This window comes from Lathyrus oleraceus, chromosome 1, assembly GCF_024323335.1.
Source record: "Lathyrus oleraceus cultivar Zhongwan6 chromosome 1, CAAS_Psat_ZW6_1.0, whole genome shotgun sequence".
In the NCBI taxonomy this organism is placed as follows: Eukaryota; Viridiplantae; Streptophyta; class Magnoliopsida; order Fabales; family Fabaceae; genus Lathyrus; species Lathyrus oleraceus.
The window spans coordinates 124,840,121-124,912,209 of NC_066579.1; positions in this window are offsets into that span (position 1 = coordinate 124,840,121).

A 72,089-nucleotide genomic window follows, 5' to 3' on the forward strand; every position below is an offset into this window, starting at 1 on the left:
TCAAGAATCGCCTTTTGAATCGGGTTGTCATCATCAAAAAGGGGGAGAATGTGAAGACATGGCTTCTCGAGTATTTTGATGAAGACTACGATGCACGTACAGGGTCAATCATCAAAGAATGGATCAAGACTTCAATAGAGAAAATTCACACAAAGTTTCAATCATACAAAGCTCAAAGTCGCTCGAGAAATTGATCACAAAGGTATTGGAATTTAATCTTAGTTAATATTTATATATAAAGTGTTCAATTGATGGTTGCATGCATAATATGATATGGACACTTAGAATCTATTTCAAAATGGTTACAGCTTTTAAAAGTTCTCAATTTTTCCTTTTTTCAATAGTGGTAACCGGTTAACACTTTTGGGGTAACCGGTTAACCCGAAACAAAATTCAATTTTTGGGCAGATTTTGTTAGCATGTAACCGGTTAACACTTTCATGGTAACCGGTTACACAGTTTAAAATCTGAATTTTTCTAAACGTTACAATTAATGTAACCGGTTAACACAATTTGGGTAACCGGTTACTACTGGGAATTTTTGTAGAAAAATTGCAACTTTTCATATTTTCAATTCATGCTTCTTCTCTATGAACCATGACATCCATTGGTTGTTTGCACCTGTTTAAAGAGGTTCATAGAAGGATATTTAAACTAAAAATTTTCAGATTGCAAATCACCTCCTTAAAATATTAATTTTCACAATCTTCCTTTGTTTACTATTTTCAAAGATAAGTGTCCAAAACTCATATGCATCATTTGAACACCTCTATAAGCATTGTAAGATTTATTATTCCAAAAGGAGAAGATCAATTATTTGATTGATGTGCAGATATTTCCAGATTATTCAAACTTCCATTTAAATTATACACTTGTTGTTCTTCACATCTTAATTTTTCTAGCATTAGTGGAATTAAGATAGTGAGTGTTTTATCCTTACTTGTTTGATAGTAAGAGGTGCATAGGAGAGGATTGTTCTCTTATCATTAAGAAGGTTTCCTTATTGTTTAGAAACAAGAGAATCACTTTTAGAGGATTGTTCTCATAAGTGGACTTTGTTGGAAATCCAAGAGTTTGTTCTTGGTGGTCTTTCTTGGTCATTGTGAGAGTCCAAACAAATAGTGGAAATCTCTTTCTTGTTGGAAAGGGGACTGGATGTACCTTCGGATTATGAAGGGAACCAGGATAAATCTCCATGTCATTATTTTTCTGCACTTTACCACTTTCCTAAACACCATTATAAACCAGAAAAATAATCCTTACAACAAGAAAATTTCAAGGTTTCTAATTCACCCCCCTCTTAGACTGATTTCAGACTTACATCTATCTATCTATCTATCTATCTATCTATCTATCTATCTATCTATCTATCTATCTATCTATCTATCTATCTATCTATTTATCTATCTATCTATCTATCTATCTATCTATCTTTCTATCTATCTATCTATCCATCTATCTATCTATCCATCTATCTATCTATCCATCTATCCATCTGTCATACCCCAAAATTTGCCTGTTAATTTTTATGATAAATTGATTCATGCATGGCATTCATTTCACATTTGCATTCATTCATTAGCATACATTCTCATATAAATTATAAATTTTAATTTATTTATTATGTGATACAGATATAAAAAATAATAATAATTTTGGTTATCTGTATGATATAAATAAATTATATATATAAATAAAATAGTTTTAATTTAATGATAAATAAAAATAGATTTGAATTTTAATTGTATAATTAAAATTTTAAATTAATTTTATTTGTTAAAGCTCATTAAATTATAATAACTATTTTTTATAATTTAGTGACTCATGTTCCATTTATTCATTATTTATAAATAGTATTTATTTAGTAATTCCCGTTTTTACTTAATAAAATTTATTTATAAGAGTAACATTTTTTAAAAGCCCATAAATTATAAAATAATTTTGGTTGATATAAGTAAGAATAATTTTGATTTTTTTTATGATGAAAGTAAAAATAGAAATAGGTTTAAATTTTAATTCAATTATGTAACTAAAATTTAAATTAATTTTTATTTGTTAAAAGTCATTTGAATTATTCATTATTTGTATTTAATAAATATTTAGCAAGGTTAAACCCTAACTCTCCTAAAGTATAGGAAGGGATCCAAATATTTAGCAAGGTTAAACCCTAACTCTCCTAAAGTATAGGAAGGGATCCAAATATTTAGCAAGGTTAAACCCTAAAATATAGGAAGGGATCCAAATATTTAGCAAAGTTAAACCCTAATCCACACCATTATAAATACTTCATATGGCTTGTCGCAACCAGAAAAAAAGAGATGCGAAAAAACAACCGATGAGAAAAGAAAGGACAGAAGAGTCGCCACCGCGCGTTATTTATCCCAAAGGAGGGAAAGGAAACACTCGAAGTAAACCTGGAAAAAGGAAAGGAAAAGACGAGGTCTCGCAACCAAATCTTGGGTTCGGGAGCCGATTATGCGAAGGGAAGGTATTAGCACCCCTACACATCCGTAGTACTCTACGAGATCCACTTTTGTTGTTCTTGTCTAAAGGGTGTGGGTTTATCTAATGTACTATTTACTAAAAGAGGGGTTAAAAGAAAATGACTCACATGGATGTCGCATCCACTGCATACGTATCTCATCTGATTATGAGAATCAGAGTCATCGTAGCTCGGCTACCTATGGGTTAAAGAGGAGTGTGCTCGCTAAGACATCGCGTCTTATGCCTACGTATCTCATCTGGGATGAGAATCAGAGCAAGCCGTAGTTCGGCTAACTACGGAGTTATGGATTGGGTTTTGGACGAACGAAGTTACTACGCAATCTACCGGATGCTCGACCTTTGGAGACTTACTCACCTGTAGTAGAAGGAGTAAACGTGTGTTTAGGAGAATAAAAATTAATGAAGGGTTAGGGTTTGGGATGCTCATGCAAAAAGGCAGTCCTTGACGAAGGAACCTGCATAAAGTAAACATACAAAACATTGCCTCCTATCGAGGTCTTCCAACTAAGAAAGCGGTAAAAATACGGAAAAATGTAAAAGTACCACAGAGATAAAGATCCGAAGTGACAGTAATTAACGGAACAAGGAAACCCTGAGATCCTTCCCAGCTAACACCATCAAAGAAAGTGAGTCAGTACAGGTAATCGGAATGAAACCTCCAAATGGTATCCCACAAATAAAGTGGAACACCAGGCAAACCATCTCTGCAAGAGTCATATGAGCCCTCACAAAACAAAACTCAACAAACAGGTTAGAGAAACAAAATAGGGTAACCAAGAGTTGCCCCCAAATAAAAATGTAACCACATGAATCATGCCATTAAAATTCACAAAAAGCAACCAAGGGTAGGAGGCCTAAACCTCTTGTCAAACACATGCATCAAAAGGGTATCAAATTCACCCATAATACCTCATACATTTAGAGCATTCAAATTAAAGGCATAAAGATGATGGATATAGGGCAAACCTGATTGGAGAGCTTGATTGAAATTGAGTTGCACCCGTGAGGTTTACAAAACAATCTTTAGGGTTTATGTGAGACAGAGGTGATTCTGTGCAGTTGAGTTCCCTTCAGGGTTTGGAGGTTGCTCTGAACTCTGTTAGCTCTTCTCTCACTATCTTTTTCCTCCAGCCAGGGTAATAGGAATAGAATGTGTTTTTGTTTCACTGAAACTCTGAATTTATAACTTGATCTTTGTGGACCTGTGGGCTCAAATGAGAGAGGTCCAAGTCCAAGATTTATTTATTTATTATTTTTTTATTTTATTATTATTATTATTATTTATTTATTTCGTTTTTCGTTTTTTTTTTTGAAAAAATATTCCGATTGCCATGATGAAATGCAAATGCTAAATGACCTAAAAATGAATGCATGCATGAGGTGTAAAGCGTATGCTTTCAGGAAAAATGAAGGGTAAATTTTGGGGTATTACAGCTGCCCCTATTCAATCAATTGGAGACCTGGAAAGAAGATAACAATGGCTTTCGTGCTTTCGAGGTATCAAGGGATTGAATACAATAAAAGCCCGAAAATTTGCACTGAAGTGAAGTGAAGTAACAATGCCTGTCAGAATCGGCAAAGAGGTGGTCTTGAAAGAAGAATCCATCTGGTACGGTGAGAGTCAGTCTGAATACCGAAAAAGAATGTTAACCTGGATACCAAAATAAATGGTAACACAGAAATAACCATGGCCTGAATGCCGCTCATCAGTCTGAATACTGGAAATGACTTCGATCTGAACATCGGGAGATATGAGATTATTAATATCGGTCTGAACACCGAGAGGCTGGCCTGAATGCCACAAGTTGCGTCGACCTGAACGTCGGAAACTTCTTCGATCTGAACATCGGAAAACTGGCCTGAAAGCCACTTTGATCTGAATATCGGAAAATTGGCCTGAATGCCACAAGTTGCATCGACCTGAATGTCGGAAACTTCTTCGATCTGAACATCGGAAAATTGGCCTGAACGCCACAAGTTGCATCGACCTGAACGTCGGAAACTTCTTCGATCTGAACATCGGAAAATTGGCCTGAACGCCACTTCGGTCTGAATACCGGAAACTTCATGCCTATCAGCATCGGCAGAAATAGGGAAAGATAATAGAGGCGGCGCATGGGTCAATGACACTTGCTGGGGATAAAGGTAAGTCATGAACAATCTTCAGTCTGAGTACTGGAAACAACTTCTGGCTTATCACTTGGGATACCGAGAATGTTTTATGCTTACATGTGTATGTTTGAGTTTTTCAATGGCGTAATGCTCCATGAAAATGGAAATGCTACGCGATTTGGGAGGATGCAATATGATTCTACATGCAGGGATGCGAAATGCTGGGTAGAATGCCAAGCTGAGGCAAGGGGATCTGCTGGGGAAATGATCACCATCTTCTGGACCCTGGCAAGGCTGCTGGAGATGCACAGCGCAAAGAATTCTGTGGGAAAATGACCCGCCACACGGTGTTCTAGTAATGACGAAATACCGAGATTCTGACTGGGGAGAGAACGGCACTGAAAACCTACTGTTGGGGAAAGCGATAGTGGTTCTGGCAACCACGATCTGCGAGAGATGACTCAGCAGGGGAAGCAAACACCGATACGGTACCGAGGTTCTGCTTCAAGGAAATAAACCATGGATCTGGCATTGGGATTATCGATATGGCCTCGAACTCTGAGGAGCAGCCGCTTCTGCTGGAAAGATACAGTCTGGCACTGTCAACTCCGCTAGGGGTATATAGTCTGACACTGTCAACTCTACTAGGGAGTGTATAATCTGAAACAACCGCTTGGGGGGAGGTACAGTGGTGAGAACCTGCTGGGGATTGAAGAATCCAACGCTCTGATCAGCTCTGTAGGGATAAGATACCGAATTCGTCTGTTGGCGACTTCACTGGGGAAAACATTCACGATCATCTGCAGGGGATTTTAAGGGAATGCCCCGAGGGTACCTGTTCTGAATAGACGATCCAAAGCACTTAAAATTTACAGCAATTTTAAATGTTTATTAAGCATGTACCTGTAAAGCTCTTATGTGTCATGATGCAATGTTTATCAAAAAATTCGGACGTCATTTTTGCAAACAAAACAGAAAAATGAAAATGAAAACAGAGATATACTGAATAACATGATTTTATTGATTGAACGGCCTCTGAATAGGCATTTACATCAGGAAGCAATCCCTGAAAAGAGGTAATCGCACAAAAGATAAAAACAGAAATTAATCTAATGGCAATGTGAAATGGATTTCTATTGGGTTCCAATTCTGCTATGACTTGCTCATCTTCAAGATCCTCTAGATGATCAGCTTTCTGAAAGAGTGATTGGACTGTTTCCTATCCTTCAAAAGTTTCCAGTCATTGACACGAGATGAGATTCAGAACTACTCAGAACGCAGTCATTCGCTTAATCCCTAACTTTTGCCTGGATCGCCCTTTTCGGGTTTTCAATCCACCGGGATACCCATTTTTGCCTAAGTTGCCTTTTCAGGTTTTCAACTTACCGGGTGTACAATCTTTTCACTTTTAATCCCTAATTTTTGCCCGAACCTTTTTCATTTTCTTGGTTCGCCGGGATGCCCATTTTTGCCTGGACTACTCTTTTTATTATCTAGCGGGTCTATTTCATGCGAAGTATTTTTTAACTGCGTCTGAGTTCACCGGGGAAGTGAAGTTTTCACCATCCATTGTTGCAAGCATTAAGGCCCCACCATCAAAAACCTTGGTGACAATATACGGTCCATCATAGTTAGGAGTCCACTTGCCCCTGTGATCTGTCTGAGGAGGAAGGATCCTTTTCAACACCAAATCTCCGACCTGGAAGCATCGAGGATGCACTTTCTGATCAAAGGCTCTCTTCATCCGACTCTGATACAACTGCCCATGACAAATGGCTGCCATTCACTTCTCTTCGATAAGACTCAACTCATTGAACCTTGTCCGAATCCATTCAGCTTCGTCTAACTTGACATCCAACAAGACTCTTAGAGAAGGAATCTCCACTTCAACAGGTAGGACTGCTTCCATACCATACACAAGGGAGTAAGGGGTTGCCCCGGTCGATGTACGTACTGAAGTACGGTACCCATACAAGGCGAAGGGTAGCATCTCATGCCAATCTCTGTACGTAACGACCATCTTCTGCACAATCTTCTTTATGTTCTTATTTGCCGCTTCAACAACACCGTTCATCTTAGGGCGGTAAGGGGAAGAATTGTGATGCTGAATGTTGAAGTTCTGGCACAACTCCTTCATCATTTTGTTGTTGAGATTAGAACCATTATCAGTAATGATTCTTTCGGGAATCCCATAGCGATAAATGATTTCTTTCTTGATGAATCGGGCAACCACATGTCTGGTGACCTTCGCAAATGACGCTGCTTCGACCCACTTGGTGAAACAGTCGATGGCAACAAGGATGAAGCGGTGCCTATTGGAGGCAGTTGGCTCAATCTTTCCAATCATATCGATGCCCCACATAGAGAAAGGCCACGACGAAGACATCACATTCAAAGGATTCGGCGGCACATGCACCTTATCAGCATAAATCTGGCATTTATGGCACTTCCGAGCATATTTGAAACAATCAGATTCCATGGTCATCCAGTAATAACCCGCTCTCAACAATTTCTTAGCCATTGCATGTCCGCCGACATGAGTACCGAAGGAGCCTTCATGAACTTCCTGCATTAACATGTCTGCTTCGTGTCTATCCACACATCTGAGCAAAACCATGTCGAAGTTCCTCTTATACAGAACATCGTCTTTGTTCAAGAAGAAACTGCCTGCCAATCTTCTCAAAGTCTTTCTATCATTGTTGGATGCCCCTGCAGGGTACTCTTGATTCTTCAGAAAGCACTTGATGTCGTGATACCAGGGCTTGTCATCAACTACTAGTTCAGCAGCAAACACATACGCGGCCCTATCAAGGCCCATCACGTCGATCTTGGGAGCATGGTTCCACCGAATCACGTTGATCATGGAGGATAGAGTGGCAAGAGCATCTGCCATCTGGTTCTCATCACGAGGTATGTGATACAGCTTTACTGTTGTGAAGAAAGTCAACAGTCTTCTCGTGTAATCTCTGTAAGGGACCAGATTAGGCTGGAGAGTGTTCCAATCACCATTCACTTGATTGATCACCAGAGCTGAATCTCCGAAGATGTCCAAAGTCTTGATTCTCAAATCAATGGCTTGCTCAATACCCAAGATACATGCTTCATACTCAGCTTCATTATTGGTGCACTCGAAAGTCAGACGAGCGGTGAAAGGCATGTGGGCACCTTTCGGAGTTGTAATGACAGCACCAATTCCACTTCCTCTAGCGTTGACGGCCCCATCAAACATTAAAGTCCACTTTTCATCTAGATCAGGTCCCTCCTCAACAACTGGCTCTTCCCAATCTTTCATCTTGAGGAACATGATGTCTTCATCCGGAAAATCAAACTTCATCGGCTCATAATCATCAATCGGCTGCCGAGCAAGATAGTCTGACAGAATACTCCCTTTAATGGCTTTCTGGGATGTATAATGGATGTCGTACTCTGTCAGTACCATTTGCCAACGAGCAACTCTTCCGGTGAGAGCTGGCTTCTCAAATATATACTTGATTGGATCCATTTTGGAGATCAGTAAGGTTGTGTGAGACATCATGTATTGTCTCAATCGCTTAGCAGCCCATGCAAGTGCACAACATGTCTTTTCAAGCATCGAGTATCTCGAATCGCAATCTGTGAATTTCTTACTCAGGTAGTAGATGGCATGCTCTTTCCTACCTGTCTCGTCGTGTTGACCGAGAACACAACCCATGGAATTGTCTAGTACTGTCAAATACATAATCAGCGGTCTCCCTGGGACCGGAGGCACAAGGATAGGAGGATTCTGCAATACTCTTTTATCTTCTCGAAAGCCCTTTGGCAATCATCATTCCACCTGATAGCCTGATCTTTTCTCAGCAATTTGAATATTGGCTCACACGTGGCTGTTAGGTGAGAGATGAACCTTGCAATGTAGTTCAACCTCCCTAAGAAACCACGGACTTGTTTCTCTGTTCTTGGCTCAAGCATTTCCTGTATCGCTTTCACTTTGGACGGATCCACCTCAATCCCTTTTCCGTTAACAACAAAACCTAGTAGTTTTCCAGATCTCACCCCAAAAGTACACTTGTTCGGATTAAGCCTCAGCTTGAATTTCCTCAAACGCTCAAACAGTTTCTGCAAATTCACCAAATATTCTTCTTCTGTCTGAGATTTGGCAATCATATCATCAACATAAACCTCGATTTCATGATGAATCATATCATGGAACAGAGTCACCATCGCTCGCTGATATGTTGCTCCGGCATTTTTCAGACCAAACGGCATCACCTTGTAACAGAAGGTGCCCCATGGGGTTATGAATGTTGTCTTCTCCATGTCTTCTGGTGCCATCTTAATTTGATTATAGCCAGAAAAGCCATCCATGAAGGAGAATACCGAGAACTGAGCCGTGTTATCCACCAAAACGTCAATGTGAGGTAAGGGGAAATCATCTTTAGGACTAGCCCTGTTTAGATCCCGGTAGTCAACACACATCCGTACCTTTCCATCCTTCTTAGGTACCGGAACGATATTTGCAACCCATGGCGGATAATTTATGACTGCTAGAAACCCTGCATCCAACTGTTTTTGCACTTCTTCCTTTATCTTGACAACCATCTCTGGTCTTGTTCTTCTGAGCTTCTGCTTGACCGGAGGACAACCTTCTTTGAGAGGCAAACGATGTACCACGATGTTTGTGTCAAGCCCTGGCATATCCTGATAAGACCAAGCTAAGATGTCAACATACTCTTGCAGCAATTCAATCAACCCCTTTTTCACATTGTCTTCCAAAGCAGCCCCTATCTTGATTTCTCTCTTGGCGTCCTCGGTGCCGAGATTAATCACTTCAACAGACTCTTGATGCGGTTGAATGACCCTTTCCTCTTGTTTTAATAACCTGGTAAGTTCTTCAGGGAGTTCACAGTCTTCATCACCCTCTTCTTCAGCTTGAAAGATTGGATTTTCAAAGTCGAAGCGAGCCATAGCAGAACCGTTATCAATAGGATCAGGTGATGTGCATCTGCATGAGTGATGGTATGTGCTTATGAGTGTGAATAAGGAATGAAAACTAAACAAAACATTGCCAAATATTTTTTGATTTTTGAAAAGTGCAAAAATAGAAAGATAGTGAACAAAATATTTGAATGCAAAAAAAGACGTCCTTTATTTATGATAAAAAATGCAAGTGTCACATAGATGAGCCCTACAATGAGTCATTACGCCCTGGCGGAACGTAAGACTTGGATATGCATGAATAAACAAAGAAAATTACTCCTCCAGCCAAGTGGCTTGGACAATCTCCTCAGAAGACCAATTGTTGAGAACTTCACCCGGGATCCTCGGACGCACCCAGTTATCGATGTCGCAATCACTATCCCCATCTTCATTGTTGACCGCAGAGACTAATTTGACTTCTCCTTCAACCATGTTAATGTTGGCTCCACCATGTTGGGGCATGGGATTGTTGATGACATTAAGAGCTGGTGCAAAGTTAACGGCCTTTGAATCAATGAGATCCTGAACTACGTGCTTAAAAGCTTTGCAGTTCTCAATATTGTGGCCAGGTGCCCCAGAGTGGAAGCTACACCTAGCGTTGGCGTCATAACCCACCGGAAGCCTACCAACGGGAGGAGCCAGAGTGCGCAACTGCACAAGTTGTAGTTGTTGAAGACTAGAAAGCAACTGAGCGTACGACATTGGAAGAGTGTCGAAACGCCGGTCCATCGTCCTTGGCCTCGGTTGATAGGCGGGTCTGTTACCCGGTTGTTGTGGTTGGTACTGAGCTGGTTGACGCTGTGGTTGTTGTTGTTGTTGTAGTGGTGCTGCAGCTGGAATGGTCACAGCCGCAACATACGGTTGCTGATGATAGTTCTGAAAGTTATTCCTCCGGTTATCCCTGTTCTGATAAGAAGATATGGCACTTGCATCCCCTTCTCTCCTCTTCTGTCCCTGAATGAACGGCTTCTTCACCCCTGATGAGGATCCATCTCCACTCTGGGTCTTGTATGTCCTCAGGTAATTCTCCACCCTCTCTCCGGTAGAGACTACATCAGCAAAATTGGAGGCATTGCAACCCACCAGGCGCTCCAAATAAGGTCCTGGCAGAGTGTTCATGAACATGTTAGCCATTTCCTTCTCCAACATAGGAGGTTGAACACGGGAAGCTGTTTCTCTCCAGCGTTGAGCGTATTCTCTAAAGCACTCATTGCTTTTAAGAGACAGATTTTGAAGTTGAGTTCTGTCCGGAGCCATGTCTGCATTATACTGATACTGCTTCACGAAAGCCTCAGCCAAATCCCTCCAGCAACGGATGTGGGCTCTGTCCAGCCTCATATACCATTCCAGGGATGCCCCAGCTAGGCTTTCCTGGAAAAAGTACATAAGCAACTTTTCGTCATCGGAGTATGCAACCATTTTACGGAAATAGGCCTGCACATGGGTCTTCGGGCAAGAGTTGCCATTGTATTTGTCAAATATCGGGACCTTGAATTTTGGTGGCACTCTCACACCTGGGACCAGCCCCAAGTCAGCAACATCTACTCCCAGAGGATTCTGTCCTTCCACTGCCTTCAACCTCTCTTCCAATCTTCTAAACATGGGGTCCACACCATGACCCATACCAAAGTCTTCCTGCAGCAGGGGGAACTGATCGTCCTGATCATCATGAACAGGCTGTTGACCGGAGGTGACATGTAGGATCGGGGTAGGCCCCGGTCCATTGGGTCCGTTAGCCTCTCCAGCTGGAGGATCAGTCACCGTCTCTAGTTGAGCAGGGGGATTCCTCTGTATCATCTGCCTGAGCTCTTGCTGTCCCTGAGCCACCCCTTGAACCACATCCATGAATTGATTCATGCGGATTTTCATCTCGGCGAACTCTGCCTGTAGGCTTTCCATTACTCTCTGTTGGTTTCTGCGGGTACCGTACCGGTGAATGCCTAGGTCAGCTATCCTGCTGATGGAACATCAAACAAACTGAGAACACTATGGCGGTACCTATTATGCAAGACATGCTAATGAATATGTAAATGCAATGACATGTTTATCAATTCCAAAGGTATTCTACCCCCTTGATTCCAGTCTCTCAATAGATAAACGATGTAAAAAAAAGGACTAAGTCGTTGATGAGAACCAAGAAAATTCCGACTAGAATCAAGTAGAAGATATAAACCCCACAGAAATGGATAAACATGTGTGAATGATTATGAATGCAAAATGACGTCATGCAAAATAATGTGAATGCAGTGCAGTGGCATGGGAATCAGGATCGCTGTATCTGCTATAACATCTGTCAGGTTGCACTGTCTGGAGAGAAATTAAGAGCACACCAAACAAAGGTCATGGGATGGATCATGTTATCCTTAATATCAACCACCCATTTTGGTGGATTATGGTTTACACCTTATCAACACCCAAGTTTCATTGATATTAAGGATACCTGATCAGATCAACCATGAATCAAGGGTTTGTTGCAAGTCACGAGCATGGAGTTTAGGTTAAGAACCACCCAAAAGGAGTGTACTAAGGTTTAAACCTGCCAAACATGTTCTACAAAAGGTTCCCATAGTCATAATCCCATCTTTCGGATATTATCGGAGGAACGACTACTCGTATTCCAAAAATATTCTCAAGAGAGACTCTTATGAGTGTAGTATCGCGTAACAATCGTATCAAATCTAACACTTGAACGACCTTCGCACTACGTTCTACGAATAGGCCAAGATGGGTTTGGTAAACTAAGGTCCTCGGCTTCTAAGGTCTATATTGGAAAAAGTAATGTCTAACCACAACTTACTTGTGTGACATTATTGATCTCAACATGACCTCCACCAAGTGAATGGGCTTGCAAGTCAACTTGCTAAGGAATAACTCCACACAAGTCGACAAGACTATGCCATTCTCCTATCCTAAGTGCACTCGAGTTCGGGTATAGAACTCATCTCACAAAGATCACCAAGCAGCCATAGCCAGCCAACAGATACAACAATGAGATGTACACAATGCAATAAGGTAAAGCAGGTAAATAAATAACTGTACAAAAGCATGAACACCCAATAAACAAACAAACTACAAAAGCTAGGAGGGACTCGCTTAGGGAAACCGGGTCCCCAGCAGAGTCACCAGCTGTCGCAACCAGAAAAAAAGAGATGCGAAAAAACAACCGGCGAGACAAGAAAGGACAGAAGAGTCGCCACCGCGCATTATTTATCCCAAATGAGGGAAAGGAAACGCTCGAAGTAAACCTGGAAAAAGGAAAGGAAAAGACGAGGTCTCGCAACCAAATCTTGGGTTCGGGAGCCGATTATGCGAAGGGAAGGTATTAGCACCCCTACGCATCCGTAGTACTCTACGGGATCCACTTTTGTTGTTCTTGTCTAAAGGGTGTGGGTTTATCTAATGTACTATTTACTAAAAGAGGGGTTAAAAGAAAATGACTCACATGGATGTCGCATCCACTGCATACGTATCTCATCTGATTATGAGAATCAGAGTCTTCGTAGCTCGGCTACCTATGGGTTAAAGAGGAGTGTGCTCGCTAAGACATCGCGTCTTATGCCTACGTATCTCATCTGGGATGAGAATCAGAGCAAGCCGTAGTTCGGCTAACTACGGGGTTATGGATTGGGTTTTGGACGAACGAAGTTACTACGCAATCTACCGGATGCTCGACCTTTGGAGACTTACTCACCTGTAGTAGAAGGAGTAAACGTGTGTTTAGGAGAAGAAAAATCAATGAAGGGTTAGGGTTTGGGATGCTCATGCAAAAAGGCAGTCCTTGACGAAGGAACCTGCATAAAGTAAACACGCAAAACATTGCCTCCTATCGAGGTCTTCCAGCTAAGAAAGCGGTAAAAATACGGAAAAATGTAAAAGTACCACACGGATAAAGATCCGAAGTGACAGTAATTAACGGAACAAGGAAACCCTGAGATCCTTCCAAGCTAACACCATCAAACAAAGTGAGTCAGTACAAGTAATCGGAATGAAACCTCCAGGTGGTATCCCACAAATAAAGTGGAACACCAGGCAAACCATCTCTGCAAGAGTCATATGAGCCCTCACAAAACAAAACTCAACAAACAGGTTAGAGAAACAAAATAGGGTAACCAAGAGTTGCCCCCAAATCAAAATGTAACCACATGAATCATGCCATTAAAATTCACAAAAAGCTCACAAAAAGCAACCAAGGGTAGGAGGCCTAAACCTCTTGTCAAACACATGCATCAAAAGGGTATCAAATTCACCCATAATACCTCATACATTTAGAGCATTCAAATTAAAGGCATAAAGATGATGTATATAGGGCAAACCTGATTGGAGAGCTTGATTGAAATTGAGTTGCACCCGTGAGGTTTACAAAACAATCTTTAGGGTTTATGTGAGGCAGAGGTGATTCTGTGCAGTTGAGTTCCCTTCAGGGTTTGGAGGTTGCTCTGAACTCTGTTAGCTCTTCTCTCACTATCTTTTTCCTCCAGTCAGGGTAATAGGAATAGAATGTCTTTTTGTTTCACTGAAACTCTGAATTTATAACCTGATTTTTGTGGACCTGTGGGCTAATATGAGAGAGGTCCAAGTCCAAGGTTTATTTATTTATTTATTTATTTTTATTATTATTTTTTTTATTTTTTTCGTTTTTCGTTTTTTTTTTGAAAAAATATTCCGATTGCCATGATGAAATGCAAATGCTAAATGACCTAAAAATGAATGCATGCATGAGGTGTAAAGCGTATGCTTCCAGGAAAAATGAAGGGTAAATTTTTGGGGTATTACATGGCTGCAGCGAGAAAAAGGAGGAAAAAAAAGAGGAAAAAGAGGAGAGATACAGCAGAAGAAGATACACAAGGCAAGGCAGAAACAAGAAGATTCACGGGCAGGGAAAAGAAAAGCAACCATAAAGCACTCATAGCCTGAATAAGAACAACACACATACAGTGAGGAAGCTAGAAGAATCAAATCCCTAGTAAGTGTTCATTATGGAATTTGCATCCAGCATGATTACCTTGCAATACTCCTTAATTCATGCATGAATAATATTGGTTTAATATATATATTGAGATGATGTATTCATGGTTTGGTTGATGTCGATATTGCTTTATTCAAGTATGCATCTATTCTTGATATGTCATAGCATGTTGGAGAAATTTTGTTTGCATGATTAAAGAATTATATCTGCCATTTAATTATTATTATTATATGAGTGTTGTTTCTAGCATGATTATGTTTATTTCACATGTTGTTATTACATAATAATGATGATGATGATATAATGGTGATAATATAAATCCTTGGTTGTCTTTAACATGTATGTGTAAGGCTTGTTTTATCATTATCACTTGCAGTAAAGAGAACTAATACATGAGTAAAATAATATAAGCTTCTTGATTTGTGCATGGCTATTTTTATTATTGCCTGATGATTACATATGATCTTATTTTATGTGTGTGGTTTGATATAAGATGAAGTTACAGATTTGTTGTATTCACATGAAAAAAACAGCATGAGAAAAAATAAAGTAGTTTGCCGTAAGAGAGAAAGTTGTAACATGCATGGTGGCGTGTAGAATTAATATATGTTTTAATGAAGGCGAATAAATAACGAATGGACCAACATGGCTCGTTGGTAGCTCCCCCCTCACTGCCCCCAGGACCTATTTTTTAGCTTTTCAGTTTTTTTACTATGTTTACTCCCTTTCCACTATAATTAATTCACCACTATTTTTCTATTATTAAAATAAAACCCATTAATTAATTTTCTAATTAATATATTATATTGGTTATTTAAACTAGGATATAATTTAATCTAGTTTATTAATTAAATTTTCATATATCACTTAATTAATTAAAATGGGCTATTTTGAATAATAAAAATCTAATTATATTTTTTTTCTCTTTTCTTTTAAAATTTCTATCAATTTAGTCTAAGTTTTTCCATAAATTCATAAAAAAAAAGTTTCTATTATTATAGACTAAAAATATTCTTAATTCATTCTTAAATTTAGTTTATTTATTTCATTTGTCATGAACTTTCTATGCCCTTTTAATTTTGTACTCGTTAATTAAGATTTAGATATTTTATATCCCCTTTTAAATTATGTACCCCCCATCCCGAAGCCATGTAATAGCGTAGTCTTATTTTTCGGACTTTAATTTTTCCATACTGTGAATATAACTGTCTAGATGTATGCTAATAGGATTGCATGGAAAGATAAATAATCGAACTTAGATAAATTAATTCAAGATAATATATCTGAATCCAATCATTTTCACACTTGCACCTCTAGGGTAACCCTCTCTTTGTTGCCTTACGATATTACGGTCATGTCCCGCGAATGTGGGGATACCCTTAGCAAAGACCCTTTCGATTAAATCATCATCATCCCTAAACAGATAAGTCATAGTCCCTTCGATCAAAAGGTCAATGTCCCTACAAGATAAATCATAGTCCCTCGAATGTTGCCTTCGAATATATGACCTTGTCCCTCGAACGTTACCTTCGAATATATGACTTTGTCCCTCGATGACCCTTTGTTGTAGCCTACGATTAAATGATGATCGTCTCTTTGAATGCTAAGGTATCCTTACAAATGTTGCCTTCAATGACCAATCGACGACCCCACGATGTCCCTTTACATCCAAAGGATAAGACTACTTACTTCTCAATAGTAAGGACAGTTTTACCCTCCTAAGGATAGGAAATACCTATAAAAACCTTGGTTAGGTATAACTCTTAAATGCTTGCTCACAGCTTAAAATACTTTTCACACCTCACACTTTTCAAAACATCTTTTAGAAAATCACCACTTGGTATACATTCGCACCAGAATCATCGTCGAGTTATATTTTTCTAAACATCTTTTAAAATCAAACGAGATAAACACTTTGTATACATTCGTACAAGAATCATTACAAAGTTAAAGTCTCCTTTCAAAATATTTTCTAAACACACCACATTTCTCAAACACTTTCTCAAACAAGGAAAACATAAGTGAGTTAAGCAATTAAGAGCCCATGGATAACCATGGATACAAAGGGTGTTAACACCTTCCCTTTGTATAATGTACCTCCCGAACTCAAAATCTAATCAAGGTCTTTCCTGTTCTTTTCCGCCTTTCCTTATTGGATAAAAGAAAAGTCGGTGGCGACTCTTGCTATCCGCAATATAGCTTTTCAAAGCAAAACACACAAAGTCAGTTCACTGTATCACAGAACTGGCAACTCTGTTGGGGACTCTTAAAAAGAGAGGTTACCTTAAAGATAAGATCACTTATGTTTTCGAATTGTTTCTTTGTCTGATTTACTTTTAAGGGATTGTTTGGGTATTCTATGCTGGAGTGAAAGATCCTACACCCGGATCTAGTGTACCTTAGGTAAGTAGCAAGAGATCATGGCGACTGTCCGGCGTATACTGGAATGGTTAAAATGATGGCTACGGTTAATGTGACACTTTGGATGTCCTGATGTTCCTCATGTTTACTTGAGGAAAAATTTGGCGTCTGCGTGGTGTCACCAAAGCATTAACTAGACCTTTAGAACCCTAATTGACTCATCCTAGCCATTAGAAATTAGTGAGATAACTGACTTCGGTTCCGACTGGGGTTGGTTGATACTCGATACTACACTCTTTGAGATTGGACTTTAGGGAAATTTGGTCAACAACTTGGTGTTGCACTGAAGTTGACTTAAGGAAAGGTCAATGATTTGAGATCCTTCTAGAACCCGGTTACTATTCTAGGACAGGTTGAACCAACCAAACTTCAGTGTGGAGGGTACTTACCTATGGAACTCATGCAAGCCTTAAAACCTAGGAATGATTGTGGTGTGACTTGTTTGTGCTTGTTACTTACTTGACATCATAACATCATAACATCATGACATCATGGCCTTGTACTAACCATTTCGAGGACTTAGGGATTTAACTTTGCTCTGTTTTGTAGGGCTATGGCTTCCAGGAAGACCATCCGGATCAATTTTGTAGCGACCTCTCCTCAACTCAAGGATTTAGTGTCAGAACTTCCCGATCATGCTCAGTTCATCAAGAAACATGGTTATCTCCTCAATTTAGTTACCACCGGTTTCAAGGAAGATATGATGAGAGTTCTATTCCAGTTCTTCGATCCTAGACATCATTGCTTCACTTTCCCAGATTATCAGTTGGTACCCACATTAGAAGAATTTTCCAGGTTGCTTGGGATACCTATCCTTGATCAAACACCTTTCAGTGGTTTAGAAAAGATTCCGAGGTCTGAAGAGGTTGTCGCGGCTTTACACATGACAAAGTCCAACATTGAAACTAATTGGGTAACAAGAAGTGAAGTTAAGGGTTTACTTGCCAAATTTCTGATAAATAAGGCTCGAGAATTCCTAAAAGCTATGAGTGTCCATACTTTCGAAGATGTTCTAGCATTACCAATCTATGGTTTGGTGCTATTTCCTAATCCGGATCAATTCATAGACATGAATGTTGTTAAGATATTTCTCACTCATAACCCTGTGCCCACCTTGCTTGGAGACATTTTGCATTCCCTTCACACTCGTACTATGAAAAGGAAAGGGAATCTCATGTGCTGCGTACCTTTGTTATCTAGGTGGTTTATTTCGCACCTTTCCTCAATCAGTCTTGAAGAATGGGCAAAATTTGAAATGGTCTCAAAGGATAATGTCGCTCTCCCATTCAGACATCCATTGGTGTCCCCAACCCAAAGAAAATGTTATCATCATTGACCGTTATGGAGAATTCTCTAACGTACCACTCCTGGGGATAAGAGGAGGTATTACTTATAATCCTGCTTTAGCCCTACGTCAGTTTGGTTATGCTCAAAGAGATGGTCCACATGAAATAATTATCCAAGGCACTGTGTTTGACTATGACAACGATTCTCAAGGTCTCCGTCAAAGGTTTGTACGAGCTTGGGGCATGGTGAAAAGAAGTACTTTAGGACAGAAAAACTCTATTCCTATGGAACCTTATCTCAGATGGGTACGCGCCAGAGCTCGTGAGCTTATCATGCCATATCTTGCAATCGGACCTCTGATTGTTGAACCAAAAGTTGAAGGAGGTACCCCTCAGATCATTCCTTATCCAGATATGCCTGCCAATATTGAAGAATTGAAGAAATCTCGGATCCAATTGAGAGAGGAAAGGGATACTTTTGAAGCTCAGTTCTGTGTTGAAAGGAAGAAAGTATTAGAGCTCACCAGCCAGCTTAATGAGGAACGAAGTCTCAATGCATATCTCCGCCCAAAAAGAAGCTAGCCCTGGGAGACTTGAGCTTTCATTTTTTCTTGTAATGAACATTGATTAAAGAAATTATTAATAAAAGTTCCCCTTTTTGGTGGTTTACGCAAAGTTAAATTCCAAAAGTCCTTGAAAACATTTCATACATTGCATAGCATAACATAACATTGCATAACAGGTACTCTAAAGGATCAATGTTCTCACGGTCTTCCTCTCAAACAGAAAAACGGCCCTCGAACAAACTGTCAAGGATCTCCAGGCTCAGAATGCTCAATTCTAGAAGATGATCTTGAACTTATCCAAGGAGCAGGAGGAACTGAAGACTCTATTGCTCGAGAAGAAGAAGGACAAGAAATCTGTGAGTTACATTAACCCGGGAAGAAGGCTTAAAGGACAGGCTCTAGGAGTCAAGATTGGAATTCCAAAGGATAAAGAAGATGAGACAGAAAATGATTCGGAAGATGAGAATGCTGATCCCTTCAACCCTGAGGACGACTATGAAAATTATGAAAATAAACAGTACTCTCCGAAGGATGATAAGTATAAGTTGCTGGAAGAACGTATGCTAGCTATGGAGGGTCAGAAGGTCCCCGGTCTGGATTTCGAAAGCTTAGGTCTGGTCTCTGATGTGGTCATTCCTCGCAAATTCAAGGTCCCCGCTTTCACTAAGTACGATGGTGCGTCTTGTCCTCAGATGCATCTGAGAGCTTATGTGAGAAAGATCCAGCCGTATACCACTGATAGAAAGCTATGGATCCATTTCTTCCAAGAGAGTCTGTCTGGCACACAGTTAGAGTGGTATTATCAGCTCGAGAGCTCTAACATCCGCACCTGGACTGATTTAGCGATAGCTTTCTACAAGCACTACCAGTATAATTCTGAATTAGCGCCTACTCGGCTACAGCTGCAGAATATGACTATGGGCTCTAAAGTAAGCTTCAAGGAATATGCTCAAAAATGGAGAGACTTCGCTGGCAGAGTCAAACCCCCTATGACTGATCTAGAATTAGTGGACATGTTCATGGGTACACTGATTGGCCCATTCTACAGCCATCTATTGGGAAGTTCCTCATCGGGTTTCACTGAACTTATATTGACGGGTGAACGTGTTGCAAGCGGCATTCGAAGTGGAAAGATACAAGCGGATACCTCTGCAAGCACCAAAAAGTCCTATCAGGGGAAGAATGAATCAAATGTTGTGTACGGTCAAAGGGGTCATAACAAGAAAAATCGTGACCATACTGTTGGAGCAGTTACGATTGCAGCACCGCCATCTCAAAACTTCCAACACAGACAAGATAGGCCAATAAGGCAGTTTACCAAGATCAATATGACTTTAGCACAAGCACTGCAGGGTATGCTAAAAGAAAATTTAATTACCCTCAGAGATCCTCCTGCAAATCCCAACACTACTTCTCCTCATTATAATCCCAATGCCAGGTGTGCATATCACTCTGATAGCCCCGGGCATGATACAAACAATTGTTGGTTGTTGAAGAATAAGATTCAGGATATGATCGACACTGGAGAAATTGAATTTGATCCTCCAGAGACTCCTAATGTCATCACTGCTCCTATGCCTAATCATGACAAGACTGTTAATGCTGTGGATGACAATTCTCACATTACTAATGTAGCTGACTTAGCATCTCCTCTCCTGATCATCAAGAAGAATTTATTGCAAGCTGGTTTATTTCTAGGTTGTCCTGAAAATTGCGATCTCTATATACTCCGACCCAATGATTGCTTGAAGTTGAGGAATGGTATTCAACGGCTGATGGATGATCATACAATTCTCTTTGAAAAGATTCCTAAGGTGGAAAACCCTATTGAAGAAATATCTGTGATTGCTAGGTCCAAAGTTCCAGTGAAGATTACCGCTACTAGAGTGCCTGTGAAGATTACCGCTGAGCCCAAGGTAGCTCCCCTAATTATTACTGCACCTGGTCCAGTACCGTATTCCTCAAGCAAAGCCATTCCGTGGAATTATGGAGGTGATGTTTACATCCACCGCATAAAGCAAGATGATAATTATGCTAATCCTAATGACGTTGACATTGTTGGGACTAGTAAAATTACTCGAAGTGGAAGGATCTTCTCTCGAGAAATCTCACCTCCCGCCCCTGAAACTCGAGGAAAGGGACCAGTAATCAATCCTTCTCAGTCAAAGACACCAGTCGAAGTTACTACCGAAGATGTTGCCAAGCAGGAAATGGAAGAAATGCTGAAAATCATCCGTAAGAGTGATTTTGATGTGGTAGAACAGCTGGGGCATACTCCGTCTAAAATTTCGATGTTATCCTTGTTGTTATCTTCTGAATCTCATGCCAGTGCGTTGATAAAATTCTTGAAGACCGCTCATGTACCTCAGGAGACATCTGTCGATCAGTTAGAAAATTATGTTGCTAACTTGGTTGTTGATAATGGCATAGGCTTTTCTGATGCTGACCTGACACCAGCAGGAAAGAATCACAATAAAGCTCTGTATATCTCCATTGAGTGTAAGGGGATCACCTTGTCTCATGTGTTGATCGACAATGGCTCTTCTTTGAATGTGCTACCGAAAGCTGTGCTCGATAAGCTTGACTGTAAAAGCATTGAACTGAAACCTAGTGACGTTGTGGTGCGTGCTTACGATGGTGCGAAGAGTGTTGTCCATGGTGAAGTGGTTCTCCCTATCAAGATAGGACCTCAAGTCTTCAACATTACCTGTTACGTAATGAACATTCGTTCTGCCTATTCCTGCTTGTTGGGACGCCCTTGGATCCATGGGGCAAGTGCTGTAGCTTCGTCTCTCCATCAAAAGCTGAGGTATCCAATAGAGGGCAAGATTGTCACTGTGTATGGAGAAGAAGAGTATATTGTCAGTAATGTGCATACCTTCAGATACGTCGAGATGGATGGTGAGTTCTTTGAGACTCCTTCTCAGTCATTTGAAGTAGTTCCTCCGACCAGTCCTGTCCTTAAGCCAACTTCCTGTGTGCCCAAGGTTATTCGTGCTCCTCCTGCTATGATTTCTCTAAAAGATGCTCAAGCCGTGGTTGAAGATGGTGGTCGTACTGGCTGGGGTCAACTGATCGAGGTACCGTACAAGTCTGATAAATTTGGCCTGGGGTTTAGCTCTGAAAAGATAGTCAAAGATCAGATTAATGTTGTAGAAGATGCTGATAGCGATTGCGACTTGGATAGCTAGATTTTCCCAACAATTGGTGACGGACTAAATAATTGGAAGGCTGAAGACACTATCCCGATTTCCTTTAGTCAGGAGTAATTGTTATTGCTTATTTTAGTGTTTCAAATTTTGTAATTTTTATTATGAACAATTGAACTTCTTAAAGCATTGTGTCTATGCCCGGGGCACAATAGCTAATTTGTTAAGGGTTTTGTCATTTTCATAAGCATATTCACATTCAATAAATCAATGGACTTTTTCATTCAAATATTACGCTCTTTATCTTTCCTGTCATCTTTCAAATAAGCTATGTTTTCTTACACACACTCACGTAACAAATTGCAGATCCATATCCACTCTGGATCCTGTTGATAATAATTATGCTACTGTTAATTATGGCTTTAAAAATCCGATCTACCAAGCCGAGGATGGAAGTGAGGAAGATTGCGAAGTGCCTGGAGAGCTTGCCAGACTGTTACTGCAAGAAGAAAAGACTATACAGCCGCATGAGGAATCAATTGAAATTGTAAATCTGGGTACTGAAGTAGACAAGAAAGAAGTCAAAATAGGAGCAGGCTTGGAAAACAGTGTCAAAGAAAGATTGATTCAGATGTTACATGACTATGTAGAGATTTTTGCTTGGTCTTATGAAGACATGACAGGACTGGATACTGATATAGTAGTACATCGTTTACCGATGAAGGAAGATTGTCATCCTGTTAAGCAAAAGGTTCGTCGCATGCGTCCTGAAATGTCTGAGAAAATCAAAGCCGAGGTTATGAAACAATTTAATGCAGGTTTTCTAGCTGTTACTTCTTATCCTCAATGGGTTGCTAATGTGGTACCAGTGCCAAAGAAGGATGGTAAGATGCGAATGTGTGTAGATTATAGAGATTTGAATAAAGCAAGTCCCAAAGATGACTTTCCACTTTCGTACATTGATGTTCTGGTAGATAACACCGCTCAACATAAGGTATTCTCATTCATGGATGGATTCTCAGGTTATAACCAGATTAAGATGGCACCTGAAGACATGGAGAAAACTACGTTTGTGACGCAATAGGGCACTTTCTGTTACAAAGTAATGCCATTCGGTTTAAAGAATGCAGTGGCAACATACCAGCGTGCTATGGTGGTTTTGTTCCATGATATGATCCATCATGAAATAGAGGTATATGTGGATGACATGATAGCCAGATCTCATACTGAAGAAGAACATCTCGATCATTTATACAAACTGTTTGAGAGGTTGAAGAACTACAAGTTGAGATTGAACCCGAACAAATGCACCTTTGGAGTAAGATCCGGTAAACTCTTGGGCTTTATTGTCAGTGGTAAAGGAATTGAGGTTGACCCGGCTAAGGTGAGAACTATTCAAGAAATGCCAGTTCTGTAACACCCCAATAATAATAAAATAATTATTTAAATTGAGTTAATAATTTACTTATTAATTTAATTAAATAATTGGAAATTTTATTATTATTATTTTGGATTATTATTATTATTTGTAAAATATATATATGTTGGAAATAAGAGAAAGAATCCCATTTGGTAAAAAGAAAGGTTCACGTGAAAACAGAGAAACGATCGTAAAAGAGGAAAAGGGCAAAGAGACAGAGCAAGGGCTGAAGGTTGAAGAGAGAAAAGCTTGGAGCTCAAAGATTTGCCGGATTAATCAGGTAAGGGGGGTTTATCGTCGATTAATGGGTATTATGGGATAATATGTGATGGGTAGTGATAAGCCGTTATTTGACCCTAATTGGGATTGGTGAATGCTGGAATTACGTTGGTTAAACTGTGTTAAAAACTGAAATTGAATCCGTGATTGTATGTGTCGTGATTTTCCGATAGTGTAGCTTTTTACGGAATCGGAATCGGAGGTCCGGAAGTCCTCCAACGGCGGAAAGTGCGGAGAATTCTGCATTCTGCCTTGTGTTAGCGCAGGAACTGTTGTTTTGTCTGCGTTAACCGGTTAACCCAGGGTGTTAACCGGTTAACACTGTTATAATTTGTGAAAATGTGTTGTTTTGCCTGCGTTAACCGGTTAACCCAGGGCGTTAACCGGTTAACACTGTTGCGTTTTGCCAGAAAATGTGTTTTTGCCTGCGTTAACCGGTTAACCCAGGGCGTTAACCGGTTAACACTGTTGCAGAGTGGAAAATTGGTGTTTTAAATGTTGTGTGCCTATTTGAGGGTTGGCCTATGTTGGCATATGATGTGATAGGGATTAATTCCCGCTGTTTTGAGCAGTATAGGTATTAGTAGAGTGTGCTAATACTGTGTTTAATTGATTTACATGATAATGATGTGTTGATACATGTGTTGATGATGTATGATGGTATGCATAATGATGTTAATGTATGTATTATGCATGTATTTGTGAATGGACTGTTGTATGGCTTAGAGTGTGAGCATATGTCCATTGTGAATTGTTGTTGATGCTGCATTGCTAGATGATTAGCATGCATAGCATAGCCTTTGGGGCTGTAGCTAATTCCCATGGTGAGGAATTAGTGAGTGAATCATTGTGGATTTGTTGTTGATGTTTTGCATGCTAGATGATTAGTGTGCATAGTCTAGCCTTCGGGGCTGTAGCTAATTCCCATGGTGAGGAATTAGTGAGTGAGTCATTAGGTCTCAAATGAGTGGGACTAGTGAGCTTAGTAGCCGTATCTGGAGGGATCGGTGAGCTTGAACTATATGTTCAAGAATAGTCGGTACCGCATGTGTGGAGTCTCATTGCATAATGTATGTATGGCGTATAATATGAATGGATGTATTCCAATATTATACGTGTGTTTGAGTTGTTGTGGAGTATGATTTGAGATTATACTTGTGCTTTATGTTGATGTTGAGCTGATGTGCTGTTACTGATTGTATGTTGCGATTAGGGTGATTAATGTGTTAAATTACTTAACATGACATTATATTCTATAATGCTTATTATATTGATTGAGGAACTCACCCTTACAACTATTTTTCAGGTAACGAGAAATGAGTTGAGTAGAAGCGAATGCTTGGAGTCTAGTGTAGTCTCCTTAGTGGGTCGTGCTCTGATAGATGTAACATCGGGATGGGATATTTACCTTGTTGAATAATTTACATGTGAATGTTACATGTTTTACATGATTGAGGAGATCTCTATCCGTTGCGTTTTATGCAAATGTTTATGTTTTGAATAAATAAAAGAGCATGACCGTAATATTGTTGAATATGGTGTGAATATTATGTGTGACACCCTTGAATGGCATAATTACTCTGAATTGTTATATGTTTATTATTTTTAGTTAAATATTTGGGGTATTTTAGAAGGGTGTTACATTAGTGGTATCAGAGCATAGTCGGTCGAGTCGAGTCGTAATTATTCTGTTTCCCCTGTACGGTATAGGTGTTGTGTAACCCTATCAGTACTTATTGTTTTAGTTTGTTGGGTTTTCAGAATAGAGATGGCTGGAAGAGGTAGAGATGATGCTACGATTGCTGAGGCTCTGGGTATGCTAGCTGGAGTACTTGGAGGGAATCCGAATGTTGTGGGAATGGGAGCTGCTCGTCAACTGAGTGAGTTCCAGAAGAACAATCCTCCAATGTTCAAGGGAGCATACGATCCAGATGGCGCTCAGAAGTGGTTGAAGGAGATAGAGAGGATCTTCCGAGTGACGGAATGTGCCGATAACCAGAAGGTCAGATTCGGTACGCATATGCTGTCAGAAGAAGCTGATGATTGGTGGGTTGCTACCCGCACTGAGTTGGAAAATGCTGGGAATGCTGAGATCACTTGGGCTGTGTTCAGAGAGAGATTTCTGAGGAAATACTTTCCAGAGGATGTCAGAGGAAAGAAAGAGATAGAGTTTTTGGAATTGAAGCAGGGTAACAAGTCTGTTACTGAGTATGCTGCTAAGTTCACAGAGCTGTCGAAATATTACACTCCCTATAATGAGGCTGCTGGAGAATTTTCGAAATGTGTGAAGTTTGAGAACGGGCTGCGTCCTGAGATCAAACAGGCTATTGGATATCAGCGGATCAGAGTGTTTTCTGACTTGGTTGACTGTTGCAGGATTTTTGAACAGGATTCCAAAGCCAGAGCAGAGAGCTATCAACAGAGAGTTGATAGGAAAGGCAAGAATCAGAATGATCGTGGAAAACCGTATGCAGCTGGCAAGGGTTTCCAGAAGCAGAGTGGGATGAAGAGGCCTAGTGGGGGAGACTCTGGTGCTCCTGCTAAGTGTTATAGATGTGGTCGGGCTGGACATCGTGTCCATGAGTGTACCAGTGCTGAGATGAAGTGTTTCAAGTGTGGAAAGGGTGGTCATTTGGCTGCAGAGTGTCGGTTGAAGACTGTAACTTGTTTCAACTGTGGAGAGTTGGGTCATATCAGTCCACAGTGTCCTAAGCCGAAGAAAGAGAATCAGTCAGGAGGCAAGGTCTTTGCTTTATCAGGTTCTGAGACTTCTGCAGATGATCGTTTGATCCGAGGTACGTGTTATATTAATGGCTTTCCTCTTGTAGCTATTATTGACACCGGTGCTACTCATTCCTTTATATCTTTGGATTGTGCTGTGAAACTTAAGTTAGAGATATCTGAGATGCTTGGAAGTATGGTGATTGATACTCCTGCGAAGGGTTCAGTGACTACTACTTCAGTTTATTTGAATTGTCCCTTGAGTATTTTTGGTAGAGACTTTGGGATAGACCTTGTGTGTCTTCCACTAGTGCAGATTGACGTTATCTTGGGTATGAACTGGTTGGTGTTTAACCGAGTTTATATCAACTGTTTTGATAAGACTGTGATATTTCCTGAGATTGAGGAAGGAAAGGATTTGTTTCTATCAGTCAGGCAGGTGAATGAGGCAGTAGCAGACGGGGCAGCGTTGTTTATGCTGTTAGCGACCTTGGAGGCTAAAGATAAACTGGTGATTCGTGATCTAGCAGTGGTGTGTGACTTTCCTGATGTATTTCTGGAAGAAGTGAATGAATTGCCGCCAGAGCGTGAAGTTGAGTTCTCGATTGATTTGGTACCTGGTACTAGACCGATATCGATGACTCCGTATCGTATGTCTGCTGTTGAGTTAACTGAATTGAAGAGTCAGTTGGAAGATTTGTTGGATAAGAAGTTTATTCGTCCGAGTGTGTCACCGTGGGGTGCACCAGTGTTATTGGTTAAGAAGAAAGAAGGTACTATGAGGTTGTGTGTGGACTACAGGCAACTGAATAAAGTGACGATCAAAAATCGGTATCCTTTGCCGAGGATTGATGATTTGATGGATCAATTGGTTGGTGCAAGTGTGTTCAGCAAGATAGATTTGAGATCTGGGTATCATCAGATACGTGTGAAAACTGAGGATATTCAGAAGACCGCTTTCAGAACGAGGTATGGACATTATGAGTATTCTGTAATGCCTTTTGGTGTGACTAATGCGCCTGGAGTATTTATGGAGTATATGAATAGGATTTTCCATCCGTACCTAGACCAGTTTGTGGTGGTGTTTATTGATGACATTTTGGTGTATTCGAAATCTGAAGAAGAGCATGCTGAGCATTTGAGAGTGGTTTTAGAAGTTCTACGAGAAAAGAAGTTGTTTGCTAAACTATCCAAGTGTGAATTTTGGTTAGAAGAGGTTAGTTTTCTTGGTCATGTGATTTCAAGAGGCGGTGTTGCTGTTGATCCTTCTAAGATAGAAGCGGTATCTAAGTGGGAAGCTCCGAAGTCAGTTTCTGAGATAAGGAGTTTTATTGGACTTGCAGGTTATTATAGGAAGTTCATTGAGGGATTTTCTAAGTTGGCGTTACCGTTGACGATGTTGACTAGAAAGGGGCAAGCGTTTGTTTGGGACTCAAAATGTGAAGAAGGTTTTCAAGAATTAAAGAGAAGGTTGACTACTGCTCCTATTCTGATATTACCGAGTTCGTCGGAACCATTTGAGGTTTACTGTGATGCTTCATTGTTGGGTTTGGGTGGTGTGTTGATGCAGAATAAGCAGGTTATAGCTTATGCTTCGAGACAACTGAGAGTTCATGAGAGGAACTATCCGACACACGATTTAGAGTTGGCAGCTGTGGTATTTGTTCTGAAGTTATGGAGACATTATTTGTACGGGTCAAGATTTGAGGTTTTCAGTGACCATAAAAGTTTAAAGTATTTGTTTGATCAGAAAGAGCTGAATATGAGACAGAGGAGATGGTTAGAATTTCTGAAGGATTATGATTTTGGTTTGAATTACCATCCGGGTAAAGCAAACGTAGTAGCTGATGCATTGAGTCGGAAATCATTGCATATGTCTATGTTAATGGTTAAAGAATTGGATTTAATTGAGCAGTTTAGAGATTTGAGTTTGGTGTGTGAGAGTACTCACAATAGTGTTAAATTGGGAATGTTGAAATTAACGAGTGGTATTCTGGATGAGATTAGAGAGGGTCAGAAGTCCGATATGCTTTTGGTTGATAAGTTGACTTTAGTGAATCAAGGTCAAGGTGGTGAATTCAGAGTTGATGAGAATGGTGTTTTGAAATTTGGTAATCGGGTGTGTATTCCGGATGTTACCGAACTTAAGAAGAGTATCCTTGAGGAAGGACATCGTAGTGGCTTGAGTATTCATCCTGGAGCTACAAAGATGTATCATGATTTGAAGAAGTTATTTTGGTGGCCGGGAATGAAAAGAGAAATTGCGAGTTTTGTTTATTCCTGTTTGACTTGTCAGAAGTTGAAGATTGAGCATCAGAAGCCGTCTGGGCTAATGCAACCGTTGGCTATTCCGGAGTGGAAGTGGGATAGTATCAGTATGGATTTTGTTTCTGGTTTGCCGAGGACAAATAAGAATTTTGAAGCTATTTGGGTGATTGTTGACAGATTGACAAAGTCGGCTCATTTCATTCCGATCAGAATGGATTATCCGTTAGAGAGATTAGCCGAGTTGTATATTGAGAAGATTGTAAGTTTGCATGGTATTCCGTCTAGTATTGTTTCGGACAGAGATCCTAGATTTACATCGAAGTTCTGGGAAGGTTTGCAGAGGGCTTTGGGAACTAAACTGAGATTGAGTTTTGCATATCATCCGCAGACTGATGGTCAGACTGAGAGGACCATTCAGTCATTAGAGGATCTTTTGAGAGCTTGTGTTTTGGAAAAGGGAGGCGCTTGGGATTGTTATTTGCCTTTGATTGAGTTTACCTACAACAATAGTTTTCATTCGAGCATTGGTATGGCACCGTTTGAAGCTTTGTATGGTAGGAGATGTCGGACGCCTTTATGTTGGTATGAGTCCGGTGAGAGTGCTGTGGTTGGACCGGAGATTGTTCAACAGACTACAGACAAGATTAAGATGATTCAGGAGAAGATGAGAATTGCTCAGAGTCGTCAGAAGAGTTATCACGACAAGAGGAGGAAGTCACTTGAGTTCCAAGAGGGAGATCATGTGTTTCTTCGTGTTACTCCGATAACTGGTGTTGGTCGAGCTTTGAAGTCGAAGAAGTTGACACCTCGATTTATTGGTCCTTATCAGATTTTGGAGAGGATAGGGGAGGTAGCCTATCGTATCGCTTTACCGCCGTCGCTTGCGAATTTGCATGAGGTTTTTCATGTGTCTCAGTTGAGGAGGTACATTCGTGATCCGTCGCATGTAGTCCAAGTAGATGATGTACAGGTGAGAGATAACCTGACTGTTGAAACATCACCTATGAGGATCGAGGATCGAGAGTTGAAGTAGTTGCGGGGTAAAGAGATTGCCTTGGTGAAGGTAGCTTGGGGAGGACCAGCAGGTGGCAATGTGACTTGGGAACTGGAGAGTAAGATGAAGGAGTCTTACCCAGAGTTGTTCGCTTGAGGTATGTTTTCGAGGACGAAAACTCTTTTAGTGGGGGAGAGTTGTAACACCCCGATAATAATAAAATAATTATTTAAATTGAGTTAATAATTTACTTATTAATTTAATTAAATAATTGGAAATTTTATTATTATTATTTTGGATTATTATTATTATTTGTAAAATATATATATGTTGGAAATAAGAGAAAGAATCCCATTTGGTAAAAAGAAAGTTTCACGTGAAAACAGAGAAACGATCGTAAAAGAGGAAAAGGGCAAAGAGACAGAGCAAGGGCTGAAGGTTGAAGAGAGAAAAGCTTGGAGCTCAAAGATTTGCCGGATTAATCAGGTAAGGGGGGTTTATCGTCGATTAATGGGTATTATGGGATAATATGTGATGGGTAGTGATAAGCCGTTATTTGACCCTAATTGGGATTGGTGAATGCTGGAATTACGTTGGTTAAACTGTGTTAAAAACTGAAATTGAATCCGTGATTGTATGTGTCGTGATTTTCCGATAGTGTAGCTTTTTACGGAATCGGAATCGGAGGTCCGGAAGTCCTCCAACGGCGGAAAGTGCGGAGAATTCTGCATTCTGCCTTGTGTTAGCGCAGGAACTGTTGTTTTGTCTGCGTTAACCGGTTAACCCAGGGTGTTAACCGGTTAACACTGTTATAATTTGTGAAAATGTGTTGTTTTGCCTGCGTTAACCGGTTAACCCAGGGCGTTAACCGGTTAACACTGTTGCGTTTTGCCAGAAAATGTGTTTTTGCCTGCGTTAACCGGTTAACCCAGGGCGTTAACCGGTTAACACTGTTGCAGAGTGGAAAATTGGTGTTTTAAATGTTGTGTGCCTATTTGAGGGTTGGTCTATGTTGGCATATGATGTGATAGGGATTAATTCCCGCTGTTTTGAGCAGTATAGGTATTAGTAGAGTGTGCTAATACTGTGTTTAATTGATTTACATGATAATGATGTGTTGATACATGTGTTGATGATGTATGATGGTATGCATAATGATGTTAATGTATGTATTATGCATGTATTTGTGAATGGATTGTTGTATGGCTTAGAGTGTGAGCATATGTCCATTGTGAATTGTTGTTGATGCTGCATTGCTAGATGATTAGCATGCATAGCATAGCCTTTGGGGCTGTAGCTAATTCCCATGGTGAGGAATTAGTGAGTGAATCATTGTGGATTTGTTGTTGATGTTTTGCATGCTAGATGATTAGTGTGCATAGTCTAGCCTTCGGGGTTGTAGCTAATTCCCATGGTGAGGAATTAGTGAGTGAGTCACTAGGTCTCAAATGAGTGGGACTAGTGAGCTTAGTAGCCGTATCTGGAGGGATCGGTGAGCTTGAACTATATGTTCAAGAATAGTCGGTACCGCATGTGTGGAGTCTCATTGCATAATGTATGTATGGCGTATAATATGAATGGATGTATTCCAATATTATACGTGTGTTTGAGTTGTTGTGGAGTATGATTTGAGATTATACTTGTGCTTTATGTTGATGTTGAGCTGATGTGCTGTTACTGATTGTATGTTGCGATTAGGGTGATTAATGTGTTAAATTACTTAACATGACATTATATTCTATAATGCTTATTATATTGATTGAGGAACTCACCCTTACAACTATTTTTCAGGTAACGAGAAATGAGTTGAGTAGAAGCGAATGCTTGGAGTCTAGTGTAGTCTCCTTAGTGGGCCGTGCTCTGATAGATGTAACATCGGGATGGGATATTTACCTTGTTGAATAATTTACATGTGAATGTTACATGTTTTACATGATTGAGGAGATCTCTATCCGTTGCGTTTTATGCAAATGTTTATGTTTTGAATAAATAAAAGAGCATGACCGTAATATTGTTGAATATGGTGTGAATATTATGTGTGACACCCTTGAATGGCATAATTACTCTGAATTGTTATATGTTTATTATTTTTAGTTAAATATTTGGGGTATTTTAGAAGGGTGTTACAAGTTCCCCGTACAGATAAAGAAGTCAGAGGTTTCTTGGGAGGCTTGAATTACATTGCCTGATTTATCTCCCATTTGACTGCTACTTGCAAACCCATCTTCAAATTACTGAGGAAAAATCAAGAGATAATATGGAATGATGAATGTCAAGAAGCTTTTGAAAAAATCAAGAAGTATCTCTAAGAACCTCCAATTCTGATGCCACCAGTTGAAGGAAGACCTCTAATCATGTATTTGACCGTGTTAGAAAATTCAATGGGGTGTGTGTTGGGGCAACATGACGAGTCTGGTCGAAAAGAGCATGCAATATACTACCTTAGCAAAAAGTTTACCGCCTCTGAAACAAGATACTCACTGCTTGAGAAAACTTGTTGTGCTTTGGCTTGGGCTGCTCGCCGACTAAGACAATATATGTTGAATCATACCACTTTATTGATTTCTAAGATGGATCCTATCAAATATATATTTGAGAAACATGCTCTCTCCGGAAGAATAGCAAGATGGCAGATGATTTTAACAGAGTATGATATCCAGTATACTACCCAGAAAGCATTCAAAGGAAGCGTGTTAGCTGATCATTTGGCTCATCAAGAAGTTGATAATTACCAATCTATGAATTTTGAGTTCCCTTATGAGGATGTTATGCTTGTTACTGATTATGAAGAACCTGGACTGGATGAAGGACCCGAACTGGGATCCTGATGGACTATGGTTTTTGATGGATCTTCTAATGCATTGGGCAATGGTGTTGGTGTTGTAATTATTTCTCCCAAGGGTTGCCATACGCCTTTCACTGCTAGACTATGTTTTGATTGTACCAATAATATGGCTGAGTATGAAGCATGTATTTTGGGACTCAGAGCTGCTATAGACCCTAGAATCAAGTTTTTGAGTGTGTACGGAGAATGAGCCTTAGTAATCAGTCAGGTCAAAGGAGAATGGGACACTAAACATCCGAATCTCATCCATTATCAAGAGCGGGTGTTGACATTAATCCCATACTTTGAAGAGATTACATTCGAACATATTCCACGAGAAGAGAATCAGTTGGCAGACGCATTGGCTACCATGTCATCTATGTTCAGAGTCAGATGGGACAATGAAGCTCCCATGATCACCATTGAACGATTAGATGAACCAGCATATTGTTATGAACTTAATGCTGATGAAGTAGAAGAGAAACCTTGGTTCCACGAAGTAAAAAGATATTTAGAAACTCGGGAATACCCTGAAGAGGCATCCATCAATGACAGAAAATTTCTGAGGAAGTTCTCCGCTAAATTCTTTTTGAGTAATGGAGTATTATACAAACGTAATCATGATTCAACTTTGCTTCGCTGTGTGGATAAAAGGAAGCAGAAAAGATTATGGAAGACATGCATGACGGTATTTTTGGGACTCATTCTAGTGGAAATACGATGGCCAAGAAGATTCTGAGATCAGGGTATTATTGGTCTACCATGGAAGCTGATTGCCACCATCACTCCAAAACTTGTCACAAGTGCCAGATCTATGCGGACAAAGTACATGTACCTCCTGCTCCATTGAACGTGTTGACAGCCCCTTGGCCCTTTGCAATGTGGGGCATTGATATGATTGGAGAGATTAAACCTACTGCTTCTAATGGACATCGTTTCATTCTTGTTGCTATTGATTACTTTACGAAGTGGGTAGAGGCAGCCTCATTTGCTTCTGTCACCAAGAATGTGGTGGCACGGTTCATCAAGAATAGTCTTATTTGTCGGTATGGCATCCCTGAATGAGTTATCACTGATAATGGTACTAATTTGAATAACAAGATGATTATTGAACTCTGCACGCAGTTCAAAATAAAACACCATAACTCTTCTCCGTACTGGCCAAAGATGAATGGCACCGTAGAAGCTGCTAATAAGAATATTAAGAAGATTATACAAAAGATAACAGTAACATACAAAGACTGGCATGAGATGTTACCATTTTCTCTTCATGGTTATCGCACTTCAGTACGCACTTCGACAGGGGCAACTCCTTTCTCTTTAGTCTACGGAATGGAAGCCATTTTACCAGTGGAAGTTCAGATTCCCTCTCTAAGAATTATGAATGATGCAGGCTTAGATGAAGATGAATGGATTTAGACTCGACTCGATCAGATAAATTTGATTGATGAAAAGAGACTTGCGGCTGTTTGTCATGGGCAGATATATCAGAAGCACATGACACAGGCATTTAATAAAAAAGTCAAGAGACAGGTGTATCAAATTGGCGACTTGGTGATAAAGCGTATCATTCTACCACAAGGTGATCCTAGAGGCAAATGGACTCCCACATACGAAGGGCCATTTATAGTTAAGAAGGTATTCTCTGGTGGAGCCATGATGCTTGCTACAATGGATGGCGAAGATTTCCCGCATCCCGTGAACGCGGACATAGTTAAAAAATACTACACATAAAAGAGACCCGCTAGGTCGACATATCTAGGCAAAAGTAAGGGCATCCCGGCGAACCAAAAGGGTTCGGGCAAAAATTAGGGATAAACATACAAAAATGTACACTCGGCAAGTAGAAAACTTGAGAAGGCGGCTTGGGCAAAAAAGGGTATCCTGGTGGACTGAAAACCTGAAAAGGCGGTCCAGGCAAAAATTAGGGATTAAAGCGTATGACTATGTCCCGTTCTCGGTCAGCTTCACCAAAGTCAAAGAGACTGAACAAGCCAATCACTTCTATCTGACAGCAAGAGATGAGATGCTTGAAGACATAATAGCAGTAGTAGAATTAAAATCAATAGGAATTTTTTTTCATAGCTGTTTTTTCTTTACTTTCTTGACAATTTCCTCTTACTAGGATTTCTGTCTCCTTGTATTAAAATTTCCTCTTTACCGAAAATACATGCATAAAATAGAAATAGCAATTACTAAAAGACTTTAGGATCAAGGATAAGGTTTAACCATGCGTTCTAACAAATCCGGTTGCAAATCCTATTCCCCAGCAAAACCAGTTATTCCTAGAAGAAATTGGCACTACTAGACAAACTGGTCATCTCTTTTATCCCCAGTCAGGTTCTGTTGAATATTTCTACCATCAGACAGAAATCAAATATCCCCAGCTAAGAAAAGGTCATCAATACAAATATCTCCAACCAGAGTATCGGGATTTATTTTCCCATGGCAAAAATTTTCAGACGCATAATTCATTCATGCATCATTTCACAGCATATACATGCATGCAATGTTCGCATTTATTTTCAAGAGCATAAAACATCTCATGCATCATGACATGGTATGAGGCTAACTCTGTTTTTTCCAGGTTAATTATCCTCCTGATACAGTTAAAATAAAGATTTATTCAGACAGATATCTTTATCGATTACATTCAAGATTCAGATACATCTTTAAGATATAATCCATATGAATATTCATTCTGACAAGCATTATGGTATCTTCCTAATGATGGTATCTTTAAGCCCATCCCAGACATTTATTGCAAATACAACATATACAAATATTATCAGATATAGCCTAACGTACGGCTCATTCTGATTCAACCTAACGTATGGTTCCTTCAACTGTTCCAATACGGTCTAGCATACAACCCATTTGGATATTCATCCCCTCAGATACTACCTAGCGTACGGTACATTCTGAAATGTAGTCTAGCGTATGACTACCCCTTTTATCATTAGATACATCCTAATGGACGACTCATTCTGCTACTCAGATACGATCTAGCGTATGATCCATTCTGATCTTTTATCCTCAGATACAGCCTAATGGACGGCTCACTCTGCAACTCAGATACGGTCTAGTGTACGACCCAGTCTGGCTCTTCTCATCAGATACTACCTAGCGTACGGTACATTCTGAAATGTAGTCTAGCATACGACTACCTTTTATCGCCAGATACAGCCTAACGGACGACTCATTCTACTACTCAGATATGATCTAGCGTACGATCCATTCTGATCTTTATTTCTCCAGATACAGCCTAACGGACGGCTCACTCTGCTACTTAGATATGGTCTAGCGTATGACCCATTCTGATCCTTATCTCATCAGGTTCAGCTCACCCTAATATCACCTAATGGATGACTCATTATACGGTCTAGCGTACGACCCAGTGTGACACCCATGTCTTCAGATATGGTCTAATGTACGACGCACTTTGAAGCTCTCATCATCAAACTTTCTGGATGGAATCTTTAAGCCCATCTCCATCAAGACTATCTTTTAATTAACAAGTGCAAATTTTTGGGGCATTCTAAGTGTTCAATAATCTTCCACCTCCAGATCACGAATGGCGTACATACCATTCTAATTCTCTCGGTTTAAGAATATTGAACAGGGGCAGCTGTCATACCCCAAAATTTGCCTGTTAATTTTTATGATAAATTGATTCATGCATGACATTCATTTCAGATTTGCATTCATTCATTAGCATACATTCTCATATAAATTATAAATTTTAATTTATTTATTATGTGATACAGATATAAAAAATAATAATAATTTTGGTTATCTGTATGATATAAATAAATTATATATATATATAAATAAAATAGTTTTAATTTAATGATAAATAAAAATAGATTTGAATTTTAATTGTATAATTAGAATTTTAAATTAATTATATTTGTTAAAGCTCATTAAATTATAATAACTATTTTTTATAATTTAGTGACTCATGTTCTATTTATTCATTATTTATAAATAGTATTTATTTCGTAATTCACGTTTTTACTTAATAAAATTTATTTATAAGAGTAACATTTTTTTAAAAGCCCATAAATTATAAAATAATTTTGGTTGATATAAGTAAGAATAATTTTGATTTTTTTTTTATGATGAAAGTAAAAATAGAAATAGGTTTAAATTTTAATTCAATTATGTAACTAAAATTTAAATTAATTTTTATTTGTTAAAAGTCATTTGAATTATTCATTATTTGTATTTAATAAATATTTAGCAAGGTTAAACCCTAACTCTCCTAAAGTATAGGAAGGGATCCAAATATTTAGCAAGGTTAAACCCTAACTCTCCTAAAGTATAGGAAGGGATCCAAATATTTAGCAAGGTTAAACCCTAAAATATAGGAAGAGATCCAAATATTTAGCAAGGTTAAACCCTAATCCACACCATTATAAATACTTCATATGGCTGCAGCGAGAAAAGGGAGGAAAAAAAGAGGAAAAAGAGGAGAGATACAGCAGAAGAAGATACACAAGGCAAGGCAGAAACAAGAAGATTCACGGGCAGGGAAAAGAGAAGCAACCATAAAGCACTCATAGCCTGAATAAGAACAACACATATACAGTGAGCAAGCTAGAAGAATCAAATCCCCAGTAAGTGTTCATTATGGAATTTGCATCCAGCATGATTACCTTGTAATACTCCTTAATTCATGCATGAATAATATTGGTTTAATATATATATTGAGATGATGTATTCATGGTTTGGTGGATGTTGATATTGCTTTATTCAAGTATGCATCTATTCTTGATATGTCATAGCATGTTGGAGAAATTCTGTTTGCATGATTAAAGAATTATATTTGTCATTTAATTATTATTATATGAGTGTTGTTTCTAGCATGATTATGTTTATTTCACATGTTGTTATTACATAATAATGATGATGATGATATAATGGTGATAATACAAATCCTTGGTTGTCTTTAACATGTATGTGTAAGGTTTGTTTTATCATTATCACTTGCAGTAAAGAGAACTAATACATGAGTAAAATAATATAAGCTTCTTGATTTGTGCATGGCTATTTTTATTATTGCCTGATGATTACATATGATCTTATTTTATGTGTGTGGTTTGATATAAGATGAAGTTATAGGTTTGTTGTATTCACATGAAAGAAACAGCATGAGAAAAAAATAAAGTAGCTTGTCGTAAGAGAGAAAGCTGTAGCATGCATGGTGGCGTGTGGAATTAATATATGTTTTAATGAAGGCGAATAAATAATGAATGGACCAACATGGCTCGTTGGTAGTTCCCCTCTCACTCTAACTTAGAGGTCTTGGGTTCAATCCCCTGGGACCTATTTTTTAGCTTTTCAGTTTTTTTACTATGTTTACTCCCTTTCCACTATAATTAATTCACCACTATTTTTCTATTATTAAAATAAAACCCATTAATTAATTTTCTAATTAATATATTATATATTTTTTTCTCTATTTATTTCATTTGTCATGAACTTTCTATGCCCTTTTAATTTTGTACTCGTTAATTAAGATTTATAATCGAACTTAGATAAATTAATTCAAGATAATATATCCGAATCCAATCATTTCCACACTTGCACCTCTAGGGTAACCCTCTCTTTGTTGCCTTACGATATTACGGTCATGTCCCGCGAATGTGGGGACACTCTTAGCAAAGACCCTTTCGATTAAATCATCATCATCCCTAAACAAATAAGTCATAGTCCCTTCGATCAAAAGGTCAATGTCCCTACAAGATAAATCATAGTCCCTTGAATGTTGCCTTCGAATATATGACCATGTCCCTCGAACGTTGCCTTCGAATATATGACTTTGTCCCTCGATGACCCTTCGTTGTAGCCTACGATTAAATGATGATCGTCTCTTTGAATGCTAAGGTATCCTTACAAATGTTGCCTTCAATGACCAATCGACGATCCCACGATGTCCCTTTACATCCAAAGGATAAGACTACTTACTTCTCAATAGTAAGGACAGTTTTACCCTCTTAAGGATAGGAAATACCTATAAAAACCTTGGTTAGGTATAACTCTTAAATGCTTGCTCACAGCTTAAAATACTTTTCACACCTCACACTTTTCAAAACATCTTTTAGAAAATCACCACTTGGTATACATTCGCACCAGAATCATCGCCGAGTTATATTTTTCTAAACATCTTTTAAAATCAAACGAGATAAACACTTTGTATACATTCGTACAAGAATCATTACAAAGTTAAACTCTCCTTTCAAAATATTTTCTAAACACACCACATTTCTCAAACACTTTCTCAAACAAGGAAAATATAAGTGAGTTAAGCAATTAAGAGCCCATGGATAACCATGGATACAAAGGGTGCTAACACCTTCCCTTTGTATAATGTACCTCCCGAACTCAAAATCTAATCAAGGTCTTTCCTGTTCTTTTCCGCCTTTCCTTATTGGATAAAAGAAAAGTCGGTGGCGACTCTTGCTATCCGCAACATAGCTTTTCAAAGCAAAAACACAAAGTCAGTTCACCGTTTCACACCATCTATCTATCCATCTATCTATCCATCTATCTATCTATCTATCTATCTATCTATCTATCTATCTATCTATCTATCTATCTATCTATCTATCTATCTATCTATCTGTCTGTCTGTCTGTCTGTCTGTCTGTCTGTCTGTCTGTCTGTCTGTCTGTCTGTCTGTCTGTCTGTCTGTCTGTCTGTCTGTCTGTCTGTCTGTCTGTCTGTCTGTCTGTCTGTCTGTCTGTCTGTCTGTCTGTCTGTCTGTCTGTCTGTCTGTCTGTCTGTCTGTCTGTCTGTCTGTCTGTCTGTCTGTCTGTCTGTCTGTCTGTCTGTCTGTCTGTCTGTCTGTCTGTCTGTCTGTCTGTCTGTCTGTCTGTCTGTCTGTCTGTCTGTCTGTCTGTCTGTCTGTCTGTCTGTCTGTCTGTCTGTCTGTCTGTCTGTCTGTCTGTCTGTCTGTCTGTCTGTCTGTCTGTCTGTCTGTCTGTCTGTCTGTCTGTCTGTCTGTCTGTCTGTCTGTCTGTCTGTCTGTCTGTCTGTCTGTCTGTCTGTCTGTCTGTCTGTCTGTCTGTCTGTCTGTCTGTCTGTCTGTCTGTCTGTCTGTCTGTCTGTCTGTCTGTCTGTCTGTCTGTCTGTCTGTCTGTCTGTCTGTCTGTCTGTCTGTCTGTCTGTCTGTCTGTCTGTCTGTCTGTCTGTCTGTCTGTCTGTCTGTCTGTCTGTCTGTCTGTCTGTCTGTCTGTCTGTCTGTCTGTCTCTCTATCTGTCTATCTATCTATCTATCTATCTATCTATCTATCTATCTATCTCTATCTATCTATCTATCTCTCTCTCTCTCTCTCTCTCTCTCTCTCTCTCTCTCTCTCTCTCTCTCTCTCTCTCTCTCTCTCTCTCTCTCTCTCTCTCTCTCTCTCTCTCTCTCTCTCTCTCTCTCTCTCTCTCTCTCTCTCTCTCTATATAATATATAATATATATATATATATATATATATATATATATATTAAAAAATATGTGTGTTATTTTGCGTTTGTTTAAAAAAATTATTTTGGTACAGATAGAATATATACAATCTTGCTTTACAATTGTGCTATTTTATAATGTTTCACAAAATATATATAAAGGTTATGTCTAAAAAAATACAAGTTAAGATGATAATTATGTAAAATTTTAAAACAATTATATTTATAAAAACAAGAGATTTTTCCTCAATTTAAACTCTCGACTGAGATAAAAATCCTTCTCCTAATACTTTTCATCTCAAATAGTAGAAATAACCTTGATAAAAGTGATATACTTTCTAATTTTAAAAATTCATAAAATATCGTTACAAATAATAGAACTCAGGACTATTGTCACTTTTGTCCTTGATTGAATTTCAATCGAGAAAAAAGTGACACACTTTCCATAACACTCTTTTTTATTTCGCCTAATGAACCGAGATAAAAATCAATTTTTTACTTGAGATAATAGCATTTTTTTCTAAGTAGTATGTGTTGCCTTATCACATCAATAGAAATAGTAAGGAAAAAATTCTAAACATGTGGTGTTTGTAAATAACCAAAAAATATTTTCTGTCATTTGATTATATGGAACTTTATGTTTATGTCCTGAACACTTTTACTAAATATGACATTTACTAAAACATATTATGCTTTAGGAAAAACGATATTCTTAATAGTAAAACCGCTATGATCCAAATCTGAAATCGCAACACTACCATCATTAAAATATCCTTACAATAAAATATATTATAATTATAATTGTAATTTGTGTTATACATCATAAAGAAAAGTCTAGAGAAATTCTAATAAATGAATTCATATGTATTTTGCCATTTGTATCAACGAAAATAAATTAAGGGAAAATATTAGTGCCCTTAGATAATAATTTACTAAAACTATTAAATGAATTTAAAATTTAAAGTAATTCTATTATCTTATTATTAAAGTTAGTATACTAAAAAATAATATATATATATATATATATATATATATATATATATATATATATATATATATATATATATATATATATATATATATATATATATATATATATATATATATATATATATATATATATATATATATATATATATATATATAAGGGAAAATATTAATGCTCTTAGATAATAATTTATTAAAACTATTAAATGAATTTAAAATTTTGAAGTAATTCTATTATCTTATTATTAAAGTTAGTATACTAAAAAATAATATATATATATATATATATATATATATATATATATATATATATATATATATATATATATATATATATATATATATATATATATTAAATAATATGTTTCTAAAACGTCTTTATTATGGTTAGTAGTGTAGTTGATGAAGTTGAAAATATAGTAAATAATAAATAAATATATATTAATAAATAAAAAATAATTTATATATATATATATATATATATATATATATATATATATATATATATATATATATATATATATATATATATATATATATATATATATATATATATATATATATATATATATATATATATATATTCTCGCATCTTAAAAGGACATAATTTAAGAAAAATAATATTGAGAAAGAACATTTAATATGAAAAGCAGACTACAACCCCTGCTAGTAGCTGTCTTAAAATATCTGAATCATGTGGTACACAATAACATTTCTATATCAAATATAATCCAGATAACAAAGGGATTGCTACAGTTATTTCGTATTAAAAATATTGAATAGGATATTTGAGAAATAATAAAAGTAATGCCTCATGTTACTCGATTTTTAAAGGCAGCGAAATGACATTCATTAATGAGTTGAAAATGTGAGCACTCAATATTTTAAATGCACGTAAAGAAGATGGTAAGCTTATTGGATATTTTAATTGTCACGAAGAAATAAAATCTTACTCAGTAGATCGGATAGTTAGGCACAAGATACAAGTAATAAACTTGCAAGAGAAAGACGCACAATCAATACCCCATTTGAACAAAGTAAGTTCTTAACCGCAAATCAAACCCCCTCCTTGAAAATTCAATTTAACTTTCGGTTATCTAATACAATTTAGGAAATATATTATATTTTTGAAAAAAAAGCATGCCGCATATAGGGGTTATAATCGATTTTTCGTTGGATGAAATGAAAGTGTTATCATAAAATATATTATTTATATAATGAAAAATTTATATCGATCTCCATTATCCATAGTTTGTGGTCTGCTTAATGTTGACAAGTTGACTTCAAACATAAGAGAGGGGTGAATTGTGATAGATGATTTATGAACATTTTTTACGAAATTGATTGATTTTACTTGATCAATTTTAAGCACATAAGATAAATAAAATAAAATAAAAGACAAGAGATAGGAAAATGCATACTATGATTTTGATTTTTTTATAAAAAGAAAATAGGTATAAATATAAAAATGAAGGAAAAAGTAAATAGTAAATTAAAAAGGAGGAACATACACAGAAAACCCCATGGCATAAGAAGTACCCAACACATAAAAACAAAGACAAATATAAGGAAACCCATCAAAACGAAACCCACACCACCCAGGGAAACAATGCCCAGCCACACACCATAAAGAGCACTGAAACAAAAAATCAACCAGCAAAACAAAAGAACTAGATCTCAGACCATCAGACCCACAATCAAAAGTAAAAGAGCCTCATAAGCAACTCTAAAACCCCTAAGTAGTTGAGGAGCAAAGTCAGGCCACTCAAATCACTATTGGCTCAGACAAAGGATAGGGTTCCAAAGCTAATCCGAGAAGGAGAGAGAGTTCAACGACGACCTATTAAGAAACCATGTCCAGGACAAATGAATACTCTTATTCTCCATCCTAATCACGTTAGATGACAACCTAGAAAAAAGCTTATCATTCTGCACTAGCCAAATAGACTAAATCATCGCCTACCAAAAAAATAATAAAACCACCCTTATTTTTAGACCTACCTCATAACGAGTAGACAAACTCGAAAAAGCTCCATAACTCCTAGGAAAAACTACCTGAAACCTTAACCACCCAAACACCCTATACAAAATAGTGGACCAAATATTACAAGTAACAAATAAATGGGACACCAACTTCAACCAATAATCACAAGAAATACAAGAAACACCCCCTAACTCCAAAATAACCTTCAATTTAAAGAGATTTACCTTAGACGGAAATATATATAGCAAAACTTGCCAAGAAAAAACTGAAACCTTGGAAGGCGCCCAACTTTTCCAAATCAGAGGGAGTATATAGTTCTCCACCAATATAGGGGACTCTGGAGGATCCTGATAGTCCACCTGGAATTGACAAGCATAAGTAACCGAGAAAAAACCATCTCTAGAATGCCTTCAAACCCAACTATCACTCACCTCCGAAAACTGAAATATCTTGGAGGAAAAAGAAAAATTCAGCGAGCATAGCCTTTTCATGAATGAAAAAAAGGTCTCCTCCAACCAAGATCCCACACAACCTTCCCTTCTTCTCACCTCCCCATTTCTCCCACCGAGGCAGGTTTCCTTTGGGAGATAGTGAAAAGCTTGTAGAACATCGACCTCAAGGGAATATCCCTAACCCAAATGTCATCCCAGAAAGAGGTCAGGAAACCATAAGGGGGTCATCCTTCAATAGCCTCTTACTCAGTTCACTTTGAGCGACAACCACACCTAATTCCTCCTTAAGAAAAGGGGAAGACAACACCCGATTATCTTCTTCTAGAATGGATCTAAAAGACACTTCAGGTAATGTAGGTATAACCTCAGATTGCTCTTTAATCCTCTCAGGAAGTACTTCACCACCTCTTGCCTGATATCAGCTACACCCTCAACCCAAAAACCCTCAACCTTGATGGCTAGAATGGAATTCCTTATACTTTTACTTTTGATAGAAGCATGAAAACATATCGTGTTAGCATCATCCTCTTTAAGCCACACATACTTAGCTCTTTGACTCAACATCGAGTCCTTAGTACTAATAAGGGCCCAAAGATTAGAAATTGCCTTAGACTTGGAATTCACTTCCTCACCAAAAAGCGTTCTAATATCTTTCACAGAATCTAACCCCTCAACCACAGAACTCAAGGAATCAAATTGTTGATCTAAATCACCAAATACATGCTTATTCCAACCTTTAAGGGTAGTTGTAAGGGATCTTAAATTTTCCAGGAGGACAAAAGCTTTCCACCCTTGAAACGAGGAATACGACAAAGAGGTCAGGACCATATAAGAGAAGCCAAAATGAGATAGCTAATGGTTATTGAACCCGAACGGTTTGGGGGCCCGAAGCTTATTATCATACTTAAGAATAATAGGAAAATGATTATAAATATTAAGAGGAAGGGTCCATTAAGCAATAGGCCCCTAAAAACCCCACCGCCCATCTGACACAAGAATCCAATCAATCCCACTAACCACTTGTCATACCCCAAAATTTGCCCTTCCCTTTTTCATTTTCATCTAAGTTTTGGTTTGAGATTTCATTTGCATATTCATTAGAATCATAACACATTCATTTGCATTAGGAAACAAAATCATGGATCCAAAGGTCTTGATCACACAAAGCATTGAATGGAGGTTGGGTCCTAAGCCAGGGTTCTTCCATGGTATGTTTGTATTGGTGAATCCTCCATCTTGGTTTTCTTGATCATGGAGCAGAAGCCTGAAACCCTAATTCTTGGACCATAGGTTTTGGTAATAAGATTTGCATCATGGTATTAGTGATTTGATTTTGGATTGCAGGTATCACCATGACCAACCAAGTCCCTAAAACCCTAATTCCATATTTTTAGCATTATTGATCCTTATGTTGTGCATTCAGGGTTGAGAGTTCATCAATATCATTTGGCCAATCATGGGATTCATTTGTTTGATCAAGTTCATTTATGGGGTGATCATCTTAGTCACTGCATTTATTAGATTTGGATTGGGATTCATTCATTCAAGTCCATGGTCCAAATTGCATGTTTCATCGACCCTTCATTCTAATACAAAGTTCATTTCATGGTTAAAATTCATTTCAATGGCATGATAAGGTTCATTTGTGCAAGTGCATCATTCAAATTCAAAATCCTTGTTTTGGATGGAAGTATGTTACTTAGAATATAAGTCACATTTTTATGTCATTTGCACTCAAATTCATTTTCATTTCAAAATGCAACAATACATTACAAAAAATCCAATTCAATGCAAAAAAATACAACTTTGACCTAAGTTGGCTTTTGGTCAACTATTGACTTTTTGGTTAACCAGTTGACCAGAGTCAACTGACTAAATTTATAGCTGCCCTAAACCTAATTGTCATTCTACTTTTCCCACAAGTCATCCCATTTGTTTGAGTCCCTAAAACGTTCATTTTCTTCTTGATTTTTCATGTGTGTCCATGAACCATGCTTTGACTTTATTACTCTAACGTAACCTTCTTAATAAGCTCATAACATAACATGGCCTTGTATTACTAACAACAACGTAACTAACTTCATCCCATACCAGTCATGAACAATACTAACTATACTAACTAGAGGTTACAGACAATCAGGTTTGTAGGGAGATTACAGCTAAGCAGGTGAAAGTTTGGCCTTTTAAAAAGCATCTTCCTGCTGGGAAGTTGACTATCAAGTATGCTATCCTGCATAAAATAGGAGCTGCTAACTGGGTCCCTACCAACCATATCTCCACCATTGCTAATACTCTTGGGAGGTTTATTTTTGCTGTTGGGAAAAAAGTGAAATTTGACTATGGTAGATATATGTTTGATCAAATCATCAAGCATGCAACTACTAATGTAGTTAAGTTTCCAATTGCTTTTCCCTCTATGATCTGTGGAATTATCTTGAATCAACATCCTGGTATTCTGTGCTCAAATGATTTACCTAGTAGGAGAAAACCAGCTATGTCTGTGCACTACAAACTCTTTGAAGGCGGTCATGTCGAGGATATTGTCATGACATCTTCCATAAGGAGGCCAGTCTCAAAAGTTGGAGCAATTGCTGAGCTTAAGGAGACATGCAAAGAGCTAGGTGAAGGGATTAGGGTAGCCACAACTAGAAAACAATCTTTGGAAGCCTTGATTGAAAGCTTGGAGCAGGCTGAGGGTGAAAATGTTGAACATGCTAATGTCAGCCATGAAGAAGAAGTTGAAGCCCACACCTCTAGTGAGAGGTCTGCTAACAATGATAATGCGAGTGGCAGTTCTGCTTCTGGTGCTGCTGAAGAGGCTGCAAACTCAAGCTCTATTGAGTAGCTTTGTTGGCTTTGGTCCCTCTTGTTTTGATGTTTTTCTTGGTTTTTTGTTGTTTTGGTGGATTTCTTTGTGTTTTTTTGGTTTGTTTCTCCGAATTCTTACAACTGTGTATGTACTTGGTGATGTAACTCTTTAACTTCAGGTATTTCTGTTAATGACAAGATAGACATTTATTTTGTCTCTTTTGGCTAAAAAGGGGGAGAAGTAGTTGTAGATGTAGCTGAGTATCTTAGCTTAAGTAGCTGTAGATGTAGCTAAGTATCTTAGCTTAGCTCTGTAGTATTGTTGTTGCTCTGTTTGTCTGATACAGGGGGAGAATTCTGGTGTTTATTTGTTTGGTACAGGGGGAGAATTCTCTGTGTTCTGTTTGTGTGAAGTAGTGTGATTGTTGCTTGTTGTGGACTGGCTTAAGGGGGAGTTGTGCGAAGCAGTGTGGTTGTTGCTTGTTGTGGACTGGCTTAAGGGGGAGCTGCTTGTAAGAACAAAATTGGTTCTACAATAGAATTCCAAGATTTTGATGATAACAAAGGATGAAACCAAAAATGGCACTCTAATGAAATTTTCTAAGTTTGCAGGACTCTGAACAGCAACGAATGACTCTGATCATCTTATCAGATACAAACACTGATCATATGCAAAGTGCTAGAAGATCAGACGCCGCTAAGGAATAAGTACGTCCAAGAAGTTCTGACTCTGATCAAAGAAAGACAGTAAAAAGAACCAGAAGCTCTAACAACTACTGGCCTTAGAATCTGATGTTCAAGAAGACTAGTACTCTGAGAAGCTCTGAAGAATTCAGACATGATCTCCTTCTGAAGAATGACTCCGATACAACAAGACTCTGATGAAGATTCACCAAGTCCAGAAAGAGTAACAGAAAGAATTTCTTAATATGGAAAGGAAGTATTTTAAGAAAGAAGTTATTCTGGGAGACAAAATGGTTATAGAAAGAAACACAGAAGTAATGGCATTGAATGCTCATCAAAGACCAAGATTATGTCATCACTCCAACGCTCATTCTCACTACTATATAAAGGACAGTCTACCTCACTGAGAGATACAACATCAACGCACATAAATAGTCATTCATATTCTCTCTCATTTTCACGAGCTGCTGCTCTTACGTGAAAAACTCTTGCTCCAATACTTTGCTGTAATACTTGCTTACTCTTAGAAGCACTTTTCATTACAAATCTTTTTGCAAAATTGTTTTTGTTCCTCAAGTGACTCTGCGCAGTCTGTATACTTGAGAGGACTAAGAGATCATTCTCTTAGACGATTGGTTGTGTAATCTTTCAAGATTAGTGGATTAAGTCCTTTTTGAAGGCGAAATCACCTTGGTCGGGTGGACTGGAGTAACTTTGTCTTCTAAGCGAACCAGTATAAAATTCTATATGTTCTTATTTCTGAAAAAGCTTTTATTTTTTAAAACAATTCAAACCCCTCCTTTCTTGTTTTTCTCACCTTTAGTTGATATCAGAGCTTCGGCTCTATTATTGATTTTATAATCAAACACTTAACAGTGTAGAGAGATCCAGAACGAGAAAAACTATGGCCAACACAAATGAAAGAGATAGTTACAACGCTAAACCTCTAATCTTTGATGGAGAGAAATTTGATTATTGGAAAGACAAAGTTGAAAGTTTCTTTCTGGGCTACGACGCTGATCTCTGGGACATTGTCACAATTGGTTACATACCACCTGTAACAGATGCTGGAGTTGCCACTCCCAGGGCGATACTTCTCAATGCTATTTCCTACAATGAGTACGAAAAAATCACCAACAGGGAAACAACTAAAGAAATACTTGACTCCCTGAGGATGACTCACGAAGGAAACTCTCAAGTCAAACAAACAAAGGCTCTGGCTCTAATCCAGAAATATGAAGCCTTCAAAATGGAGGACGATGAAGTTGTAGAGGTAATGTTCTATAGATTCCAAACTTTAATTGCAGGTCTCAAAGTGCTAGATAAAGGATATACAACTGCGGACCATGTCAAGAAGATAGTCAGAAGCTTGCCAAAGAAATGGAGACCCATGGTCACAACCTTAAAACTATCAAAGGATCTGAACAACATCAGCCTTGAAGAACTCGTCAGTTCACTCAGAAGTCACGAGATAGAACTAGAGGAAGATGAACCTCAGAAGAAGATCAAGTCTGTAGCACTGAAGTCCAGATCAGAAAGGTGCAAATCTGATTGAAACAAAGCCTTCCAGGCTGAAGAAGAAGACATTGATGACTCTGAAAAGGAAGATTCTGACGATGAGGAAGAATAATCCCTTCTAACCAGAAAAGTAAAACAACTCTGGAGAAAAAGGAATAATAACTTCAGAAAACCAAGATCCAAAGGTGATCGATTAGAACCAGCTTCAAAAGAGAACTTCAAGAAAAATTCCTTCAGAACCAAAAAGGGACTGATGGCTACCTGGGACGACAGTGGATCTGACTCATCAGAATCAGACTCTGATGAACAGGAAAATGTGGCACTCATGGCTACCATCTCCAAGAATGCTTCAGATGGAGAATCTGAATCCGAAGAGGTATTTTTTAAGCTCTCTCGATCTGACCTTGAATCATGCCTATCTGAAACTCTAAACTCATATCAGAAACTTAAACAAAAATTTAAAGCTGTTAAAGAGGTGCTTGAAGAAACCCTCGAAGAATGTGGTAAACTTGAGATAACAGTTTTAGAACTAAAAGATGAAAACCGAACCTTGATATTAGAAAGAGATTCCACAAATAAAATATGCTCAAAACTTGAAGAAGCGTTATCTCAAGCTCCACAAACTTCAAACACAGTAATTTATGAATATGAAAAATCTTTTCAAAAGTTTCTGAAGAATGGGATAGAGAGGAGCAGAATGACATCCATGATTTATGGGGCCTTTCAGAACAATAGAAGAGGAATTGTGTATGATCCTAGTGAAGATAAAACTCCTACTAATGACCAACCTAAATCTCCATTTTCCTATCACTATACATATACACAAGCACAACGCTTTGATAATGCTAGAAAACCCAAAGTGTTAAGATACTCTAGGAAAACTAATCACAAAGGACCCAAAAGATTCTGGGTACCAAAGGATAAGATTGTTTATGTTGCAGATATCTTATGCAGCAAAGTTAAAACACCAGTCATGGTACCTGGACTCTGGATGCTCGCGACACATGACGGGAAGAAAGTATATGTTCCAAAACCTGGAACTTAAAGATGCTGGATTCGTAGGCTTCGGAGGAAATCAGAAAGGCAGGATTAGAGGCTCCGGAACTATTGGTAATGGTACTCTTCCCTCTATATCTGATGTTCTCTATGTAGAAGGATTAATGCATAATCTGTTATCAATAAGTCAATTAAGTGATAACGGGTATGATGTAATCTTCAATCAAAAAACATGTAAAGCAATAAATCAGAACAATGGATTTGTCCTATTCACTGGCAAGAGGAAAAACAATATTTATAAAATAAATCTTTCAGATTTAAAAGAACAAAATGTAAAATGTTTAATGTCTGTTCATGAAGAGCAATGGGTATGGCATAGACGCTTGGGCCACATTAGCATGAGAAAGTTATCTCAGCTAAATAAACTCGAGTTAGTCAGAGGTCTACCCAAGCTGAAGTTTTCTTCAGATGCTCTGTGTGAAGCATGTCAGAAAGGAAAATTTTCAAAATCATCGTTTAAAAAGAAAAATATTGTTTCTACCTCTAAGCCTCTGGAACTTCTTCACATTGACTTATTTGGTCCTGTGAAAACAACATCAGTCAATGGGAAGAAATATGGATTAGTTATTGTTGATGATTTTAGTCGCTGGACATGGGTAAAATTCTTAAAGCACAAGAGTGAGTCTCACTCTGTATTCACTAGCTTCTGTTCCAAAGTGCAAAACGAATTTGACTCTAAAATCATCAGAGTCAGAAGTGATCATGGTGGAGAATTTGAAAATAAATTTTTTGAAGAATTATTTGACTCTAATGGAATATCCCATGATTTCTCCTGCCCTAGAACTCCATCCACAACAAAATGGAGTTGTAGAGAGGAAGAATAGGACACTCCAAGAGATGGTCAGAACCATGATCGATGAAACAAATGTGGCTAAGCACTTTTGGGCTGAAGTAGTAAATACAGCGTGTTATATTCAGAATAGAATCTCCATAAGACCTATTCTGGAGAAGACTCCCTATGAACTGTGTAAAGGAAGAAAACCCAACATTTCTTATTTTCATCCTTTTGGATGCTCTTGCTTTATTCTGAATACTAAAGAACATCTGAACAAGTTTGATTCAAAAGCACAAAAAGGTATTATGTTAGGATATTCAGAACGCTCTAAAGGCTACAGAGTATACAACACAGAAACCAAAATTGTGGAAGAATCAATTCACGTCAGATTTGATGATAAGCTTGACCCTGAAAAGTCAAAGCTAGTTGAGAAACTTGCAGATCTGGAAATTACTCTTGCAGGTTCTGACGAGAAGATCAAAGCACTAGAAGCATCTAGCACCCAAAGTTCAGAAGGAACTAAAGCCCCAACAATCCCAAAGAAATCAAAAAGTCACCTCAACATATCTGAAGACTTGATTCTGGGAAGCAAGGATGAACCTATCCGAACTAGGTCAACCTTCAAGGTACCTGAAGAAACTCCTCTAGGACTAGTATCTCTGATCGATCCTACTTCCTGTGATGAGGCACTTCAAGATAACGACTGGGTTCTAGCCATGCAAGAAGAGCTAGATCAATTCACAAAGAATGACGTCTGGGATCTCGTTCCTAAACCTAAAGGCACTCACATTATCAGAACTAGATGGGTGTTCAGAAACAAGCTAAATGAGAAAGGTGAAGTCGTTAGAAGGCCTTGACTACAATGAAACATTTGCCCCAATCGCCAGGTTAGAATCTATTCGCTTACTGGTTTCATTTGCTGTAAATCATTCTATCAAACTGTATCAAATGGATGTCAAGAGTGCATTTCTTAATGGCTATATATCAGAAGAAGTGTATGTCAATCAACCTCCAGGTTTTGAAAATTCAAATTGTCCAGAACATGTTTTTAAACTTAAGAAATCTTTATACGGATTAAAACAAGCTCCTAGAGCTTGGTATGAAAGATTAAGTAACTTTCTTTTGGAACATGATTTTATCAGAGGGAAAGTTGACTCTACACTCTTCTGTAAAAACATTAATAATGATCTCTGTAAGTTTAAGGAGTGCCTTAGAGGGGGGGGGGGGGGGGGGGGGGTGAATGAGGCACTTGGACGATTTTCCGGATTTTCTACGGTTTATTGAATTTTACTTTCTTGAAGAGCTTATGTGATGAAATGCGGTAAAATGCAGAAAGTAAAGAACACCACGATGTATAGTGGTTCCCCTCACAGATCGAGAGTACTCCACTCCCCTTTCAACACGAAAGAGAATTTCACTATAATGTTAGATACTTAGGACAAGCCTCTAACTAAGTAATCAATAACAATCCTCTTGAAAACTTAACCAACAAGAAAAAAAAACAATCCTTCCTTTTCTTAACACTTATATCCAACAATCATGGATCATAAGCAATACACCTAAAACCAAACAATCCTTGGTACTTAGGATTTTACAAAGTATTTGAATGAATATTTGATTAATTGTATGTATAAGACTTTAATAAATTGATTAGAGTCTTCTTCTCTTTCAATATGAAATTTCAAAGGCAAAATAATCTCTAAGTGCTCAAGAGTACTTTTTGAAGAAAATGATATGAAAATTCTTTTTCCAAAAGTATCTTAATATGAGAAATAGATTAAGATTGAATTTAGAGAGATTTTGCAAATTGTTTTGAAAAGAGGTGGAATTTTGTAATGAAAATATGAAAATTATTTATAGTATGAATGCATCCCTTCAAACATAACAAGACAATGTTTAGAAATGAAATCAGATAATTGATCATGAAAAGATGCAAGTTTTAATCATGGAAAGTTATGATGAAATGGTGCAATGAATGATGAAATAATTTTTCAGATTTTTCAAAATATTTTCAGCATCAATCGATTGACATACTCAACCAATCGATTGACATAACTTTAAAAAAGAAAAAACATACTAAGATCAATCGATTGTCATGAAGCATCAAACGATTGGTTCTGTTTGAAAAATGAAAAAATTTTAAACAGAAAGATTGATGAATCGATTCTTATGAAGCATCAATCGACTGGTTCAGTTTGAAACATGAAAAAATTTAAAACAGAAGGTTTGATCAATCGATTTTCATGTAGCATCAATCGATTGACATGTCCAAAATTTTGAAAAATTTTCTAAGTTAAAACTTTTGCACATGCAATTTTTAAACACTATTTAAAAATAATTAACCATGATAAAAATAACTTTAGAATGATAATTTTTAATGCAGGATAAAAACTTATGAGCACTAGGAGAATTTTGTCAAGAGTTTCATATACCTATATTTTGATTCATGAAGGCTTGAGCAAAGTTGAAGTAATCTTCTTTTTCCATTCTTTTGATTGTGGAGTGCTTGATATGTTGTCTTCATCAAAACCTTGTAGGAGGCTTGTCTTCACATTCTCCCCCTTTTTGATGATGACAACCAATTAGAGTTTGAACTCATACTCCCTCTATCGTCTTAGAGATGATCACATACAAAACTCCCCCTGCATTAAACAATCCAAGCACAACATATATACATACATCTTCTCCCCCTTTGTTCTAATCAAAAAGAAGGGAAAAGTAGACATAATAATATAGCAGTGAAAAATTAAGCATTTAAACCACACACACAAACGATGTTCAAATATTACACCACAAGTTGCTAAGATAAGTCATGCAAGTTATAAACTAAACGAACAGCAGAATAACAAACAGAACAAAGTCATAAGCATCATAAAATAGCCAAATACGGATTGTTTCCATCATTTGATCCACCACCGGGATAGTCACCACCCTGAAAACCGCCACCTTGATAGCTACTACCTTGAAAGCCAGTTTGAGATAACTCCCACTGATCCATTCTTGATGATAAATGACCAATCTCGGTCATAACATTTGTGCGAAACCCTTGCAGATAATCCATAATCATTTGATTCGAGGGTTGAGCTGGTGGAGCGTCTGTAGGAGGGTTGAACTCATCATCACTGTTAGCTTCTTGCGGTTCTTCATCTTCAATATCCAGATACTTTATCTCATAAGTCCGTGGGTTAAAGATGACTCCCATTTTCCGATTGATCTGTTTGATGCCAATCATAAAGGAAGGTTTTGCCATTGAAAAACACAACTCATTTTCCAGATTAACGTTGAAATGTCGGAAAATTTTGGTCAAAAGGTGAGCAATGGTAAACCTTCAGCATGCTCATCATGAGACATCATATGAGATAGGATGGAATGGCCCTAATCGACATGGAAGTTAGTCTTGATGGAGTAGAGAAGCAAAAATTATGGATTGGTGATGGTGCAGTGGTTTGAAAATCTTGGCACAACAACATATACCAAAAAATAGTGTAACATCCTGTCATTGATAGAAAATTTTGCCGGGGACCAGTAGACTCGTTCTGGGTTATCTCCTCTGAAATTCTGGTATAGTCAGAGTTCAGATGTTCTACACGAAGTCATGACATCTAATCCAACATTGTTACTAATACAGCAAGACAGTTATAAAAATTAAACCCCAGTACTCATATGCACCCAGTCACAGATGTCAAGACATCTGCTAATATACCACCATGGAAAGAAGAACATCGAGTTTTGTCCATCTAGTGCAAAGACACAGTAGAGATCAAACATAACACTAACTTCTGTTTTATTGATTCTGCCCAGTTATCAGCATGATGTCTCAACATTGATTTGAACATCACCTGTCTCAACATTACAGATGGGTGAACTGTAACAGACCAACCAGTCTATACATCAGTATTAGCAGTCAATAATGAATGTCATAACATTTTGTTTTGCATTCAGACTGCAGGCTATGTGTCAGGTCTATTATTGCCTCCATAAATAGACTAGAAATATACTGAGTTATAACAGACAAAATATAGTGTGCAGAAGGTAAAAACACCAGTAATTGTTAATCCAGTTCGGTACAACATTACCTACTCTGGGGGCATACCAAGCCAGGAAGAAGATCCACTATTAGCAGTATTAATTCAGAGTTAAACTCACCCGTTTACAACTCTTCACTTAATCCCTACCCAATGCAATTTATACATAGGCACTCCTAGATAGAAACCTCCAGTTTCCATTCCTATCACTACAATTACCATGTAATGCTTAAACAACTTGAACATGCTTCACAGCTTCGTTCAAGAACATAACAACTCTTGCCTACAAGCTTTAAGTTACAAATAATCTCATGCTTTCAAGCACTGAGAAACACTTGGTAACCTTCCCACAGGTTGGGAGGTTTACCTCACACACACCCCTAATTTTTACATTGTTTGAGGCTTACAAAACCTAGGTTACAATCTGCTATTTATAACCTAACCACCCAACTGGATTTGGGCCTTCAGAAATCGCAGCAAGCTTCTCCTTTGCTGTTACAAAGCTGGCAGAATACTTCTGCTACAATCAAGGTCTTCAATCTTTTATTTCCTAAAAGATCTCTATATTTGGAAACTGTATATTCACCAAATATATTCACCAAATCTTCTGATTGAATCTTCAAGATCTCCACATAGGAGTTAGGATGTTCACCAGATATCCTAATTAATCATTTAACACAAACCAGAATTAACTGATTCAGTTTTATACACATGTGAGATGTCACAGTCCCGATGTCGTGACATCTTACATGACATGTTGGTCCAGATGTTGAACTTCTTCAACCCAACATATTAAAACAACAGAGGTGATTACATTATTTATTTTTTACAAAATTAATGCCAATCTTAAGGTACCAACAATCTCCCCCTTTGGCAAATTTTAGCTAAAATAAATAACCCAATATGGGTCTGTACTTCCTCTTTGTCAATGACAGCCTCATTGCCACCACCACTGTTGGTGTACATGAGGAAGAAGATGTACAAGGCTCAGCTCCATCACAACCCTTCCCCTCAACAGTAGGGCTTCCTGAAGAATATGTAATACTGAGTACATAGATAATGTAACTCAGATCACAAGCCATAACTGTCTTCTTAACTCAGATCACAAGACACAACTGATATACCCAGTTAGTGACTTTTGTGTCTGAACCCATCTTCTCCTTGCCACCAGATATTGCTTGCTTCTGGTGCATCCTCAGGACAATGTTTCTCTCCCCCTTTTTAGCTAAACATTTATAAATGACACCTTCACAAAACTAGATCTAGGAGCAGTATGCCCAGATCTTAACAAACCCTATGGTTTAGAGGGAATGAAATGTCGCTCTTGTGAGAAGAGGAGTGCTGATACATCCTTTAAATAGGCCAGACCAAACTTAGGAATTAACGGTAGGAGTAAATGCTTGGTCAAGATCCATAAATATTTGTTGAGAATCAGTCAGAGAATCACCACCAATATCCCAGACTATCTTTGAATACCTTTTCTAGCTCTTGACTGTTTCTTTCCAGAAACAACAGTTCCAAGACTATTCCATAAATGTTGTCAGACACGTTGCAAGCTAAGTCTTAACATTTGACACTGCTTTTGTCTGCATTCTTCATGTATTCTCCCTATCACCATTTTCTAAAACCACTTTCTCACCTCCAGTGGTAGCTTGACATCTGGCACCACACATCCACATATCCTTATACAACTTCCAGCAGGAACATAGGATATCTCATGTTAAGACATCACACATGACATCTTGTGAACACTCTTTGTTTTACCAAAATTGCTGCCAACACTTAGAATCAACAAACTCCCTCTTTGGCAAATTTTGGCTAAAACATATATATCAGTCCTTTTTGATCACAAGGTAAACTATCAGCAGTTAAACAACTTAACAGTAGTTTAATCAGCAGCAGAAGCAAAAACAATTACTAGCTATGGCTACTAGTAATACACACATGCACAAGGGTACTTCTCCTCCCCCTAAATCTGTGCAACAATCAGAATTACTAGTTATGGATGCAACTAGTAAGACACATAAATGCACAATGCACCAGGGTATTTTTTCTCCCCCTAAATATGTGCATTCATAACAGCTACTGATCTCCAGTACCTGTACCAGACAACTGTACCACACTGGCTCATTCTAACATAATGAGATACATCCCATCCATATTTCCTTATGACTGTAAGTTTCAGAAGGAAATAACAATATTGTCCAAGGCAATGTCATGACATCTGGTCAAACATTCTTCTGCTCACTCAGCCTTGACACACACCATAACATCCCACTAACTAACAAGGTTCCATACCTTGTTATCTGAGAACACATAGATCACAAGCTTGATGATTACTTGCAGTGCAAAGACAGAACTCCCCCTGTCATGAACTGTTGGTGTAAGCCCTAGAGGCCAATACTTTTGGTACTTGTATCGAATTATTTATTAATAATAAAAGGCATTTTCTTTATTATGGTTGATTAATAAAGTCCCTAGAATAGATAGTCCGTTTAATGTATTAAGTGTGACTTAATCATGAGAACACACTAAACATAAGGGCACTATTCTTAAAATATCCGTCGTCGAGCTTTAATGTGAAGTGGGATAACATTAAAGCATTAAGACTATTATGTTTGTAGACTGATGATCACATCTCATGGATCATGGATAAAGAGTTATCAAGTCTTAAACATAGGTATGAATATTAGGAGTAATATTTATACCGGATTGACCCGCTATGAGAATACTATATAGAAAGTTATGCAAAGTGTCATAAGTTATTCTCATGGTGATAATAGTGTATACCACTCTTCAACCTGAAACCACTATGGATCCTAGATGTAGAGTCGAGTGCTTTATTGCTGATCCAATGTTGTCCGTAACTGGATAACCATAAAGACAGTTGATGGGTACTCCACGAAGCATGCTGAGGGACATGAGTGTCCTAGATGGAATTTGCCAATCCTGCGTAACAGGATAAATGTCTATGGGCCCAATATTGAACTGGACAAGGGTGACACGGTCTATACCTTGTGTTCAATATAGACATAAGGGAAAAGGGGTAATTATACACATAATTATTATCACAGGAGGTTTTGTCAGATCACATGACATTTTCGTGACTTAGGTAGCAGTGATGTGTTGCTAGATACCGCTCACTGTTTATTATGTTAAATGCGTGATTTAATATAATTGCCAACGCCGCGAAAACCTATAGGGTTACACACAAAGGATGGATTGATGAGAGATAGAATAATTGAGGAACATCGTAAGGTACGGTGTACTTAAGTGGAATACGAAATATGGTAAGGTACCAAATACTTAAGTGATTTTGGCATATTATGAGATATGGGCCAAAATGCACTTAAGTGGGCTTTTTGGCTTGAAGCCCACACAAGTGGTTCTATAAATAGAACCCCTTGGGTAGAAGCATTTGCACTCCACAGACAACACAACTGAAGAGTTGGAATTTCGTATCTCTCTCTCACTCAAAGCCTTCATTCATAACAGCTAGCACTGCGATTGAAGGAATCCGTTCGTGTGGACTGAGAAGAGACGTTGTCATCGTTCAACGTTCGTGATCGCCCCGTGGATCTGTATCAAAGGTTTTGATCATTATCAGAGATCTGCACCAAAGGTTTGAATCGCCACAAGAGGTAACGATTCTATCATTGATCATGCCCATTCGTAAGGATCACTAAATGGAGAATATTTTAAATTCCGCTGCGCCTTGGATGGCAATTCTCCAACAGTGGTATCAGAGCCACTTACGAAACCATGAATCTGATATCTGTTTTTGTTCTGTAATAATATGATTAAAACAGAATGAATCAAAGATTAAATTGAGATCGATCAAGTTACATATATGTGATATATGTGATCCTGATGCAAAATATATTATATATGATATAGTGTTCTCGTTTCGTTCATTCAAACCCTCGATGATTGTTTTCCTTTGAGCGATCAATGGTCGTTTGCTTCTTGATCCAACATTAGTATGGTGAAGCAATGATGTGTTGATCAATCATACTGAATTAACAATCGAGATGTGTTTGACGGTCTGAAATTGGTGCATCAGGGTTAGTGACGGCACAAGGGTTGTGTTGTTAGAGAGTTATGCGATTGGGGTTTGAACGCACAAGAGTTGTGCTTCCTAAACACTTTTTGGAACAGTGTTAACTGGTTAACGCGTATGGTTAACCGGTTAACGCAATGCGAAATTAAAAATTTTTAAGTTTTCAAACAGTGTTAACCGGTTAACGCATTTGGTTAACCGGTTAACGCAAGGTGGAAAACAGTTTTCCAAGACATTTTCAAACAGTGTTAACCGGTTAACGCATTTGGTTAACCGGTTAACGCAAGGCAGAAAACATTTTTTTTTAATTTCAAACAGTGTTAACCGGTTAACGCATATGGTTAACCGGTTAACGCAAGGAAATTTTCACCCGTTCGGCTAACTCAATGCTTTAAAAGTGTCAAGTGTTGATACGAAAAGCGACATCGATTTTAAATGAATTGTTCATTAAAATATGATGATCGGTCGTCGAAATTTGATCTGATTTTAATTAATTAAAGGAATTAATAATAATAATAATAATAAAGTGTTTATTATTGTCTTGTGGTGATCGGTTATGGCCTTAGTTTTCCTTTGCTTTGTTTTGGGTTTTTTTTAAAATACGACCTGCGTGTCGTGCCTCTCTCTTAATCTCCCAAATGTAACTTCTTTTCTCATCTCACTCCCTCGTATGTAAAACGAGTTTCTTTCATGTAATGTAATGATATGAAGAAAGCAAAGAAGTCAATGCCAAAGGAGGACAACCTTGAAGATCTTGCTTGGAGAAGCTTAGATCGTTATAGGTTAGCTTAGGTTGTCTCATTGGCTTGGGAGAACAATTGCGCTAGGGGCCATAACTGTTTCATTATGTATGTATGTATGTTGATGCATGTGAATGTATGTTGATGTATGTGAGAGACGGTTTATATAATAAACAAGCCGGTGAGATCAGAAAAAATTGAAATTCCCTCAAAATAAATATTAAGTTTTAAGCTTTCCAAGTTTTAACACTCACCAAGACTAGTATCGAATAATGTAGGTTTCGCCTACGCGAGGTGCATGTTCTATATTGGTAAGGTGCGATGGGATAATTGTAATATCCAACTGTTAAAACAATGGGTCAAACTTAACTAAACAAATTATAATAAGATTATATATGTTTAGAAGCAAGAGTTGGGAATGATCCATATGATGGATTGGAATAAGGAGTTATTCACCCAACTGAAATCTTCGAGAGTTGTATGAGATACAATTGGAAGGAGTTCCTACCTAAATAACCTAGTTTTGTGTAATCTGCCTACGCGGACTTAGAACAAAGTGAAATATGGATCTCGACCCACTAGAAAATCTTCCAACGGGATTTTTCGAATCAGATGATGAGGGTCATTTGTTTCGAGTAAAATAGTGGGAGCATGTTTAATTAAAGGCCTAATTAAATATGTCAATGATACTTATATTTTAATTAATCCTTGTGTAGATTACCATGACAACAAACACCCCTAACAACATATTGCGATCTAACCTTGAGAAGGAAAAATTGTCTGGGACAAATTTTCTGGATTGGTACCGAGACATGAGGATTGTCCTCAAACATAATAAAGGGAAAGGCAAGGAAGTTGCCAAACCCAAACCCACTAGTGTTGCTTTGAAGCCTAGTGGAAGCATAGAAAAGGAAGGCACCTGCTTCCATTGCGGTAAGACCGCACACTGGAAGAGGAACTGCCCAAAGTACCTGGAAGATAGGAAGAATGGAGTAGAGACTCCAACTTCAGACATTTTTGTTATTGAAATTAATTTATCTACTTCTGCATCATGGGTATTAGATACTGGATGCGGTTCTCACATTTGTACAAATGTGCATGGACTGAAAAGGAGTAGAGATTTGGCAAAAGGTGAAGTCGACCTACGAGTTGGCAATGGAGCAAAGGTTGCTGCCTTAGCCGTAGGAACTTATGAATTGACTTTACCTAGTGGTTTAATAATTCAGTTAGAGAACTGTTATTATGTACCAGCAATTAGCAGGAATATTATTTTCGTTTCTTGTTTGGACAAGTTCGGTTTTTCATTCATAATAAAGAACAATTGTTGTTCAATTTATTTGAATGATATATTCTATGCTACTGCTCAAATGAACAATGGATTATATGTCCTTGATCTTGAAGTACCAATTTATAACATTAATACTAAAAGGATGAAACCTAGTGAGTTAAATCCAACTTACCTTTGGCATTGTCGATTAGGCCACATAAATGAGAAACGCATTTCCAAACTCCATAAAGATGGATTATTGGACTCTTTTGATTATGAATCATATGAGACATGCAGATCTTGTTTAATTGGAAAGATGACAAAGTCTCCATTCACAGGAAAAGGTGAAAGAGCTAATGATCTTTTGGCCCTCATACATACTGATGTATGTGGACCACTGAACATACCAGCCAGAGGAGGTTTTTAGTACTTCATCACATTCACTGATGATTTCAGTAGATATGGTTATGTGTATTTAATGAAACACAAATCAGAGTCCTTTGAAAAGTTCAAGGAATTCAAGAATGAAGTACAAAACCAACTGGGTAAGAATATTAAAACTCTTCGATCAGATCGAGGTGGTGAGTATTTAAGCCTAGAGTTTGATGATCATCTGAAAGAGTGTGGGATCCTATCCCAACTCACTCCTCCTGGAACACCCCAATGAAATGGTGTGTCTGAGAGAAGAAATCGAACCCTGTTGGACATGGTCCGATCCATGATGAGTCAAGCCGATCTTCCAAACTCCTTTTGGGGACATGCGCTGTTGACCGCAGCTTACACACTTAACCGTGTTCCATCCAAAAAGGTTGATAAGACACCATATGAGATATGGAGTGGTGAGAAACCACATATGTCTTACATGAAGATTTGGGGTTGCGAAGTTTATGTGAAACGACAAATTTCAACTAAGCTTGAGCCCAAATCTGACAAATGCTTATTTGTGGGATATCCTAAAGAAACAAGAGGATATTACTTCTACAATCCTTCTGAGGGCAAAGTCTTTGTCGCTCGAACTGGAGTTTTCCTAGAAAAGGATTTTATTTCCAAAGGAACCAGTGGGAGGAAAGTAGAGCTTGAAGAAATTCAAGAATCACAAAGCATCGATACACCTATGGAGGAATTAGAGCAGGAACCACAAATGGTTGTGGAAGAGCAACCTGCTCAAATAGAACAAGACCATCGTAGGTCAGGCAGGATGCGTTACCTACCTGAGATATATGGATATCTGATCAAGGTGATGTATTACTCATGGATCAAGATGAGCCTGTGACCTACTCATGGAATCTTCGTTTTGATGAAACAGTAAAACTGTATGGATTCATCAAGAACGAAGATGAGACTTGTGTCTACAAGAAGGTTAGTGGGAGCATGATCGTATTCCTGGTATTATATGTAGATGACATATTACTCATTGGAATCGATATCCCTACCCTGCAACAAGTAAAGTCTTGGTTGGGGAAATGCTTTTCTTTGAAGGACCTGGGTGAAGCAGCCTATCAGAATCTATAGAGATAGATCATGAAATGCTTGGCCTAAGTCAGAGTACATACATAGACAAAGTGCTGAGACGCTTTAATATGAATGATTCCAATCTGGTAATGTGTTTTGCTTAAATGGTGGCACTGTGAGCTTGAAAAGTTCAACGCAAGATGCAGTTGCTGATTCTACAACTGAGGCCGAGTATATTGCTGCCTTAAGTGCAGCAAAGGAAGCTGTTTGGATCAATAAACTTGGCATAGTCCCTAGCATTGTGGATCCCATTGGTCTCTATTATGATAAAAATGGTGTTATCGCACAAGCTAAGGAGCCTAGATCTCACCAACGATCCAAACACATACTTAGGCGTTGTGCGAAAATATGTAAAGTACCTACACTTGACAATGTTGGTAACCCACTGTAACACCTCAAAATTTGCCCTCCTCTCTTGGGACTAGCTTAACATATGGCATATCATTTTGTAGGTCATTAGGCATTGCATATTGCATATCATGTGGTTACATTGTGCAAATCATCCTCCTAAGTCTTGGTCAGAAGATAAGAGGTTATGATGCAAGCCTAGAGTTTTATTGACTAATCATTAGCCATCTGAGGATTGGGCTATGAATTAGGGTTTTGGTTCTCAAGGAGATGGGTCTTCATCTTGGTTGAAATGATACATCATCATCCTCATGGTCTTGATATCATCTAGAAGATTCAAGTGGTTGATCATATTCCTTGAGATTAGGGTTTTGACCACTGGTCAACCCTAATCAGTTGCATTGGGCCAATCAGGGCATGGCTAGGAAATGGGGTCTATGATGGATAGGGGGATCATTTCATGATTATATGGAGTTTATTGAGGCTAGTGTTTCACCATTGAGTCATTTCATCAGAGGATTGGGGCTCAGCTTGATCAGTGCATTGCCAAATTCATCTATCAGTTAAAAAGTCAACTATGGTCAACTGTGCTTGATTTTATGGATTTGGAGGTGGGAGAGAGTTGGATACACTTCATTCATGTTGAAACAAGTTTCATTTGACATGTCAAAGCTCAAGAATGAAGAAAATAAAATCAGGAGAAAAATTGCCAAAAATGGAAAGTGACTTGTAATGGAAGTTTCCAAAAATGGAAAGTTTTTCACCACAAAATTACATGTCCAAAAAAGCTTCAAATGAAAATTTGTTCAACATGAAAGTTGGAGATCTTGCTCTCACCTTTCCAAAAAGTCCAAGAACTGGAAATTCCCATGTATGGTTGACAAGTTATGGTCCATTCATTTTCTGAAAATGCCTATAATCAAAGTGGCATAACTTTCACATGGAATGTCCAATTTGGGTGATCTTTTTGTGAGCAAACCCCATTTCACATGTACTTTCATGGTGTGTGATCCAAATTCATCAAAAATGGGCAAGGCAAAAAGTCAAATTTTAAGTGGACTTAAGTGCATTTTTGGTGTGAATATGTGATTTTGAGCAATACTTGGAATTTGAACATGAGAACCATTCCAACACACTCCAAATACCATTTAGAAGTTGTGTGAACTGTCATGAGCTGTCACATTGCAATATTTGGCAAGGTCATTTTTGACATAGCACCTAAAAATGCAATTACACTAATCTTCCAAATTTTGGATAATTGAGATTAAGAGATGGATTAGTGTGAGGTATAAATGGTTAACTGTAACAGAAAATGCTAATCACATTGCACATTCCAAGGTTCTAACAAACTTTCCCTCCATTTTCTCTCAAATTCTCTTCAATCTTCATCAAGCATTTTTCAAGATTTCTTCACCAAATCTTCATCAAATTGCATGATTCTTCTTGATTCATCTTCCACAAGCCAAGATCTACATCTGTTTTGACAAATTCGTGGAAGAACCTTCAAGATCAAGGACTGTTCATACCTTGCACATCAATGGAGTTTTGAGAATTCTCACACCTGGAGCATGCTGGAGCTAAGGAACCTTTTCCAAACATCTTCCTAGTCATTAATCTCGATCTGTTTGGCATCATTGGACCTTGAGAAGCACAAATTCGCAGCTGCCTTCATCACTAGGTCAGTTTTCAAATCTCACCTTTGCTCAAATCATGATATGCATTTGAAAGATCTTTGAATGTAGAACATCATGATGTGTTTAGTTTTTGAATTGGTTAAGTGTAGGATGAGAAATCTGGACTTGAAGTTTTGTGTGCATTTCTTTTCTTGTTCGATTTGCTTCGTATGTTAGGAATTAGGTTAAAATGATTGCATATTCTTACTCCTTGTTGAGAGACGGTTCCAACGGTTATAAGATTGTAGCATTTGGTTAAAGTTTGATGTTCATGATTTTCTGGATTTTTGAAGTGTTCTTGTGAAGAACACGATGAATAGTACGTGTTTGATCTTCAGTTTTCTTGCCTGGCTTTTGAAGTGTGTTTACCGCTAGTTTTAGCCAATAGAAGCGCGCCAGGGTTTCTAAGTGGAACGACGCCGTTTTGGCCAAGTTCATCAGAATTACAAGTTTGCCATTATCCAATTTATTTTATATTATTTCTATTTCATTTTACATTTGATTACATGAACTTATAAAAATCATAACTCACTCATTTCTTGTCCAATTTTGGTGAGATTTTTTTCATGATGATCATTGAGATGTGTAGAACTTAATCATGATTTTTGTGGAATTTTTGCATGTGTAGAAAATTAATTGGCCTAGGGTTTGCTTGATGTTGTCACATTTGCACATACCATGCCATATCTATCATGAAATGATGATGCTTGCAAATAAATGAATGAAATTTTTTGTGCTTGTTCTGGACATGTTGATGGTGATTTTCATGTAGAGTTTGTGATTTTTGGATACTTGGTTGATTAGATATGAATTTTTGAATTAAGGTGTGACAATTTGTGTCACACCAAGCTAGGTCAACTTCATGATTTTATTTAAAATGCTTAGGGATGTTGATTTAAGCTGAAATTTTGTGTGAATGATCATATGTATGTTGAGATCACAGGTGATTTTTTCTGAAATTTTTGATATCATTTTCTATTTGTATGATAATTTTCTTCTCTGTTGGCTCATTTGGTGACATTGTGTGACACATGTTGGCATTTTGTTTGTGAAATTCTCATAGTGTATTGGATGAATGTGAAATTTGGTATGTGGATTGTAGACATCTTATAGGTCATTCTGGTTTTGACCCCATTCATTTCTTAATTGTTGTCACTGTTTTATGATTTTTGGAAGTTGATGCTTGTTTGGATGCCTTGTTTTGGCTTGTATAAATGTGTTTGGACTTCTTGATTTTCATTGACCTACTTCCTTTTGTCCAAGTGAGCTGAAAATTGACATGCCATTCATTTAATGTGTCCTGTTTAGGTGTGAACTTTTGTGGAATTAATTGAATTGTTTTGGTATGATTTTGGTTGAGATAGTTCTGTTTGGTCATTTGAAGTTGCAAATTGCATGTTGGATGCTAAATTGTGCATGAAATGATAATGATGAATGGTATGAGTATGGGACCAATTGCATTTGTCTCTAATTTGTTTGATTGTAGTTTTGGATAATTTTCACTTGCTGTTTTGGATTTTTCATCCCCTTTGGACCCTAGGCTTGGCCTAGTGGTCTTGTTTCTCACCTTTGGAATTGTGTTTCAGGTTTGAGCTGCAAATGCCTTAAGGAAAATTGCAAGATGATTAATTTGAGTTTGTTTGATGTTGTAAACTAACATTGACTTTGTGTTGTAGGGTTTGATGCTTGAGTTTGAGCTCATGGCTTGCACTTGTGTGCATTAAATTGTGTTTGACTGCACAGATTAACTGATTAACATTTGCTGTTTACTGTTGGTTTGTCTGAGTACTGATGATACTTGATTGATTTCAGGTACATTTAGTTGCTTACAGTTCCTTGAGAACTTGCTTGCTGTTGCTTGGTTTTTAAACCAATTGAGGTAGGATTTCTATTCTCCATGTAGTCTGGAAGACCTGGCTTGTTACTTGGCCAGGCAACTGTCTGAAGTCCTCCTTAAGAGGCGATGTTTGTGATTGTTTAACTTTGTCCCCAAGCAGGTAAAGTCCTTGATTAAGGCAATTGGCGGAACCCAAGGGATATGCAATCTATCCCCCGCTATTCTTGTTGAGTCGTCCCTCTGCTCACGCCACTGTGTTGATGCATTGGGACACAAACCCAAGATCTTGTACATTGTACAGTTGTGTCAGAGTCTTTGAGTGTAGAAGGGTTCCCTCTTTCTGGAGCCACGCTCCTTTGTCTGAAGCTCTCCCTGGACAGGGATAAGAGCTGTGAAGTCTTATCTTCACTCACCTTTCATCTGGCTTCACCCTGACTCTCAATGTCAGGGTTAAGAGCTAACACTACCCTTGTACAGATGACTTGCCCTGGCAGTCGAACCCATTGTTTGAGCCTCACTTGACTGGATATAGTGTGTGCTATCTGAAATGTGAATGCTTTGCTTTGTTTATGCTTGCATGCTTGCTTTCTTCCTGGATAGGATTAGCTTGCTGTTGTGCAAGTAGGTAGAAACCATAACATAGGGTAATGATGCATGATAACACTAGGCTCGAGTACAGCTCCCTGGTAGTGTGTCTTCCCTTTGTTTCTGGCTAGTCTTTCTCCCCCGTTGGGAGGAACTACGTCGCCCTGATCCTCATACCAGATGAGGTACGTAGGCAGGAGACCGCGCGAGGTCTCTCCGGGCACTTTTTTTCCTTTTTGTGTGTGTTTGCTTGTTAAGCTTGTGTGTCGGGATATGGATGTAAGCCCAGCGATTGGCTGTCCGTATCCTGATTGTGCTTGTTTGGTTGTTGTGTGCTTGGAAGCCGGTGTAAGTCCATCAAGTGACATCTGGGTTCCAGTGTGTGTCTGTTTTGGTTCGAATGTTGATGTAAGCCCAGTGATTAGCATTCAGGCTCCATGTTTGCCTGTTTGGATGTTTGTGTTGTTTGGCGTGCGTGAGCCGAACTACAGTAGCTCTGATTCTCGTTCCAGATGAGATATGTAGGCATAGGATGCGATGTCCTAGCGATCCCTCTTCCTCTTAACCCCACCTGCGTTCCTTGTGTGTGTGTGTGATGTTTTAGCAACCCTTTCTTTCTTTTAGAACGTGGATCCCGTCAAATACGACGGACGTGAGGGGTGCTAATACCTTCCCCTTGCGTAACCGACTCCCTTACCCTTTCTCTTTGGTCGCGAGACCATGCTTTTTCCAGGTTTCTCTGAGCGTTTCCTGTCCCTATTTTGGGATAAATAACGCGCAGTGGCGGCTCTGTTTGTTTTTTTGTTTTAGCCCGTCGGTTGTTTTTTCGCGGATGCGACAGCTGGCGACTCTGCTGGGGACAGGAAGTTGACCTGTGCTGGTCCATCTTCCCTAAGCGAGTCTCTCCTAGCGTTCTAGGATAGTTTAGGTTGCTTGTTTTGATTTATTTATTGCATTTATTATTCTGATTGTGTATATATTTGCATAAATATTTGCATGCATCATACTATCATGTTGCCGTCCTCTGTGCAGGTGGTTCCTCTGTTTTGGGGTGGGTGTTCTGAGTGGGGCTAAAACCCAGGCTCGAGTATACACCTAGGATTAGTGTGGTCTCACGTTCTTCACATGTTGGGTTGACATGATTGTTGTGACGTGACATATCACAAGCCGGACGAGGTTCTTCTGAGAGGGCTCTTCCTTGTGGAGTTTCCACTATGGTTGAGTTTTATCTCTTTTGAGCTGTTGACTTCGGTGACCGATCATTTCCCGGATCTTTGGTTTAGACGATCTTAAGGGAGCTACAACGGCACACCCGAAAGGGCAAACCCGTTGAGTATCTTTGCCCGATTGTCGAGACCATTATCTGCCTTAGGATGACCTGATTAGAATTTACCTGTGAGGGGAGGGTGATTCTTACAGATGCATGTTCAGATGGTGTTCAGATGGTGACTCAGATGGTGACTTTTGGTTCCGTTGATCAGAGTCACATTTATAAGTCGGATTTATGGCCATTTGTTTCTGAGACGCCGGAGTGCTGTCCGAGGTATTTATCAGTGGGGATCCGTTTATTTCAGGATTCCCCGGGCCGATTCAGAGGTTTTCAGGTTATCTGCTCAGAGATTATCTAATGACGATGATGATGATGTATCTGTCAATTCCGTTTATTTCGGAACCCTTGAGTGGGATTTGTGGTTACATATTCCTTCAGATGGTTGTGATCAGTCCAGAGATCAGGCTTCAGTGCACCAGATGATCAGATGACTTGGAGGATGGCAACGCATTGCATTCATTCATCAGCATCATCTCATCTTGCATTTATCTGCATCTAACACATGTTTATCCATATGCAGGGACCTTTTTGATCGAGATCCTGGTTGAGAGGCTTCTTAGACATGAGGAGACCCGGTTTGAAGGACGATGTGGCTTACAGTTTCTTTGACCCAGAGATCAGTGTGCTGAAGGATATGATAGCATTGATTGCGCCTGACCATGTGGGGATGTTCAGAGAAGCATACGGTGGTATTCTGAAGATGGTTTTCAGACTCACTGACAGTAATAGGGACGCCATCCACACTTTTCTCCAGTTTTATGATCCTGGTTTGAGGTGTTTCGTTTTTCCGGACTACTTGTTAGGGCCTTTGATGGAGGACTATGCTGGCATCCTGGGTATTCAGATCAAAAACCAGGTACCTTTCCTTGCCACTAAGGAGGAGCCTGATGTTGGGGAGATCTCTCGTGCTCTTTATTTGAGCCAGGAAGTGATTAGAGGAGGTTTGAAGGAGAAGGGGAATTTGCCCGGTTTTCATCTAAGCCTTTTGGAAGCTAAGGCCAAGGAGTATGCTGCTTTGGGCAATTGGAGGGCTGTCTATGCTTTGATTGCTGTGAGCGTCTATGGAATCGTCTTGTTCCCTAATCAGAAGAATTTCGTGGATATTAATGCCATCCGCTTGTTTGTTCAGAGGAATCCTATCCCCACCTTGATCGGAGATGTCTATTACTCGGTCCATAATCGGAACGAGAAGAGGCGTGGGGGATTGATTCGATGTTGCGCTCAGTTGCTATACAAATGGTTCATGGGGTATTTGCCTACCAAGGGTGCTTTTGTTCTTCTTGACCATACTGTCAGTTGGGCGACCAAGTTGATGGGTTTGCGCGCCAAGGACATAATTTGGACTCATATCGATGAGGCGGGACGAGATTTTATTTGTAGCTGCGGGAGTTTTCCTAATGTGCCTCTTATAGGAGTTCAAGGGTGTATCAGTTATAACCCGACACTTCTTAAGAGACAAAGGGGATTTGCTATGGAGGTTCCTCCTCTCGAGTATGAGATTCAGGACTCTTGTTACTTCCCTGTCGAGAGTAACCGGTCAGCATTGGAGAAAGTGTCTGAGGCATGGCGTAATATTCAAAGGAAAGGCAAGATTCCTTTTGGTAGAGCTAATAGTAGGTCTTTCCCTTTGTTTGATGAATGGCTCAGAAGGAGAGTGGAGTTCACTCGTCTACCTTTTCCTGTGGGTGATCTTTGGTATCCGGTGATCGAGGAATCTCATTCTTCTATCAGTATAGAAGAGTTCTTGGAGATGAAGAGGGAGAGGGATCAGTTGCAGGTAGAGAAGACCGAGTTGGAGATGAGGGTTGCTAGAATCCAAATGACTAATCAGGAAATCAAAGGGAAAATGGAAGACCAGGATAAGAGACATGCTCTTGTGGTGAAGCGCTTTGAGATAGACACCGTGTATTATGGCAAGGTCAGCCAAGCACTGGAGTCATCCATAAAGGAGCATGACCTTACCAAGGAGAAACTAGCTAGGGCCTTGAGGGTTATTGAAGAAGAGAAGAGGAGGCAAATCCTTGTGAGGGATCAGAGAGATGCCGGAGCCAAAGTCCTTGCTACAAAATGGGAAGCTGAGAAAGCAAAGATTATTGCTGAGAGAGATCACTATCTTGCTGAGAGGGATCATTACTTCAGACAGATGAAGATGCACCAGAAGGAGATAGGGAGATTGCAGCAGGAGAACACTGAGCTTAGGTTCGCGGTGAAGTTTACCCAGATGGTTGATGATACAGAGCCGTCTGCGGGACCTCCTTCAGTGTAGACCTTTCTTATTTGTGTTGGATTACCGTCAGGCTTGTTGACGGAATTCATTTGCTTGTATTTCTTTCCCGATTCTGGAGATTTGTATCTGATTTGATGTATGACTATGGCACTTATTGTGCATTTTGCTATGTGATGGTTATTTTCATTCAGTGATTGATCTTCAAGCTTTATTCGCTTTACCTTATGCTCTCACACAAGCACACACATGGTTGGGGGTATTTTGCTAAATCATATATCTCTGATCTGTATGATGAAATCAAATGCTGAATGTCAGAATATTGCTGCCGGATTATCGTTTTGTCTCGATGAAGCCAGGATCAAGAGACAAAGTGTTCCTCATGTGGATAAACACTGCATTCATGCATTGATCATAATAACTTGTGTTTTATTTTGCAAGTATCTGTTGCTAACGTGCTTGATTGTTTCAGGAATCATTGCTCGTGCTCGCAGAGCTGTACCTTTGCACTCAACTCGTCCTCACAGATACTTCACAAGGCGCAACACTCCCAGACTGATGGATCTTCCAAGTACTGATCTCCTCGAGCTGAAGGACAAGATGAATGAGCTGATCAACATCATGCAAGGCTTTGCAGTTGGTCAGAAGGCTCTGGCTGATAAGGTCGAGAAGCTCGAGCGGGCTGCTGCTGCTAATAGTGGTGTGAACCTGGATGGTGTCTCCAACCAGGGGCTGGGTGGTTCTCGGGATGGTGGTAAGAGGACAACGGTCGGTATAGTGAATAACACTGCTGGAGGTTTCGGTGTTGCTGGTGGCCAACCTGGGCAGAATCTGAAAGACAGTCTGTTCCCGCCTTTCTTCGGTGTTGATGACGACAGAGAGGAAGATAGAGAGGCCGATCAGTTCTCGATGCACAATGAACCGTTTGGTCAATACGGTGCTCCGCCACAGAATAAAGAGATTCAGCTGCTGGCTGAAAAGATCAGAGCCTTAGAGAGTTATGCCACTCCTGGGGTGGTCAATATGTCAAACATGGGGCTGGTGGAGGGGATTGTGATCCCGCAAAAGTTCAAAGCGCCCGCGTTTGGTCATTATAATGGGAGTTCTTGCCCCGAGACTCATCTTCAGGCTTTCGTCCGTAAGATCTCTGCTTACACTATGGACCAAAAGCTGTGGATGTACTTCTTCCAGGACAGCCTGTTCGGAGGCTCACTGGAATGGTACACCAAGCTCAGGTCCTCAGATATTAAGAATTGGCAAGATCTTGGGGACGCATTCTTTAAACAGTATCAGTTCAATGCTGATATGGCCCCGAGTCGTACCCAGCTGCAGGGTATGTCTCAAAAGAACTGCGAGGGGTTTAAAGAATATGCCCAGAGGTGGAGGGAGTTGGCTGCCAGAGTGCAACCTCCACTTGTGGACAGAGAGATGTCTGATCTCTTTATGGGGACCCTGCAGGGGGCATATGCTGAAAGGATGGTTGGTTGTCCGGTGACCAACTTTTCAGATATTGTTATGGCAGGGGAAAGGATAGAGAGCTGGCTGAAGCTCGGAAAAATTCAGGGTAACGCTTCGTCGTCTGGGTCGAAGAAGCCCTTCAGTAATGGTGGCCAGAGAAAGAAAGAGGGTGACACCAGTGCAGTATACGCGCAGAGAGGACCCAGTAGGGATCGTTACTTTCAGCACACTGCTGCGATAACTATTCCTGGTGAGCATCAACCTGCACCGCAACAGCAGCAACAACAACAACCTCAACAACAAAGGCAACCGTTTCAGCAGAGGCCGCAGAGGGCTGGGTACCAAGTCAGGGGCCGAATGAATGACAGGCAGTTTGACAGGCCTCCGGTGACTTATTCTTTCTTACTGAAGAAGTTGATGGACTTAGGGCTGGTACAGTTGAGGACGCTGGCACCTTTGAGACTTGATCAAAGGCCAGCTAATTATGATGAGAATGCTAAATGCGAATTCCATTCGGGTGCTCCCGGACACAATGTAGAGAACTGCAAAGCTTTTAAGCACGTAGTTCAAGACCTGGTGGATTCGAAAGCAATCAACTTTGCACCATCTCCCAACGTCAATGCTAATCCCATGCCCGCGCATGGTCAGAGGGGGGTGAATGCAATCTCTGAGGAGAGTAGGATCGGGCTGTCTACTGTTGATCAGTTGAAGACTCCTCTGGCTGAGGTTAAGAGGCAGTTGATGTTGAATGGGGTCAATCCGGGCTGTAATGATGGTTGTGCTGAGTGCACTGTTTCTGTCAATGGGTGTGAATAGTTGAGGAAGGTTGTCCAGGGTCTGAT